This window comes from Bidens hawaiensis, unplaced genomic scaffold (assembly GCF_021521415.1).
Source record: "Bidens hawaiensis isolate Kalapana, Puna unplaced genomic scaffold, B.hawaiensis_p1.1 tig00003961_1, whole genome shotgun sequence".
Taxonomy (NCBI): domain Eukaryota; kingdom Viridiplantae; phylum Streptophyta; class Magnoliopsida; order Asterales; family Asteraceae; genus Bidens; species Bidens hawaiensis.
In genome coordinates this window covers 1109682-1170329 of record NW_027491228.1, presented here as the reverse complement: position 1 = coordinate 1170329, position 60648 = coordinate 1109682, and the positions used below count along the sequence as shown (strand labels likewise).

Genomic DNA, 60648 nt, shown 5'->3' with positions numbered 1-60648 from the left:
GATATTAAAAAAATCATTTTAAAATCTTACCTATGAAGATAAGATATTTACATTATTTTTCCTTGTGCCAAAAAGTAATTAATAATAATAAATGTATAATCTAAATCGATGAATTCTAGTCAAAAGTAATTCATAATAAAAAAACATAATTTAATGCGGCATCTACGTATATACTATCAAAGCAAAACAATGTAATCCATATGTTCTCTTACTAGACTATCCACCTATGCTGCCACCTAATACAATTTCTATTTATAAAATTCTCACATATTCACTGATTAATTACTTACAACTCATTTTGTGCTCCCTTCTTAGTATTACCATTTATAAAATTATTAACAAAGTTACAAATGTAACTTTAAATTTTGTATTAAATGAAGTTTTTATATATTTATTAATTATAAAATTATATTTATCATTATTTATATCTTATGAGTCCATAAGATATGTTATTACGTATATTATTAAATTTAAATTTTTTGTTGTATTTTTTTAACCACGTGTATTACACAGGCTATATCCTAGTTAGTTATTATGAGAAAAACATATTTGAATACGAAGAGGATGACTTATGTAATATCTCGAGAATACCCCATTCAAGTATTGGGCTAAAAATAACATTTATGGAACTCAAAGGGGTTAAAATGAAAATTTTTATTTATTTCTTTATTTATTTTTTTAAGTTTGTACATAAACCAAATGATAAAATGTGTATAAGTATATGTTTCAAAGTTTTGGAGTTTAAAAATTGGGAGGTTTTGAAGTATAGAAAATTACATATAGTCGGGAAAGTTATACATGAACCACCATGATTTGATATCCTGACAATAAAATTTGTATATAAATGTAATATATATATATGGAGTCGAACATATGCACGTATCACCGCGTCTTTTATGTCGTTGACTCAAATTGCGATAATAAGATATAATAAAACGGAGATACAACGAGATGTCAAAAACACTAGTCCACGTATCACCGTGGCTTTCATGTTTTCAACACCAAAACTTTGGAGGCAACCGGAATGCTTGCATTCGACTACTTAAAGTTGCCGTCTCATATAACGTAAGTCGTTTGGCCTAGAAAAGAACACTTAAACTCGACCTTCCCAGGTAAGTATATCACCTTCGATTCTTGGAATCTTTTTGTCAAAAGGCCGTTTCCAAGTGTTCAGTCCCTACGGTCATCGCAACGAATATTATAGAGCCGATCTTTAAGGAGATTTTAAACAACGGAATCCAAGTTAAGCTTGTGATCCATAAAACATAATAATAAAAAAAAACTAATGTTTTTCGTTTTAAGGTAAGGATACCTTAGAATACTATGAAAGTGTGTGTATGTGTACATTTATGATTTAAAAATGAATTTTAATCAAGCTTATAAATAAATAAGTGCAATAAACAATCAAGTAGGGTAAACACGTATAAGCATCACGTATAAGGACCCTAAAGCCTAAACTATACTAGGTCATTACGTCTAACCACCTATCTTATAGTCGATGGGTTCTGATACCAATCTGTCACACCCCGACCATGACGGAAACGTTGGGGCGCAACCGATTGTTCATCGCACACGACACTATTAAGTGACAATATTTAATCAACTCGTTTAAATTCATAAAAACACAAAGAGTCACATAACTTGTTCATACAATAACCGAATTCAAATCATAGTAAATAATATATTGTTCGTTTTGCTAATATCCTAATAGTCTCGATAACATTTTTTCTTCAAGTCCTCGAGTCAACCTAAAGTCAAACCTGTAATATTGCATAAATAGATTTTGTCAACACAAAGGTTGGTGAGCAATTTCATAGTTTTTGAACAATAGATATATAATATGAAATTCCACAACTTGTATACAAAACAATAAATAATAGCAACAATTTAGATAAATGAAATCGTTAATAAGAATACATTAACGACACCTTTCTATAAGGGGATGCCAAATATACTCGGATTTTGTATGAAATCGTTAATAAGAATACATTAACGACACCTTTCTATAAGGGGATGCTAGATATACTCGGATTTATGAATCAACCATCCAAAAGCGGTAAACACATTAGCACTTAAGCATATAAGCATATAACACCAAATCGAGCATTTATTTAAGTAAAGTATACAATAAAGTTTGTGGTTTAAGACTCAAGTATAAATCATTTGGATTTGAATAAGTTTGCAATGTCACCCCCAAAATATAAAAGAGTGAGAACGGGGGATGAAAGTACTCACGTTCAAGTAATAAACTTGAAAGATTTGATGATTTGGAGATTAACCGGAACGATGAGTTTAACGAACGAAGCCTAAAGGAGAAGAAGTCTTGTATTAGAAAAGTTGTCTTGGAAGTCTTTAAATGAAAATAAATGATAAGAAATGTAAACAATTTAAAGTTTAAGGTTTAAAATGTAAATATTTAAGAAATTATAATAATAGTCCTTTAAAAATGTAAGTTTGCTCGAAACCGGGTTAAAGTATCTAGCCCTTAATTTTACTCAACCTATGTTAAGTAATAAGGTGGGTAAAAATGCAAGAAAGCAAGTCCCTTTATAATATAGATACTAAAACGGGTTTTAACGAGTGTTCGGGTGGTCGGTTCGGGTCTTGGTGACTTGACCAAACCCAAAGTCAACTTTCCAAAATAATAAATGTATGAGATAACTCAATAAATCTTAAAGAGACTTAACCAAGTATGTAGTTCTATTGTTTTAGAACTAACAACGTCCATTAAGCGAGTGTTCGGTTTAATCGGTCCAAACTTTGTTATAAGATCAAGTTGGATTCAACATTCCGAGTGCTTTGTGAAAATAATTAAAATCAGTTTATAAAGTATTTTTAAAGAAGTATATAAGCTTTAATGGTTAAAAACACGCTTGTGTGTCTTAAGCGAGTAAACTTGGTTTAGTTCGGTTTGGTTCGGTTTTTATTTTGGAATAAGGCCAAGAATGGTTACCACATGTCCAAACATCATAGAACTTGTAAAATAATTTATAAATAATAATACCAAAGTCTTACATACAAAAAGTTAACAACAAAGTCTTTAAACGAAAGTTCGGTTTCCGGTTCGGATCTTGTTTCGGGATAAGACCGAGGTTAGATTCTACAAACCCATAACCATGGAACTAATTAAAATGGTTTTTAGAAACTCACTATTTTACATAAAACACATTTATACAACTATTTAAACAAACTAGTAAACAAGAGTTCGGCTTCCGGTTTGGAGCTATTTACGGAATAACCGAGGCTAGTCTCTACAAACCCATAACCATGGAACTCAAAATGTAAAATAGAACTAAGATGAGCAGAAGTTAAACAAGTATAACAAGTTTGATGGTTAGATGCGGAAAATATATATAATCAAGGACTACTATGAGTCCTCCATGTAGCTTTGTCTTATGGGCCGGACACTTAACAGACCGAGACTAGAGAAATGCCCACCGAAGGTACAAAGGGTGCTATTATATATATGTTGTATAACAATCTTCAAGTATAAATAAGTGTTAACAAGTTGATTATAATGTAAGACTATGGTCAGTTTGACTTTGGAAAGTCAAACAGCCAAAAAAATATGAAGAACACCTTTGAATGCTTGAGAATTGGAAGAGAAAGAGATGAATGAGCAAGGATTAATGAAGGGGATATGAGTGTATATATAAGATGGGTTGAAAGGGTCAAGCATGGGGTGTGATATCAGGTTTGCATGCAAGAGGGGTCAAGACAAGTCATAAAACAACAAAAAGAAAAAAAAAAGATGGGTCTGCTGGTCTGCACGTCGGTTCGCGTCCGGAAGTTCGTTTTTGATGTATCTTGAGCGTTTTAAGTCCGTTTTCGATTCCGTAAAAGGGGTTTTTCAAATTAGACAAGAGGGAATGTTTGAGTAACATAAAATCCAATATTTTATATATTTTAAATGTTCGGGATATAAATCGGGTCGGTTTACAACATAAAAACAAATACAAAATAAATACAATTTGACCCGAAATCGAGAGATTTCACATAAAGCTATTAAAACCAGACTAAAGGTTTGTAGCTGGATCAAGAGAGGATCCAGGTATTTATACAAACCTATTTTATTATAGATCAATCATCATTCAATCACATGGGTTTTCAAACGAGATCACCACATCATTCAGAAAAGACAATCACGATCGCAGGTGAATACGTTAAACCTTTTTCAGTTAGTCGTTAAGATAAACGGGTTGTTTATCTTAAACAGTTAGTCAAATATGAGATTACGTGATCTCAAATTTTAAGGGATTACGTGAACCCTAAGTCACAAGGTAGATACTAAAAGCAACTCAGACCGAGTACACATGTGTCTGGATCCAAACATATCTGTTAACTTTTCAATCAAGGCTACGTGGCCGCAGGCTAACAGACATAACGATAGTTCTTCAACGGGCGTTAGTTCTTGGAGAACCATAAATTGTGTGTGTATGGTGGTGGCACAAGTTCCTAGAAATAAAATACGTTTATGCTGAGTTTCTTCCAAAACTATCTTGTCAGTCAAATGTTTTCAGTGTCAACGATTCACCAGCATATCGCTGACGTATTTTTCCCCTCATTACAGGAAAACAAGCATAGTACAGATAGCAAGGCATAAGAGTCATTTATGGAGTTAGAGGCTCGCAGATGGAGATGGCTCAGTTTTAAATAAATAAAATATTGTAAAATAATAAACAAAGGTTTGTAAATTAAAAATACTTGGTTATTTATTATCCAAGAGATTTTCAAAATAAATTAATATTTTATAATAATCAAATACTTCCGCTAATAACCCACAAGTATGATATATTTTCAAAACAGGTACCAACTACGGGTGTCACACCTAGGCCCTAAGTCGGGGTGTGACAACTTAAAATTAGGGATGCAGTAATAATGGAAGGAAACAAACATTTAAAAGAATAAAATCATTTTTTTTTTGAAAACTCTTCTTCAAAACAAAGTAGTTTTGATGGTTTCACATGTAAGGTTACATATTTAATAGCCCTATATTCACTTTCCCCATATTTTAAATCAAGTAATTTATAACTTATAACTAAATGGATGTTGAAATAAAAATTAATTTATATTCTATTTAAAATTTAATAAGTAAAATTATACATGATAAAAACTAGAGAAAATTCCTAAAACAAGCATTTATGAAAACAAATTTCTAGTTTTAGGTATCATTTGCAAAAAATTTCAGAAATAGGTATTATAAACTAGTCGTGACGAGTAGTTTGTAGAACCAATTAAAAGTTGCCTCGTGTCTTTAAACTAACCATGACGAGCACGTTCACTTATCATTTACTCGTCACGACTAAATAAGTTTCATGCCTCGTAATCAACGCCCACGAGTAATTTATAAGTTCTTTAGTCGTGACGACTAGTTTACCCTGTTTACATTCCCTATACGAATAGTTTATTAGTAGTTAACTCGTCGCGACTGGTTTAACCTTATAATCTACTCTTCGCGATTAAAGGACTTATGAATTACTCGTGGGCGTTGATTACGAGACAAGAAACTTATTTAGTCGTGACGAGTAATTGATTAGTGAACGTGCTCGTTACGGTTAATTTAAGGGCACGTGACAAGTTCTAATTGGTTTCTACAAACTACTCATCACGACTAGTTTATAATACCTATTTCTGAAATTTTTTACAAATGGTACCTAAAACTAGAAATTTATTTTCATAAATACTTACTTTGGAAATTTTCCCTAAAAACTAAACTACTGGTGCCCTTGATACGATAATAAAATTATGGCTACGTTATACTTATACATAATGTTTTAACTTTGATGCATAACATGATTTTTTTTATTTCTGCCTCATACTTTCTCACACTACATGCATTTGATGTAAATTATATAAGCCACATTATATTTGTATCTATTGTTTTAAATATGATAAAGGACATACATTTTTATTTATGACTCACTAATTATTTGTCTTTCATTCATCAAGTACAACTATTTATGTGGTTTATACAATTTTCTTTTCTATTCTTTAAAGACACCCGGACGTCTCTCTCCCAAAAGACATAACACTCGTCGACTCTATTACCCAAGTTCATATCTCCCTTACAGTTATGCTGTCTATATTTTAGAGCACGCTCATGAGCCCGGATTCAGACCTAAGAATGAAAATCTCATAACAACCCCCACCAAAGTGGTGACGACAGTTTTCATAATTTTCTATTAAAAGATTTGGTTCACTCTAAAGGCTTGAATATTACTAATTTATGCATCACCCATTACTAGACGAAACTGAATGAATAGGTAGGAAGCAAAAAGATAAAAATCAATTATGAATGAAACAGTAGTGGCGTGGCTGATGGTAACAAGCAGTTGTTTAGACGCAATGGTAGCGTACCAAACACATGTTTGTCGTTATAAAACAATGTACACATGGGTTTTGGGACAAAAGGCTGATCAACTAACCGGATTAAAAGGAATGGTGGTAGAAACACTTTAACTGAATTATTATGCCTTCTTTTCTCCTGTTGATGGGTCCATTACATGTTCAATGTTTTCTTTTTTTTTAAAACCTTTTAACATATTTCATCATCCCTATACTTCTTTTTTCTAACTATTCTAGAAAATTAGATGGTGTTTGTGTTAGGATGGTTTTAAAATAAGTGATACAAATGATAATGATGGTATTTTAAAACGTTAACCTAGTTGAAACATACTTTATCTGTAAAGTGCATGTAAACGTGAGTGATGAACCTATACGAGTAAGATGAACCCGAAGATTGCTTATGTAACAAAGGCTACTTAATCCAAGACGTACTGAAATTGATAATATTGTAATTGTGAATTAATAATATTATGTTGGATGAAGTTTTAAGATGATGAAAATTTTAAATGCACACCATCATACATGACATGAACAAATTTACAAACATTTGTGAAAATATGAATACAATGTTTCTATTATAGGGAATCAACAATGATGGAGGTGGTTGTAAAAGGCAATGATGGTGATGGTACGTGGTAGTAGTGGTGGCGATGACTACGATAGTAAAAAGAAGAGAGACATACGTGTTTAGGTATGAATTGAATGAACCATTAGGTTTGCTATGTTGTCGTAAGTGTTATTTAGACTTCAAATTGAATAAGAGTTAGTTTGTTATGTTATGTATTGAATTAGGAGATATATATATATATATATATATATATATATATATATATATATATATATATAGGGTGAATATCAATTAAGAACTCCTAGTTTTATTAAGAACGGTAAGAACCTATTTTAACCAATCACATTATTTTAATTCATATTTACTTTTCATTTAATTGAAGGGTATCAATATAAATTAATCATGCTCAACAGATCTTATTTTTTTCAAATTACCTCAGTTATCTGATTAAAGTTCCTATTTTTTCTCCATTCCCCAGAATTAATTCATGTTTAAAATTTTATCCTAGTGGATTTGAAGATCAAACATGAAAGTATATTTAATTCACGTTTAAATTTTTATTTATTAAAATCTTTTTTCCCATAAACAAAACTTCACATACTTTGTTTCTGGAATAATATGTACGTACGATATTTTTGGATTATTATAATTTTAAATTATGTTTATTTACCAATATGCAATGGTCCTTTGAATTTGTAATTTTCCTTTCGTATATATGTATAGCATTTACACATCAAATGCTTAAGTTAAATAATTACATATTTGTAATTTAGTTATTAGTTGTGTATTTGTAAATTGTGTACGTTTATCTATTTGTGTAATTAACCTATTTATACATGTTTAATTGGCATATTTACAAGTGACCTACTTATATAGGTATACATTTACATATATGCAAATTGTCTATTTACGTATATGTAAATGTATTAAGATATAAAACATTTTATATATGATTGAGTAAACAATAAACATGAACATGTATGTACTTATGCCAATATATTATTTAGCATGTAATTTGAATTAAACGTGTGAATTTGTTAATAGTTGAGTCAGAAGTTTATGAAACAACATTTGCAGACAATGTTTAAATAAAATTTTGATAACACTTTGCTCCTTAATGTCGACAATATCACTCTTCTTACAACAAAACATTAAAATATTCAAAAAAAAAATTATTATCCCATTAGAAATTCAAAAAAAAGTAAAATAAAAAGAAAAAAAGAAAACAAAACAAGGAGATCGTGTACTTGTGATGCTTATATAGAAAAAAAGGAGTAAAAATAGGAGTTAATTTAGGAAGAAATATTCCGAGCAGTTGTTGTAGGAGGTTAATAAACATGCCTTTTTACCATTTTACCCATTTTCACTTTATTAATCCAATTAAATATCCTTTTAATTACAATCATACCCTTGTATTAAGATCAATGGCTAGTATGAGTTCTTAGAGTTCTTAAAGATACCATCCCTATATATATTAGCTTTTAGCCCGCGTGTTACGCGGGTTACTTTTAAGTTTTTTTAGCAATTGATTTAGACCAGTTTGATTCGTTACCTTAAACTATATTTGTTAGTAAACATTATGAATTAATAAAATTTTATTTATAAAATTGTACTAAATTGAGAAATCATAATATTGTAAGTGACAACAATTAACTTTATTTCAAATAAGAAATTGTACTACATTGAGAAATCATAATATTGTAATTGGTAACAATTAACTTTATTTCAAATAAGAAAAAATTTCCTTGAAAACGACATTTGTTGTTTTGTTAGCCTGTTTACCATTTTTGTCAAAAATCAGTATCTTCAAACCCTTTTTGCTCGTAACTCTTGATAGTGCGACGTACAGCTGTCCGTGTGAGAAGACATCATTCTTTAAGTATAAACCCACCCTACTTAATGACTGTCCTTGACTTTTGTTTATTGTCATAACGAAGCAAACTGATAAGGGATATTGCTGTCTTGTAAACGTGAATGCTATGTTCTTATCGGAAGGTGTCATGGCGATTCTTGGAATAGAGATCTTCTCACCAGTGTTATTCCCCGAAAGAATTTTCACTTCGATTATATGCGTACCCAAAGAAACAACCTGAAGCCTAGTGCCGTTGCATAATCCCTTTTTTTGATCGATATTTCTTAGAAGCATCACGGGTACGCCGACTTTTAGCATAAGCCTATGGTTTGGCAGTCTGGATATTTTAAGACCGTTAAGTATTTCAGTAGAGTATAAAGTTGGATCGACATTTCCATCTATGTAGTCGGACTTAGCTACAGAATCTGAGCTTAAGTACTCAATTGGATCACCAGGAAATAATTCAAGCAGACGATCATTAATCTCATGAACAACCTCGTTTGTTGGTGCAAGCAACCCCCTCTGTTGAAAGTATGTAGGATCTTGGCTGCTGTTTAGAATGTCCGGATACACAAACTGAATCAGCTTTGTGATAGGGTCGTCACATTGTTCAATAAGTAAATCATATGGTATCTCTATTTTTGCCGTACCCTCATTAGGTCCGCCGACTTTACCTTCTCCTATGTCTAGTAGCCATTTAGAAAACTTTTTGGTCTCTTCTATGTCAGTCGATGGCGGACCAATTGTTAACCTTAGGTTTCTTATTAACTTAAGAACACGACAATGATGCCAAATATAGGACGAACACAGAGAGGTGTTAACTATTTGCTGCCTGCTTCCTTTCTTAATTACCGGCAGAATCTGTCTGAAATCTCCTCCAAAGACAACAACCTTTCCTCCAAAAAAAGAATTTGACTTTAAGACATCTTTGCAAGATTTATCCAGAGCCTGAAATACGTGTTTGTGGGTTATTGGGGCTTCATCCCAAATTATTAGCTTTGTTTTCTTTAATAATTCGGCCTTATCCGAACCTCGTTCCATTACGCAAGATGAGTCCTCATTTAGGTTAATCAGAATATGAAATCTAGAATGTGCCGTCCTACCTCCGGATAGCAATAATGATGCGATTCCACTTGATGCAACGTTTAAAACAATATTACCTTGGGATCGTATGGCTGAAGACAATGTCTTCCATAAATATGTGTTCCCTGTACCACTGTGATCATAAACAAAAAAAGACGCCACCTTTATTCTGCTGTACGGCTTTTGTTATTATGTCAAAAATAGTTATATGCTCTAAGGTTATCGATGTAAATAGGTTTTCAAATTCTGTTCTCTCTGTTTGTTGATCGTATGATTGCTCGTCTAGAACAAGGCAATTATTGATAACAGATAAGGACGTTATGTGTATGTGTGTGTATATATATATGGGAAAGTTAACGTACAAATGAAATTAACATGCTAATCGTGAGAATCAAGTAGAGTAATTATATATACAAGTAGAGTAACTACTTGTATATATAATTACTCTACTTGATTCTCACGATTAGCACGTTAATTTCATTTGTATTTGATCCAAACCCTATATATATATGGGAGGGATATTTTGATATCCTTGTGAAGTTTTAAGAACTTAAGAACTTCAGCCATACATTTAATTAAATGGATTGGATTATATGGTTGAGATTAAATCTGATTAAAAAGTCAAAGTATGAGAGAGAATAAAGATTTAAGTGATTACACTAATTTTTACGTCCGTTACACATATGCAAAAAGTCGACTCGGTACGTAAAAAATTATGTAATTTTTTTACGTTTATGTAACCTACACATATTACGCATGTGTAAAAAAAATTCAAAAAAAAAATTATTACATTGAGTTCTTTCGAGTTCTTTAAACTCAAAGTGTTTCTCATTTGAAATCTCCCATACACACACATATATATATATGTGTGTGTGTGTGACGCGCGCACACGCATGGAGAGTGTATTTAATAAACCATCAATTTTGAATAAAGAATTGTAAGTTTACATAAACAATTGTACAAAATACTAACTAATTACGAAAAAATATGTATTTATTCAATGTTATAAAACCAGGTACTCTGATGGACTGACGGTGGATTGAAGGCGCCAATCTTTCCACCTTCACCCATTAACCCACCATTAAACCACAACACCTCCCTTGCATCAAACTTGTTAGAGCATTTCCAACCCATCCTCTAAAATTATGTGAGGAGGGTTCGTAAATTATAGGGTGGAGTTGTGAGTGTAAATTATAGGGTGGAGAAAGAAAATGTAGTGATTTTTTGTAAATTTAGGGAAAGGTAGTGATTGTTTTGTAAATTATAGGGTGGAGAGAGAAAACTATAATGAAAAATGTATAAAAAATATTATTTAATTAAACATGAGAGAGAAATATAGTGTTTTTTAGTGTAATTATATGATATATATGGATATAGGGATAGGAAACTGGATGAGAATGCTCTTACTCCCTACTCGCCATCCCACTGCAACCCAAGAGGGACCAAAAAGATGGGGCCCACCCTAATTCATCTAATCATTTTTTTTAATATCTAGTTAGAGCATTCTCATCCAGTTCCCTATCCCTATATCCATATATATCATATAATTACATTAAAAACACTACATTTCTTTCTCATGTTCAATTAAATAATATTTTTTATACCCTTTTCATTACAGTTTTCTCTCCGCACCCTATAATTTACAAAAAAATCATTACCTTTTCCCCAAATTTACAAAAAATCACTACCTTTTCTCTCTCCACCTTATAATTTACACTCACAATCCCACCCTATAATTTACAAACCCTCCTCACATAATTTTAGAGGATGAGTTGGGAATGCTCTTAAACCACAACACTCTTGTTAAAGGATTAATTAATTAAAGCTCATTGCATATATGACAGTGACGTGACGTTTTAAAAACCAAATCACAGAATAACTATCTTATATATCACATTCACAAGAAATGGGTGTTAGTATTTATTTATACGTTATTTGTTTACTTAATATCAATTTTGAACAACTATACACAATACTAACCAAACACAAGAGATGTAGTTATGTGATGTTATATATCATATTTTGCAATAAATGAGTACAAGTCATTATACATTATTTGTTTATTTACTACGGTGGAGAGGGTGCTCCTTTCACCTAAAATATCTAACTTATGATCTGATCAATCCTATACAACGACCTAAATTTTATCCTGAACTACTCTAGACTACCTTAAATGGTGGCACCTCTTATTTCAATCGCCCTAAAAAATTAAAATTGAAAATGGGTATTAAATGGGGGATGTAGCCGTTGTAATGGCTATATTTTTGAATTTTGGCCGCCATTAGCAAGCATCCGAGAAAGGAAACTGAGGGTGGTGGGCAGTAGAGGTGTGCATGGGGCGGTTTTGAGCCAAACCCATAACCATAACCGATATGTCGGTTAATGGATAATCATAACCATAACCGACCAATTACGGCGGTTTTGGTTAATCGGTTTTATAGGTTATAGTGAGGCGTTATGGATCGGTTAATCGTAACCAAAACAATGTAATTGGGCCTAAAAGTTTGGTACCAAAACGACATGACATAATCTTACAAAGTATATAATCCTTAATATTAATACCAAATATTCAAAAAAAGAATGACATTATATAATCCAACAATGAAATTCAACTTAATTTGATAATAAATGTTGAACCAAAAACATCAAATGATATAATCCCACAACATGTTTGGTGGAAGTTAATCCCAAACATATTGTTGGTTAAATTAATGGGTCGGTTCGGTTATAGTGATTTTGAAATTATCTTTAACCAAAACCGACCCATATTTGGTGGTTTTTGAAATTTTATTAAACCGACCCACCAGTTATGTCGGTTATCGGTTATGTCAGTTATGATTCGGTTTAACGGTTATGACGGTTAAGTTACTCATCCTAGTGAGCAGTGTTAGCTTGGTACCCGCAGTACTCGAGCCATGGTACCCACTACCACCCCCACCACCCTTGAGCAATCACATCTTCGATCTGGTCTTCTAGAATAAGTTAAACGGTAACAGTGATTGCTACTTATTTTGGAAGTTATTCTATTTCCTATATTTTATTTCATGTGGAGCCATCGAACACGTTGCTTGTTTGTTATCTCTCATGTTTTATTGTTTGTGGCACTTTTAACATATCTATTTATACTCTCACAAAATTAAAAACAGGGGGTACCAAAATTGAAAATTCTACTTTAAATACCTGGTGTTATTATAGCTTTCTTTTAACAGCTTTAGTGCAACTAGTTGTTGGGGAATCCAAAAGATTTACACCCCACCTCACACGACAACCCATTTTACCAGAGTTTGAAACCTAAAACAATGGCGTTCTTCCTTGTTGGAATTAAACCGTAACACCAGAAGGTTCCCGCATAATTTTTATCACATGTGTTGCTTGAACCAGCAATTCCCTTGCCTCACACTTAATCCCATTGGCGAAGCATAATCTCCCCCCCTCTCAATAGTGTAAATTTACGCGTTTTTTTTCATAAATTTTTATACGTATTGAGTCCCCCCCCTTTCCCGTCTTTATGTCAAAGTTTCACCAATGCTTAACCCAACTAGTATTTACCTACTGAGCCAAGGATCATTGGCTTATTATAACTTAGTTAACAATTAAAAAGAAGTTACTATAACTTAGTTAACAATTAAAAAGAAGTTACTTAAATGTAATTTTACAAAACCAACATCTAAAATTTTACCACTAATGTAGAAATATGACAAGGATATTATTAGTGGATGTGAGTCATCAAGTATTGGCTTCGTGTGCTGATTATTGAAGATGTAGGGGCATGGGGTCTCTCTTTATATAACTAACAGTTTAAACAAAAATAATTACAAAGTAGAAACTATTTATTTGAAGTGTATAGATGTCCTTGTAGACATCATTTTGTTCATTTTTTTTGTTTGGAACGACCAACAAAGTAATACCGGGTACTCCGTACGCGGCCCCCAATGGCTAAAGGTAGCCCGAGCCGGCCACGAGTTCTGACGGAGCCCCTAGCGGTCCACCTATTGAGGGATTCCCCGGATAAAACCGGACCCCCACGCCCGCCAAATGGCACGACAGCGATGAGCCGGTAAAACCGGGTGAGATCAGGACTCGAACCCTTGCAAGCCAGGGTCATCCCTCCTATCTCCCATATAAATTGATGATAGTGATGTTTGATCCCCCTACCTCTCACTAATAAAGTGATTGCTCTACCATTGAGCCACAACCAATTTATGACATCACTTTGTTCATGATGTGGTTAAATTAAACAATTCATCTTTCCATACATTTTTCATTTGATATTTATTTTATTTATTAGCAGTTAACAGTCTAGTGACCACATATTATCATGGACTATACCTTTAAATCGAGTGATTGACTTTATGTACTCTTTGAAAGTGAGACATTACACATTGTCTTTGGTTTATAAAGGATAATAAATAAATGTGAAGACAAGACCTAGCATCACTTTCAACAAAAAGATAAGAAATAAATTGCAAATTAATAAGTGAAAAAGAGTTGCAAGGAAGTTATAAATCCTATGACCAACAGCTTCACCAAGAGAGGTTAAAACTTAAAATGACTCAGCCCATTGACTAATTACTCGCGATCAAATAAAAAAAAGTTCGAATCAAGCTAAACTTAAACGTGAAAAAGTTTAATATCTCACTAAACTCCCGAGCAAAAGAAAATCTAGCAACCCTAAGCGTGTTGTTGATATAAGGTAAATAATAATTATTTACTTGATTTTACTTAAATAATTTTTACATTTACATAATAAAATAAGAAACGAGTCCAACCCAAGCTGAGCCCGAACTTAGACAAGCCCAGACTTGGCTCGATTAATTTACAGCCCTAGTTAGCAATGGCATTCATTTCCTAGACTACAATCTCACACAAAAAAAAAAGAAAGAAAAAATGTATGACATGTCACATGTTTATGCCCAATGACTGAGAACACTGATGGAGCTACATACGCGAATACGCATATAGCTCCGTCAACTCTCTCATGAGTAATTTCTTTAAATGACATATTTAATCCGTCTTACAAGATAAAAAGTAAAGAAACCGTTAACGCAACATTAAACCAGCATATGCGTACAAAAACGATATTACAATTCTTTTTCTTGCCGAAACAAAAGCTAACAAAAAGGAGCACATGATAACATATGGCAAGAATTCTTTGAATTCATATATGTATCACAAACCATATACCACCAAAAAAACCAACCATATTAACCGTCACTTACCTTCTATACGGATTCCGTTCCCTATAATCATCCGACTGAACTCGGGCACTTTTGTAACTTTTGTAAGTCGTATACTCATGACCACCCTCTCGTTTTCTGCAACTACCACCCAACCCCCTACCAAAACCCCTGTAGTTTCCCCTTTGTCTATTCGGACCTTGATATTGTCGGGCCCCACGTGAAGAGCTGGCATGGCCATATTTACTATTTTGCCATCCCGCTTCCTTCGGAGCCCGAAATTGATTATAATGCCACGAGTTAGTTACATCAATACCCCATGCATTCTCATTATTTCCCGCGTTTCTTGCATCATTTCCCCATGTAACATTTTTATTCCACGCGCTATTTATACCACCGTCCCACGCGTCTTTTTTATCTCTATCCTCGTGAGTAATTCCCCGTTCCCACGGGTCGGCAATATTCTTATCTTCGGCCTTATTCGATCGTTCATTTTTATTGCGTTCCCAAGGATTGTTATCATTGCTATCATTCAATCCTAAAATGCATCCAGGGGTAAAACCGTCATTTATCTTGGTGGCATTGTAACTTTCTAGTTTCTCCGCTTCATCAGGATTGAAATATGCTAAATCTAGTTCCTTAACTAACTCACAGTCGATTTCTGGGTTCCAATCAATATCTTCGTTATACATGTTGGGATCCGGCTGCGGGTCATTGGTTGGGATGTTATTAATTTGTGCCCAAAATCGTTTTTTGGCCTCAAGAAAATTTAACTCGCCAGCTGAATCGTCCCACTTCGACACGCTATCATAGTATTGCAAATCGTCTTTGGCATTAACTACTTTCTCCCATGGAATCCCTACTGAAATGCAGAATCTTTGCTCCCATGGCAGGTCAATGTTTTTCCAGGTTCCTGTGTGAAATTAGTATTACATTTTAGTAAGAACTTATAAATATATGTATTAAGTAATTATTTAAATATAAGGTATATTGGTTTTTATTAATCCCAACTATTGTCTTTTGGTCACCGCTGGTCCCAACTAATGAATTGGCTACCGACAGTCCCAACTTTTAACGTATTTGTTCCTAATGGTCCATGACTAATAGAATCCTAAAGCCGTTAGTTTTAGGTCGTCGGAAAAACGTTTTCGGCCGGAAAAGTCAAATTTGCTGCCGGTAAACACCGCTGAGACACCGCAACCACCACCAATTGACTCACCGCCAACCAACTACCACCACTTGAGCACCATCAACTGATTACGACGATGGTTCTAGGGTTTCTGGCGACCTCAATAATTGGGGCTTTTACTAGAAAAAGGTTCCTAAAGGTTCATTACAAAGTTACCAAGATGTTTGGGACGAAAATGTTGAGTTTTTGGGAAAAAATTGTGTTTTCCGGCCAAAAACGTTTTTCCGACGACCTGAAATTAACGACGTTAGGATTCTGTTAGTCGCGGGCCATTAGAAACAAATACGTTAAAAGTTGGGGCCGTCAACAGCCAATTCGTTAGTTGCGACCAGCAGTGACCAAAAGACGATAGTTGGGATTAATAAAAATCAATATACCTAAATATAAAGGTGGTAAAATGAGCTGGTCAGGCGAGTTGGTTAACGGGCCAAACTGGGTTAGAGTCAACGCACAGGCTGGGTTGCACGAACCCGCAAACAGTTTTTGTCCAATATTTTTGAAACTTAATAAATAACTAATGCTTTGATTATAAATGTAAACGTAAAAGAGATATTTTGCTGACGTTAATAATATGTTACAGTCTACCAAATACCAATAGCATTAATCGACAAAACACAATGAACTAAACACAAAAAAAGGTAGACAACTCACAAAACACTAACATTAATGACACCTAACCCTAATAAATGGCATCTGGGACCTTCCTAACTAATCTTTGAAAACACCCTAAGCTCAAAAATTTCTTTTGCATAATAGCAACTCAGCAGTAGCATTCTGGGGACTAAAGTATTAAAAACCGTTGAGAATAAAGACAAATAGTCTGGTTGCTAGCTGCTACATCTCGTTCATAAGCAAAAGTGAGCATTAATCCAAAGTCTATTGTCATTATACCACAGCTTTCCGCCCTAGGCTGAGCAAGTATTATATATTGTGAGTCTGTGACCACTCTCTATACCACCACAGCCATCATTGCATGTTTTCATAGATCCACATATCATCAATGAAAACGGGTAAGATGAGAAAACGAGTCAGAACCGGCCATTTCAAAAAATAGTCATTTTGGTCCAGATCATACCAGTTTTTGACAAAAATTAGTACGAGACGACTACTGAACAACTGACCAAGTTGAGAAAACGTTTAGATCTTTAAAGTTTGAGAATGCAGACATTAATGATCTTTCCTCAATAGGAAGAATAATTAAAGGATGTGAACAAAAACAAATAAGCACTTTTAAGTTTTTAACAACGGGTTAACTTTGTTCTTTGAATTTTGATAATACGTGTTAAGCATCCTTTTATTTAAAAATAACGAAAAAATGAATCGACAATTTAACAGAAAGCAACAGCCAACAAGTCAGTAAAATAGTACACAAAATTCATTATAGAGTGTTTAATGCTAGAAGCAGAATCAGCCTAAGGGCTGTCAAAATCAAACTAGGTCTTTTGCCCCCCACTAAATAGAGCCTCGGTTTTAGAAAAAACAGAATTATAAAAGATTTTGAGCTTGACAATTGATATGAAAGTGGGCTTGAGAGGCGTCTGGTTAGAAAATAAATCATTAGATTAGTCATTAGTGTCTATTTAGCGTTTTTCTCGGTGGCGCCCGGCGTCCCAATAATCAAAAGCATCAAAAGACGGACTTTTTGACTTCGGCAAACTTTATTACATTCGAATTCACACCTCACCCATAATGAGTGCTAGATGCCATAGAGAGAAATGGTAAAGTGGACGCTAACCTAAATGATCTATTTCCTATAACCAGAGTACCAGACGCTTCACAAGCCTACTTTCAGAATAAGTGTCAAACGTAAAATGCCTTATATAGACCGTTCTAAAACCGGGGCCCTACTTAGGTGGCGCACAATTCCGTAACTTAATTTCAATGACCCTTGGACCAGCCTGCTCCACGCATTGTGTTACCCACCCGAAAATTGTCTAGAACATTATGTGCAGTCTTCTTAAGTTTATTATCCAAACAATTAAATACAGTGAGCACACATCCACTGTGACTCACTTTATCTTTATATTCATCTTTAGTGAGAATACACAACTCACTTCATCTTTTTATTTATCTTTAGTGAGCATACATGTCTTATTCTTTATCTTAATCATATAAAACTTCATATAATTTCATTGCGCTTTTTTTTGTCTGAGGCCTATTTTCTGGTCTTTTAAGAGACTTCATATAAAACTTCCAATTCATTTCACACTTCTAAAATCATCAACTAAAACAACTTGCAGGTTATTTCTCTTGATACTAATCCCTTAAAGTTAAACACGGATTCATCGATAACACGTGTTTGCTCATATCGTCACAACATTTCAACCCGTACATGTTTCATTCAAATTATTGTTTTAACCACTTTATCATGTATTACTCCTATTCAAAAAACAAATCAACCTTGTTAAAAATAATACCAACAACGCATAATCAAATATTCCTAGTCTAACCTTAACTGTTTATAACTCCTATTTGCAAACCCTAGAAACCGCAATATCATACATCAACCACTACAGCATTACACATTATATTACCCCTTTAATCACTTATACACCTTTACATTTTCAATTTTCAAATACTCACTCAATTCATAATTTCCTACCTCTAACTGCAACCAATCAAGGACATTTCCGTAACTTTACACCTTTATAGCCCCATCCAAACTAACTTACAATCTAAACAAAACCCTAATTCCCTAACTCGTTTTGACCCGACCCATTTGCCACCCCTACGGCCTACCTCTTAACTGCATTCAATCAAGGACCTTTATGTAGTTTCACATATTTACAACCCCATCCAAACTAACAATCTAAACAAAACCCTAACTCCCTAACCTGTTCCGACCCTAACTCGCTTCGACCCGACCCAACCCATTTGCCATCCCCACCCTACCTCTAACTAGAGGCGCACAAACCGATTTAAAACTCAAAACTGGTTTGGGATGAAACCGGTTCAGTTTGGTCAACAAAAGTCAAAACTGGTTTATGATCGGTTTTGGTTCGATTTGAAACTAGTTTCTTGGTCATATTACAATCGGTTTCGGATCAGGTTTTTACCAGTTTTTGCTGGTTTCGGTTTGGTTAACCGGTTTGGAACCAGTTTTGACGAAGAAAGTTACAAACCGGTTGCGAATCTGCGGTTTCAATCAGTTCCAACTCGGTTTCTACAAAATTGGTTTCTGTACGATTTTCGGGTGGGTTCGGTTAACCGGTTTATTTGCCTCCCTCTACCTTAACTAAAACCAATCAAGGGCCTTTCCGTAATTTCACTAGCTTATAACCACCCCATTCAAAATCAAACCAAACCCTAATTCCCAAATCCACAACCAATAATCAATAACCACAAACACCCAAATAAAATCCTCACAAACCCATTTGCAATTAGCATCAAGAACACCAAAATTGAATGAAATATTACCTCTGAGTTTGAATTCGGTGTCGTAATACGTCGGTGGAGATGGGATTCTTTGATCTCGATAATAATTCTTGGGTCGCCATGTTCGTCGGTAATTCCACTTACCCATTTGACCAAATTGTTTGAGTTGAAATGGGTTTTGCTGGTTAAGGGTGAAAAGTACATATGAAGAAGTTGGTTGGAATGGAAGAGTACAGTAGAAGCAAAAGGAATGAAATTGGGGGAACAAAACACATAGAATGTTATGTTTAAGGTGAACCCTTAACTTTTATTACTTTTTAGTTTTTTCCTTTTGGATTTACATGTTTGAGTTGTTTAACTAATCTATCTAGATACTAGTCCGGTCAAACTCGAGCTTGACTCGTTTTGTATTACAGGAGCTCGAGTTCGGCTCATGAGTAGTTGTATTAAGTTCGAGCTCAGCTTATCTGTTCTTTATTAATTAATTTACATACAATTTAGTTATTTTTATAATTTTGAAAAAACAAAAAGAGGTTAAACGAGCCTAATCTCGGATCAATATCGTGTGTAGTATCTTAAACGAGCTAAAGCTTAGGTTTACAGTGTGAAATTAATAAATGGAGGTCTATAAAAGTTAAAACTTTAAAATATACAAGGCTAGTTAAGTCTCGACCTGATTACCTGTTTACAACTTGTTTAGATAAATGAGTTGCATGAGTCGTGTTCATGTTATGTGATTTTAAGTAAGTAGAAGTTAAGTTGCCCTTTTGACGTGAATAATTATATAGGTCGTGTTTGGGTTCTTGTTCATTAATTCAGTTCGACAACCCAAAACTCGTCAACTTGACACATAAGAATAGAGACGTTACTTCCGGCGAGGACCCCCAACTTGATAGTAGTTTTGCATCAAACCTTGGACATAGGACACATAGCACTCAACCATTGGGTTACCAGCCAACTAGTGCATGTACTCTTGTCTTTCGGTTATCAATGCCACCACATTATGCATGGTTAACTTTCCACACTTTTAACGTCATTTTCACGAAATAAATAAAATAATGCCAAAATTAGTGCAATTTTAATTTTGCCTCCCGAGGGCACACATATATATACATTATACGCCCACATTGAAAGCAGAGCTTGAAAACGATATGAAATGTTCTGTCAGCTACTATAGATGGCTCGTTTAAAATTCGAAAAGTGCTCAAGTCTAAACTAGAGTAATAAACAAACTTGAGCTCGAGCTTTACATATTGAACTTCAGTAGGCTCATGAGCCTATTATAATATAACAATTTTTTTTTTGTATAACAATACATTTCAGTGTTTTCGAGTTGGTAAGTTAGTAGGAAGATATATATTGCCAGTGAGCTGGTGGTGGAGTGGTAAAAGAGAGACCTGGTATTTCATGTGACCATGTTCGATTCCTGTCCCCGTCGTTTAGTTTCAGAGGCACCAAAGAGATGATGAGAGACTAGGCGAATAGGTGGCTTTCACTAGTTTGATCCTTAAACTTAACGAGTTTTATCTCACCGTACTGTCGTGTCTTCGGGTGAGTGTTCACGAGCGTTGACCTTAGGTAAGGGTTTGTCCCGGATCGAAAGATGAGTGCATTCGGATTTGATGAATTTAACCAGTAGCCAGTTTGGATAATTCGTTTGCTGTTAAGAAAAAAAAGGAGGAAAGCATATCATGTAATATTTTTCAATAATTTTTGGGTTGAATGTGAAGTGACAAAAGAAAAAGAAGCTTTCTATACGTATGAGCTATGACATAAGCTATAACTTGTAACCCCATGAAATAGATTATAGTTTGGATTTGAGCATCCATCATGTGATTGTACCCCGGTGTGAGCGCGTGGCAACTGGCAAGGACGTAATCACTCAGGGCCGGCTCAACGTCTTCGAAGGCCTAAAACTAATTAAAATTTTCAGGCCCTTTTCTCTTCTTTTCTTTATGCGTATAAGGCTAGAGAGTATATAAGAATTGTAGAATATTGATGATATGCAATGATAATATATATGAATCACTCCTATTTAGCTCGTGCCACATCAATGAGTTACTAATTCTAAAAGAACTCTACTTCAAAATCTCATAATAGACAACTCCTATTTAAAATGGAGGCCCTATAAAAATAAAGGCCTAAAGCCATGACCTTATTTAGTTTACCCAAGAGACGGCCCAACAACTACACGTTTATTGAAAGGCAGCGCTTAGTTTTAATAACGTGAATAAAGTCTCTTAAAAAATTGAATTTAAAAGCATTGATTTCTAAATTAAATTTCTTGAAAGTGATAGCAATTTTAAGAAATTAAATAAAGTTATCGTAGTTTTAAATTTTAAATAATACCATTTAAATTGCCCAAGTTTTATCTTCTTAAAAGCGTTTTTACGACTTTGGTTTAAAAGGGGGGTAAAAAATGTCCCCCCCCCCTTTTTTTTGGAGCGGCGATTTTCTGTGTTTAGGTTACAACACTTTCCAAATTAAGGAGTCTCGTTGTTTCACTTCGGCAAGACTATGCTGTCTTTAATCGGGCCCACGCTGACTTCAGAGTTTGGCTTAATCATACCGCCGGATGTCACTTGACAGTCGTTGTGCAACAACCAAAGTAGAACTCTCTAGCGTAACACGAGGTGGGACGAAAACCCGAGTGGGCTCGGGATTCCAACTGACAACCTTTCACAAGGCCTAGCTCAAATCTTTCACTGTCTAAATCCACCAAAAGTAACACAAGTGATGATCGAACTTGAGTCTCCCTCCAATAAGTAAAAACTAAAGTCTCTTACCATCAGGCCACAAATGAAAAATAAAAAAAATTAGGCTATTGGCTCTCTTCTCAGACAAACCTTGTTTATGCTTTCTATTTTAACATTTTAATTGCTATTTTAATTTATGAGATTTGTGTTTTTACTAACTACTATATTGATTACTTCAAACAGCGCCCTTATTTCATCTATTTCTACTTTAATTTCATCACACGGTAATTTTTCCGTTTGACTTAGTTAGGAGTTTACTTGACTCATTATGAGTCACCCATGAGCTCACGAGTCAAGGTATGATCAGTCGGGGTATAGGTACAAACCAACAACTGAGTCACCCCATGTTTAATACAAGACATTACTAATATATATGCAATTGCTCCTCCAGATTAATGAATTTTAATAACAAAATTTGTCTTGTAAAGAAGTCAAGTTTGTCGATTTGGTTAAGTTATTGTCATATGGTCTCTACAGTATGCTCATTTTACTCGTTTAGTTCCCTACTTAAAGAAATTACGGACTTAATCCAACTGTACGTGATGACGTGGGTACCCCTACCCATAAGCTAAAGAAGCTTAAGAATGAAGAAACAACAAACACAAGCTTATAAGTCAGGGAAGCTTCGGAACAAGAAAATAATAAAAATAAGCTTTCAGATAGGAAGTTTGACACTTGCCCAACAAGGTTCTTAAGTTGATCAAGAAGCTCCTGCTACAGTAATGTAAGATAAAGTCATGGCTAACAAAAGCTGGTGTCTGCCATAAAGTAAAAGTAACAAGAAGACAAATAAAAGCTGAGCAAAGCTTATATGGAAATGACATACACCCAGTTTGGGTAAGCTGAAAGAAAAGCTGACATTTTTCTCTTAAGAAGCTTAAGCTTTCCGACTGCCTATATAAAGAATGCTCCACCAAAGGTATTCTCATTCTCTCTTAACTCTCTCTTTACACTCCTACAACCTTATAATCGTATCATATCATTGACTCTCACGCTGGAGGTTGATCGTAGGAGACTCCCACATACGATGAGACTAACTGGTCATGTTTTCTTTGATTCTTAGTAGGTATAGAAGCTCTGGTTTGGATATACTCTTGGATTGTCATACTCTTGTTGTTAGCTACATCGTTGTAGCAAAAGTACGTTTAGAAGCGGGCGCAATATGTTTTAGACATCAGAATGGATCCCCGTTTAAATCAAAATGTTATATATTTAACGTTTGATTTAAATCAAATGTTAATCTACTGCTGCTTATTAAAATACATCGTTCTAGTTGATTGGGTGCATATACAAACACACTTTTGTTTTCATTTTCTAATAAAGAACTTGTAAAATATGGTTACAAAATTTGTATCTATACAATAATACCGTTATTTTATAAATTTGGTGTGATGGTGTCATTCATACTTTTCATTTTCCTGTTAATATTTTAACTTTTCTTTAATCCGATTCAAAAAAAAAAACTCATGTATGCTAAAAATTTTCCACACTTCAGCTTTATTTATTTAGTAAATATATCCTAGTCATCAAACATATATGTATTCAATTTAATCCAGTCTGATTAAGTCAATATATACGGTCGTATTCATTCACCAAACATTTCAAAATGTGAATAGAAATATTTTTATGCAAGGTTTAGTTCAACAACACCCATAATTTATCATTTATAATGCCTTCTTTGGCATGCCATTTAGTCCTACCAATTATTGAACTTGTTACTTATCTTGTGGCAACAAGGCATGATGGGTGGCAACTCAATACTTATTTGATGTTTCTTTTTTTTCTTTTAAAACGGCGACTTTTTTGTGTTTAGGATACCGTACTCTTTAAATTTGGAAAACTCGGCCCCCTTCTGACCGGACTATGTTGTCTTAACCGGCCCACGTTGGCTTCAGAGTTTGGCTTGGACGTTCCCCCGGGAAACTATACCGCCGACTGCCACTTAACAGCTATTTTGCCACCACAAGAGCATAACTCGCTGGCGTAACACACGGTGGGACGAAAACCCGGGTGGGCTTTGGGTTCGAACTGATAACCATTGCACAAGCCCTAACTCATTCTTCATTGTTAATATTCATCCAAAAGTGACACAAGTGAGATTCGAACCTGGGTCTCAATTGGAGAGCCCAAGCCTCATACCACTAGACCACAAGTGAGGGATAATACTTATGGGATGTTTACCTTTTTAATTTATGTATACTAACGAGATTAATTATACTATAATATAAATAACGACTTTGGTGCTGCAAGTGGCCTATTAGTCACTTGGCGGCACCATATTAGTCGATTAATATTGGTTTTTAGTTCAGTTACCATAATAAACGCAATGAAAATCGACCAAACATTATTCTTTTTTGTTTTAGTTTCGGTACCATAACAAACCTGAAAGAAATTGACCGAGTTTGCGCATACTCATGGCCTTATTTAAAGCCCATGACCGACAACGTTCAAGTTTTACCAATACGCAATTTTACCGACCGACCCCCATCCCCCTCCCCCAAATTTGGTCGTTGGTCCCCCTCAATTTTTTATATTTTTTTTCGTTTTTAAGTTCCGGCACCGTAATGTACGTAATAAAAAATGACCGAATTCGTGTCAAGTTGCCGCCTCAGTGCTCGGGACCACAACGCTTGGGTTTTACCACCGTCGGGTTTGCCAACCAAATAAACATCGTCTTAAATATTTTGTTTTCTTATATTTTAATGTTTTTATATGTTAACTTGACAAATTAATTTTTTGGGTTTTAACGCTCAAATTTTACCAATGATTCCTATATCATAACGAACGCAACTGATATTGACCGAATTCGCGTCGAATCATCATCATAACGTTCGGGTTTAACCAACGCCCGTGTTACAACGTTGGGGTTTTACCAGCTGTCGCGGCGCAATGCGCCGGATAGAAAAACTAGTTAATAACATTATAAAACACACGCGCGCACACACACACACACATATATATAGGTAAAGTATAGAATGGAAACCCACTTGAGTTGTGAAAATCTGCGAAAACCCTATGTAACATCGTTTTTTTTGTTACATGTAATATATGTTGTAACATTTAATACAAAACATCGAAACATTAAAAAAAATTGTTTTGCTATTTTTTAACATTTTTTTACTAATTTTTTTATATCTTTTTAGGAGAGAGAAAATGTTATATTTATGTTAACATTTTTTATTAACTTTGTGAACCACAAGATTTAATCTTTAATTAAAAACATGTGGTTGGGAATGAGTTTCTAGAGTTTTCACAACTCAAGTGAGTTTTTATTTTAACCTAACCCTACATGTATATATATATATATATATATATGGGTGGGATACAGAGAGAACTAGAGAACTAATAAAGAATTATTTTTAACTTTTAAAAAAAAATATTTTGTAGATTTTTTTTTCTTTCCTCCTAATAAGATGATATTGTTCCTTAAAAAAAACCGTCGATGTAATGCATATGACTAATGTGCATTGCATATGTACAATAGTGTTTAATTACATATAATACAACACATTGCATTATACAATACACACTATCTAATATATGCAAATACAACACTAATAATTGTATGCAACACACATTATCGCATATACGTAATACAACACTAATGCACATATGCACTATATCGATTTTTTTTATTTTTGTATATAATATAACACTATTGTATGCATACAATACAAACAATTGCATATATACTATTCAACACTATTGCACATATCAAAATACACACTAGTGCACATATGCAATAAAAAAAAGTCGATATATTGCATATGTGCACTACAACGAGTTTTTTTTTAATTATTATAATTTTTTCTAGTGAAGAATAAAACAAATAAGAAGGCTGAAAGAAAAAAAAATTTAAATATTTTTTTAATTAAATTAAAAATATTTCTTTATTAGTTCTTTAGTTATCTCTCTAAGAAGGAGTTCTCCTTTGATCCTTTTTATATATATATATATATATATATATATATATATATATATATATATATATATATATAAGCAAAACCAAAAATTTAAAATGGGTCGAGTTTTCGGGAAGATTAACGAACGTTACAAGTCTCATCCACAACCGGAAGATCCAAAGATCGCCACTTCATATCAATTGGCAAACAACGGTCATCAAGGTAAAAGAAACGATTAATTTAACATCCACGGAGATTCGAAGGGGGGTTAGTGGAAAGAGTGGCATTATGATGCTTCTAAAAAATAAACCATTGACCAGCCCTAGTCAAACGATAGAAAGCCCTAAAAAGATTCACGGTAGGAGTCTTTTGAAAAGACCAGGATAACACCGCAAAATGGGAAAGACGAGCGAGTGCCAAAGGATTACAATGAGAAATATGAAAGCCAAAAAACATCAAGGTTCTTATCAAAAACTTACTAAAGGGAATCTTATAGTTAGACACCTTAAAAATGGCAGGATAAATAAAAAATTTTCTTTTGGGAAAGGGATAAATAGGTTTATCCGACGGAGCCTTGATCGGATTCAAATCTGAGGGAATATGAAATTCGTCGACAACGGCCCTAACGTCGTCGTCACTCATTATCAAAGACGTACACTCGATAATAGCCCACTTCCAACAAAATGATAAGAATGACGTACACTCGTTAATAACCCACAAATCATGCCCAAACAACGATCGACTATATTTGAAATATATCAAGGTTACAACTTTTATAATAATGAAACAACCGGTGTTGATGTGATGTCAAGGCTTAAAGCGGTTTGGTTTGTATAGAATTGTAGGATTTCTAAAGGAAAGCCATTGCTATCCACAATGAAAAATACTTACGTACATTCACACGACCATCACTGCATGTCCATTGATACATCCAACGGGTAATGAATAGTAATGTTATGACTTTACTCTCTATGAATGTTATTTTTAAACAACGTCTTAGTTTTGCTATAAAAAAAGGACCGGCGGCACAACTTGTTCCCCGTTTGCCTTCTGTATCGATGCAAACATTATTTTTTAATGAAATTTATAATTCATTTTCATTAAAAAAAAGTTGTTTAACGGTATGTTATGTTAGAGCTTTGTATCATATTGATACAAAAGAAATGGATGAAGCCAAATATTGAAGATATTGGTACCTTGAAGGGAAGATGATACAAGAAAGGGGATGGAACAATATTGATTAAACACCTATAAATTAAAACAAATCTATTGGGACACGAGCATTTGAACATATGAAAAACCAACTTCAAAAATCACACTCCCATATATCAAGTGAACAAATAGTGAAGTAAACTATCATATGGTAAATAAATTACACAAAACCATTTAATGGTTTACAAAACCTCAACTAAAATAAAGTTCTAGAAGTAATGGTCTTTGTGATTCTAGAGTTAAAATCCTCAAATTTTGAGCCATTTGGAACCCACCAAACCCTTATACTCTTATCAATACTACCACTATACACCACAAAACCACCACCAACACTACTTGGTGACACTTGTAAACACTTAACTGGTCCTCCATGACCCATCATCACACCAATCTTAGTCAACCCTTTGACTTTCCTCTTCCACACCCTAATACTTTTATCTGTTGAACCTGTACACAAAATCTCACCTTTCATACACATGCACATAATAGACATCTTATGTGCTTCCACTTCAAAAACCCTAATCCACCCATCCACCATCCACCCCATCACATACCCATCCGACCCACCACCGTAAACCACCGCCCCGTCAGCCGAAACCACCACCGCATTTATCGACACATCCTTATGACCCTCAACAACACCCTTCAGGTAATGCACACCTTCTTTTTCCACCCTCCCCCAAGCCTTAATCTTTCCATCCGCCGAAGCCGAAAAAACCATCCCTTTACTCGCGGTTAACGCGTTTATCGTGTCGTCATGCGCTTTAATCGACTCCAAACACTTGAAATCCGACACTCTCCAAATCTTCAACGTCCTGTCCCAAGAACCTGAGTAGATCAACCCGTTACAAACCGATAAACACGAAATGGTGTCCGCATGTTCGATCCACAAGCGCTTGTGATTCCGTCTTGTTTGGACGTAACTACTGTTCTTCATAATGTTGTTAACATAGTCTTTTGTCGTTGGAAGTGTGTCAACAAGTTTAAACACATTGTCAAGGTTTCTTGAAACCCTCCAAACCCTAATCTTGGAATCTTGATGGGCTGTGAATATTAATGTTCCGATGGTTATTAGCGATTTAACCGAGCCGCTGCCGTGGCCAAACTTGGTGAATAACCGGAGATCGGGCTGCTGCCAGACCATGATTTCTTTACCGTGAGAAGCAGTGATGATGAATTCGCCACATAATGCAATGCATGTGACTGATTCGCTGTGGCCGGTGATGACGGATAGTGGGCGGGGTGTGGCGGTGGGTGAGGGTGTTTTGGGTATTTTGTAGGCCGGAATCTCGCCGGAGTTGGTGGTTCCGGTGGTGGTGATTGTTAGAGTTGAGTTTGGAATCGAGTGATTCATTGTGGGTGGTAATTAAATGGATGGTTTGATGAATGAATATATAACAAGAAATTAAAACTTATATTGTTTAAAACTTTAAATGAAGGGGTATGTTATATATAGGCACCTGCATGACACAAGTCTGAATTAATATGGTTTAGAAGTTATTTTATTGGTGTTTAAATGTTAGTTTTGAAGTTGTGATTATTTACATTATCCTGGTTTTAGTTGTATGATGATAAATAATAACTAAGTTTTAGTTTTTGATTTTTATTTGCTTATATTTTTTTTATAAGATAATTCTTATCATATTCTCTATCATATCTAAAAAAATCATATTCAAAGAAAAATAATTAACTACATTAGAAGAAAGTGCAATCTTGAAAATACTATCCAAATATTAGGAGGCGGTGTTTGGGATTGTTTCTTTAACTCCAAAATGCTTATTGAATCAAAATGTGTTTTTAAAAAATGTGTTTTGATTAACTTTTGTGGTTGGAAAATCTAATAAGTCAATAAGTTATTTTTTAAAAATGTTTGCTTGACTTATTCATATAAAATGATAAAAAAGGCATTCTTGTATATTTAAAACAATTTACTTCTTTTACATATATTATTATTTCCTTAACAATTTTTTTATAAAAATTATAATTTTAAATTTTTGCTACAAAATATATAATATAAAGAATCGAAAACATAATGATTCAACAAATATGTATTGTTTGGAAAGAATTAAAACATAATGATTTGAAAAACGATCTAATGATTTGAAAAACGATCTAATGAATTGTTTATAAAGAATTAAGGGGGTGTTTGGTAGAGGGAATTGAGGGGTGAGAAATGTAATTGGAAAGAATTCTCTTGTTTGTTTATGAAAGAAAGAGGTGAGAAATGGAAATAAACCATTTCTATTTCTCTGATTTTGTTTCTCTAACAAAAGCGGAGAATTGGATTTCTCGACGTTCATTTCTCCCATTTTCCTCCTTTTCCTTTCATTTCTCCCATGTGTTCATCTTTCTTCTGCAAGCGTAAGGCCGCCGCAAGCCGCAAGGATGAAGCCTCCACTTCCACCTCCACCGCGGCCGTTACTCAACCGGAAGAGAATAAGGAGGTTGAGAATCCTGCGCCTAAAACGAAGCGTGCTAGGGCTTCCAAAGCTGAAGCGGAGCCTGAGTTCTTCGATGACCAGCGTGATTGGTAAGGATACGTCTTCATTGTTTGCTGAAAACGTTGCTGTTTGTTTCAGTTTTCGATTGATTGAATTTATGGTTAATTGAGCTAGGGTTGAATGTAGCATATGGAGGTTAATTTGAACAACACATATTTTGATTAATTGATACGCAGCTGAATCTGTGGTTAATTGATTGTATGATAAGTTAGGGTTAAAAGTAGCATTTGGAATTGAAAGCTAAAACAGTTATTTCATATGTTCAACAATTGTTTGATTCATTGATATTAAGCTGAATTCGTGGTTAATTGAACGTATAATAAGTTAGGGTTGAAAGTAGCATATGAAATTGAAAGGTAAATAGTTAATTTGAACAACACATATGTTGAACAATTGTTTGGTTGATTGATGCTGAGCTGAATCTGTGGTTAAAATAGCACATGGAGTTATAAGTAAGTATAGTTAATTTGAGGAAAACAAATGTTGAACAATTGTTGGATGGATTGATACTGAGCTGGTGGTTAGTTGATTATCTAATAAGCTAGGGTTAAAAGTAGCATATGGACGTAAAAGCTAATACAGTTAATTTGAAAACACAAACAGAGAATTAACTTATTGGTACTTTTCTATTCTGCTACACCATTGCAGGTAGGAGATTAGATAAATACTAATAATGAGATACAGGGGACATGGTTAGCAATTCTTGTGTAACTTGGGTTAATTGTTAGCATGCATCGAGGTTGAATCATTAGTTAGACATGTATATTCTTTTGCAAATTGATGTGCATGTTAAACTCAATCTTCAGAATCTTGAGGTTAAAACTTATATGGGCCCTGTTACGGATTTATATGCAGATGCTTCTATAATGCTATAGTTTTAGTGGTTGTGCTTGATTTATAATAAATTGTGTAATTTTCTCTTATCAAAATATGTATCACAATAGTTTTGCATTAATGCTTAACTGGTCATAATCTGTTTTTATTGTTGAATTTAGTTATCTTTTTGAAACACTTGAACATGATGCTTGTTTTTACTTTCTCACTAGTCATGACTAAGATTATACCTTCTTTTCTTTCAATGGTTTTATTTTTTTACTTGTTTTTGCAGGAGGATTTATGGAAGCAGATCTTTCCTGTTGGGACAGAGGTGTGTGTGATCATTAATGTTCATTTTTTATATTGTTCTTTTTTTTTGGTGTAGGCTACTTATTGAATTTTACATTTTCTTGACAGTGGGACCAACTCGACTTACTTTCTGAATACAATTGGAATTTCTCAAATCTAGAGGTGAGTAATACTGTAGCGTTTGTTTAACATCCAAAAAGAATTGATTATTTTTTAATGTTTTATTTATCTAATAAATGTCACATAACTAAGCAACTTTTTATCTCTTCATCAAACCGTGCAGGAGGCATTCGAAGAGGGCGGGGTATTACATGGGAAGAAAGTGTACCTCTTCAGTTGTACAGAACGTAAGTAGAACATGACACTCAAATATTTAGATTTTGAAATTCACATGTTTGTGGACTTATAAGCTTAGATTATTGCCTGATATGTTGCATTTTTTTATTGGTTGAAAATGATGCTATCATCCATGTTTATGTGACTTGATTTATCTTTCTTTCAGCACAATTGCTCTTTTATAATGGTCAATCAAAAGTCACATGCATACCTGTACTAGAGTTAAATTGAAATAGATTACGTATGTAATTCAACTGAGGTTTAGACTGCTAGACGTTATTTGAAATTGGGTCAGATCCACAGAAACTTACAAATATAAATTGCATATTGTTAAGGGCATATTTGGTATTTCTCTTAAAAAGTTGAGTTGAAGTAAAATGTCAACTTTGAGATTGAATTGGTCAAATGATAGTGTGGTAGCCTAAAAATAGTCAGTGATGTGTTATATAAGTTTTAACATTGACATAAACGTTACACCAAATATAGGGATCTAAATGGGTTTGAGACTTTGAGTTAGCTTTGATTCAAATGAAACCTATCTCACAAAAGACTTTTTTGCACAGGTTGGCATGAAAGTGAAAAAATAATGAGATAGCCAATGACATCCAAGTAGTACAGGAGAGGAAATCCTTTGGTCGATAGGGACTCTTTTAGCATGCAAAAAAAGCATTAGCATGGGTTATAAACTCTTCTGGTGTTTACTTGAAATTCATTGTGTAACAACTGATATTGTGAGTTATGATAAAAACGGTTCAAAGCAGCTCATTTGATTGGTAAAGATGTGGATCTAGGACGTTCTTTTCTTGCGTTGACAATAGAAGAGAAAATTGAGATGGTCGAGTTGTATACCGATGGTTCAATGGGATAGTTGTGTATGGTTGAAGTATGTTTTGTATGTGAATTGGTTTTAACTATGGTTGATGTTTTTTGCTTAAAAACTATGTTTTGTATGTGAATTGGTTTGATCAATGCATATTTTGGTTGGAATTTATGCATCTTTTTATATGTTTTTATTTTTTAATAAATATTTGTTATGAAAAAAATACTTGTGCTAATGATAAAGTTGATATAATTCTCTATTTATTTTCTATGTACCAAACAAGAGAAATGATTCTCAGCTATATTTCTCTACTGAAATCTCTGTACTACCAAACAGAACAGTCAATTCTCATTCTCCAGACCAATTCCCTTTCTCTGCAATTCCATTTCTCTATTCCATTTCTCTACAATTCCATTCTCTGTACCAAACACCCCCTAAAAAGATTCAGAAATAATGTATTGGCTTCTATAAAAAAATAACTATTTGATCACATAAATGTTTAAATCAATTGACCGACAAAAGAAAAAAGAAAAAAGAAAACAATAGAAGAGGAAGAAAACATAACATAGCATGAGATTTCTTTCAATTGTTGAGAAAAAAAAAAGTTTTAGAGATAGATTGCAAAGCTCGACGTTCTGTGGTGGAAAACGAAATTAATGAACGACGTTGTATGTTATTGTTCGAATATTAATGGTAATTTTTCAATCAAAAAATCAGAAGCCATTTTAAAAAGTTAGGATCTGTGACTTTTATAAAGAGTTTTTTTAACCTTTTAAGAGAACTAACTAAAAAATGACTTCTACGGTTACCAAACACCTTTTTTTAAACTTAATTTATGTAGAGTGCATTCTTATGTTTAAGTTTTTTGTATTTATTAGCTAGCTTTATTATCTCATGTAATATTTTGTGTTTTCATTTAGTTTGTTTATGTTTCGACCTGAGGCCATTTGTATGCTAGCCCATTCGGCTTTATGGAATAGAGAACATATGAATATGTAGAAGACTTGCCTATAAAAGATGTAAGCTTCTCATACATATATGTAACTTTTTAACTTTGAAACCAACTCTACTTTATCTCTCTAACTTATCCTATCAACTATTTCCATATATAGCAAATAACAAGAAGATTCGAGATTTGGATGTTGCTAGTGATTTTCACTTGCTAACAACACAATTTGATCCAAGAAAGTTGTGAGATCCATTTCTAAAGGACCTACATTTTCTTTTTGAAAAAAAAAAAAACCAATAAGTTGATAAGTCATTTTTAAACTCAACCCCAAACATGCTTTAAGTGTCATGGAGTTATCAGGGACGTCACCCACACCCACATGCCAACTCATCACCACCGGGTGCCAAACACCACACGCCACAACCATTTTAACCAAGCGTCACCCCTCTAGGCGCCTCTACAATGGCGCCCAACGTCAACTTCCTCTTCAACTTAGTAACACTTGTTTTATTGGGTTGATTCGTTAATTTTCCTTCGCCTACGTGGTGATGACATGGTTGTGCATTTTGTTAACCAACACCCATCCATAACACATGGTCTAAGAGAAGATAAGAGGTTATAAAACAATACAATGTTTCAACAAGTTGTCATAACCAAGTATCTTTAAGTTTTTGCACTAATAACTATTATTGGTCCAAAAAAATTGTCCAAAAAATAGGGGTTCAAACAAGAGTAGCTGCTAGAAGCTGGTTCCATGTGTCTGGAACTCCAGAAACACACCAATGTGTGCAATCCATTCCTCTAAAGCCATTGAATCTGCTTGGATGTCCATCTTTTCTCAATTGAGACAATCTTGTTATGTTGGCAATGACACTGGTTTTACAATACCACTCAGAACTTCCTCAATCACCGTCTCAGCACGCGGCATGCTACCATTGCACTTAGATTCGTTTATCGGAGTCATTTCTTCAGCACGGGTTGTCACACCCGGCTCGTTCCATTCTGCGCCACTGCACAAGTTTTGATTTATTTCTTCAATATCTCGATAAAAATACACTTGAAAATAATCATAAATCTTTAGATTCTTTATTAAATTATATAATTAATTTCTTGTTTTGTAACTTTGCTAGGGTGCTAAACGGGTCATCTCCGCAAGTTAATGGGTCGAATCTTATACAAACCCAAAATATTGCGATGAACCCTGGCATGACACATACCTAAGGATTGTGTAAACATGAACTTGAATATAGCACGAGTTTTTTTGGATTAACATGAATACGACTTGTTTAATCTGATTTTATTTATTATTTTTATATTAAACTATAAGTAATGCTATCTAACTTTTAAATTTTCTTATAAAATGAAAATTTAGTTCGTGTTTTGAAATTATACATATATACGCACACAAATGCCAACCTACAAACCTACCATGCCAACTCGTTTATACAACTTGACTAAAACTCATCTTGACACTCAAACAAATAGATAACATGTTAGGTTCATGTTATGTTAGAAATTCACACCCTAAATATTTTTTTTTTCATAATTAATAAGATATTTAATTTTTTTGTGACGCTATTGATCTTAATAGATTTTTAGTAACTTTATGTTCGAATTTAGGAAAACCCGTTTTCTCTAGCTAACAGCAATAACGAAAATAGTTAAATGTATATATATATATTATGCATTTAAAAACTAAAAAGTATGAAAGCATTACTAGTAATGAGATGGAGAAACTCCTTGAAAAAACACTCTGGTTCTCTTAGTGTTTATATGCACATCGACCCAATTCGCCCAAGTCTTCAAAGCTTCACGAAATGCAACAATCCGATTCATGTCCTTCTTTACACTCGCACCGATTTTGATATAATCCCACCTGCATCAATTACAATATTGGTAATCTATCAACCATTATGTAAACAAGCATATAACGTATACACGTACGGTTGTTTTTTCCCAGCGCGGCCCCACCAAAGCCACGTATTAAAGATCAAAACATCTTTATGCTTCCATACATCTCCACTTGTAATCGAATCTAGTTGCAAAACCCGACCAAAATTGATCGCCTCCACAATGTCAACCAAGTATTGAGACCAGAACATCGAAACCGAAACTTCAAAATCCTACAAATTAAACGGCATAATAGTATGTTCATTAACTTTCTAAAACATGCATGTATGTTATATGAAATGAATGAATGATATATTATAAATAATAGTTTATAAAGAGTTGATCATAATCTTAAATGTGACCGTTGTAGTCGAGTTAACGATTTTCGTTGTGATATTGGAGTGTAGTGGCAAGGCATCATGAAGAAGGCACACCATGGATTGCCACTGGTTTAAGCTAATTGAATCTCCGATGTACATTATTTTCTTACCCCTCATTTTTCTCAAAATTTTTTTGGCGTCAAATCTAGAAGTAAAAATTGCATGCAATTGAAGAAAGCAAGAATGAATTTTATATAAACTCATATTTGTTTTTTGATAACTCATGACTCTCTAATGTACTCCTAAGTTATGCGCTTATTATAGACATCCACGAGACTTGAATCCACACACCTTTGGAAGGTAGAGACTTATCCAATTCTAAATATATATTGATAATAAAGAATTAAATATAATGTAGCTTTAAAAAAATTTACATAATATTCTAATATATCATCCCTTGTTCATCCTACCATTGGTACCTTGATCTATCCACTTGACGACTTGTGATGGTGATTATGGTGTGCATGTGATATTCATGGCATTTTGAACTTATTGTAGTTAGAAAATTTTATAATTGGTAGAATTATTTTTCAAGATAGTTTTAAGGATGGATTTGTAACTAAAAGTTTCAGTTACAGCAGGGAAATAATAGCTGACTAAGATCATAGTCAAGGGTCCACGATCTTGGAGAAAAAGAAAACTTATGGACCCAACAATGATGAGTTATTGAGTGAGGAGTGACTCACTAGCGGGTCGGCCTAACCATTTTGGTGACCCAAAGCGTGTAAAAAATCTGTGGCCTTTTTAAAAAAAATTTAGTTCTTACTTTCCAAAATTTTATTCATTTCGCTTTAGATTCAATTAAATGAATACACTGAATTCAAAACCTATATAGTTTCACTTCTCTTAAAATACTCTATTTTATAACGTAAGCTAGTGTATCATTTGTTTTTTAAAACAAACCAACCATAGTGCATATATGTTGAAACACGTCATCAATGTAATTTGATGGGAGGATACCGCAAAACATCTTATAGACGAAAACACACAGATTGGTCATTTTCAACATGACCGCTTACATTTAGGTATAATGCACATATATCATCTTACTTTAGAGAAAAAATAACATTTAAAGTACGATAATGCTGAGTTTTAACTTGATAAACTCACAAACAAGTTTTGACTCCAAATTAGAAATTACTACATATGGTCATGTTATTATTTTTTTTAATTACATGTACACAAGTTACTGAATAAATCTTTTAAATTTTTACTTACAAGTAATAAAAAAAACTTTATTAAACTATAATCTATATTGTGTGAAAAATAAAATGCCTTTAAAATAGTAGAAGAAAAATGATTTACTATATGCAATTTTGGGCTTTTAACATATTTCCTTTATTGGTGTCGGATAAAAAAAATTAAATCTTCAATCAGAATGGAGATCGAACACTGGTGGGCCGGTGGCCAAGGAAAATGAAAGCGCTAGTAAGCAAACTAACGCTATAGTGAAGCAACATTTTGCCTTAAAATCACAAATAAATATTATATATGCTATATATATAGTTTATTTTGAAAAATAGAGGCCTTAAAATTTCGGGAGCCAAAAGCCCTAGCTTTACTTGGTAGTCATTTGGGCCGGCCGTGAGTTTTGGATACACATTTTACTACCGGAGATGGGAATTAGGAATACCATGACCCAAAATCGGATTTATGAGGCCTCTTGTACTTGTGTGCTTTAAAGTCCTATGTATGTTTATACACACATAATCCACAATGTCACACTTAAATTATCTGAAGCATGTCATTCCTAAACTAGTCACTTAAATTCTCTCACAAGCATGTCATTCCTAAACTAGGGTAGGATAAATAATGGACCACAATTCCATGTATCGAACAACTTATTGTAGACTGAGTAGCATGCCAAGATGTACGGCATTCGGCACTCGACCATTGTGTGTTTATTGGGTGATAATTATATTGGTTATCTAAACGTTAAGGTAGTATCTCCAAATCAAGAGTTAAGGCTGGATAGCATAAGATAGGAATGCACTAACAGAAATTTTGCTTCATAATGTGTAACTAGAGTTACATTGTTTGGTATTTCAAGCAACTACTGATGTAGTTTAGAAGCGATCAATCGTTCAAGAAACCCATAACAAAGACCATAAAACCGAACCAAAGGTTCAAGAACAATGCTCTTTTAATCAAAAACTAACTAAACAATAAACCCTAGCATCCAATTTATGCTAAAAGCTGAAAAGGAGATAAACATGGAAATAAGATAATAAAAACAATAAAATATAAAAATAACAAAATTAAAAGATATTGTCCACGCCCCTGCATCAACTATAGTCTGCTTTAATAACGTTAACAAGTTATACCTTTCAATCACCCGTTACTCCATTGACGTGAAAAGATATTGAGAATGATATTCATTTTGTCTAAGAAAAAGTTGTTCTGTCTTGTTTGTACTTGTTTCAGACACGCAAACAATACAAAGAGTTTTGGCATAACCATCGTGCACGTGAATATTGTGACACTCCAAACAGATTTTGGATCTCATAAGCAATTAGCACAACTAAAATGTTGGTCCAAACTAAATTTATTCTTAAAGTCTAAAATGTTAGCCTCAACACTATTGCATATTTAGTAGTGGAATCAAAATCTTTTAGTGGGCCATCATATGAAAAAAAAAGCCTCAGTTTTATGATTTATAAACGTCCAACAACTTCTGATGACGTCAGTGGACACTCTTGATCCCTTGGTTCCGCTCGTGCATGTGTGTGTATATGTGTGTGTGAATATATGTATGTATGGGGAGAGAAGGACCGGGATACATACCTCGGCAAGTTGCAATGGTCGGGCTGCCATCGGTACTTTAGGTAGCTTCGATCCGGGCGACCGTATTTGATGCAGTCGTATTCCTTTCGCATGTGCGTACATTTTGATGAATCATACATAGGATACGACTCATCGTACAGCCAACTTCCTTGGTACAAGTTGCACTTGTCACCACCATTTGATGTTGCTCTTGACACAAGTGCACACAAAATAACAACAATTGCACACCAACATCCTCTTTCAATCCCACAACCCATCACTGATAGATTACATATATCTCTATGTATATATGCATTTATTTATATACACAAGAGGCTGAGAGAGATCGTTGACCCGTTTGAAGGAGCAATGCGATCGATTTGGATCACAAACAGCTAAACCACGAGTTCAATTATTTGGCAAGGTCATCTACAATTAAAAGTTACGTAAGTTTTTGCCTTTAATTAATGCGGATTAAGTATTTCATTAATGCAGATCCAATATTTAATAATTCTAAGAAAAGTTATGAATCACATGCATTAATATTATATATAAATTGCTATTAATGAATAAAAATGAAAATTTGGAAAGAATGAATTTGAATAAATTACTAGAACTTGAGTTAGCAAAATGATGTCACGAACTTTACATGAAATTGTTTGGATTTAGTCTAAACAAGTTGTTGGATCAGTCAAACTCATGAATACATTAATCAAAATGAATCGTGTTTTGGTCAACACCTAGCATATTGGCTGGTTTAACCCTTTTAAGTCTATACTTATTTTTTAAAATATGTTTTATGTAATAATTTGAAATAGTTTAGTGAAAAATAAATCCCAAGTTTTCAAGAAAAAGTTAGAACACTAGAAATATGTATAAAATAATTACGTTCAAAACTTGATGTTTAATTAATATGTGAAAAATAGGGTAAATTTATCACACGTGACAACAATGAAAACTCGTGTCACGTTCGGGTCCATGTATTTGACGCGATTTAATGTTTGTGTTGTGTTCAGGTTCGGGTTCACATGTCCAGCTATATTTTCAGATTCGTGATATGTTCAAGTTTGTATCAAATTTTTGTGTTCATGACGGTTTTATCTATTTTTTGAACAAAATCAATTTATTAAAAAGAAGATGGTTAGAAAAAGCTAACCAAACATCCAAACTACAAAATTACATGAAAATCAGGGGCGGACGTGCAAGGGTAGCCTTTGCTACCCCTCAACTTTTCGTCAATAGTAAAACAAAAAAAAATTATGTCAGTTTTTGTTTTTCTACCCCCTGAAAATTATAATGTTACCCTTGTTTGTTTAAAACCCAACTAAATTAAAGTTCAAATCAATTAAAGATCAAACTAAATAAAGCCCAATAACCCTATATGTTTTATATCCGTTATAATTTATTTTTGTTTCAACGGGTCAGGGTTCAAGGTGATGATGGTGCAAGCAATATGTGAGGAGAGTTTAATGGATTAAAAGCTTTGATTTTGAGAGATAATCCATCAACACATTAAATACATTGGTTTGCTCATCAACTTCAGTTAGTGTCACACCCCAACCTACGGTGGAATATTCTGGGGCGCGAACTGTTGATTCACAACTCATAAGGCACTAACATAACAATATTATAGTGACAATATCTAATTATTCTATTGAATTTAAATAAGTACACATCATCTCAAACAATTACAATTAAAACAAAACAAATAACACAAAAACATCATGTCTTTCTTTTATCAAATATCTTGAGCCCATTCTATGTGATCTTCAACATTCACTTCACACCATAAGATAGCCTGCAATATGCGTATAAAATAGATATGTTTGTCAATATGAAGTTGAGTAAGTGATAACCAGTTTTGACACAAACTATAACATATAATAAAAATTGCAAATCAATAATGTGAGTATCAACAATTAAATAATGAGCAAATAATTTGTGTCGTTTGACCATTACCTTGCGAATTGGGTTTTGGCTACTAAGACGAAAGAAATACAAAAAAATGGTGTTGGTTGACCATTGCCTTGCGAATCGGGCTTTGGTTACTAAGACGGCGTATGATCATATTAACTGAGAGTGAGATATATTGTGATGGACCTCTCCGAATGCGATAAAATAAACAAGTAAGCAAATAAGCAAGTAACATTTAATCGTTTAACATAACAAGTCATGAGTTGCTAGTTTAAATGAAATAAATGAATTGAGATAATAACAAGTTTAATATTATATGGTACACATTAAGTCCCCAACATGGTTTTAAAATCAGTAAAATAGGGGAGTGATTACTCACCTTAATAATTGATGAGCTAAACAATAAAATAAGAATAACAAACACATCTCGAGCCTTTAACGCGCTGACTGATCCGACATGAACTGACCTGGAACTTTGAGACATTAAACAACAATTAAAAACGAGAAGATAGCCACTGGAATCAGATCAAACGGATGTGTAAAACTCAAGTTATGAGGTTTTTAATATATAAGCGAGCTGGTACTGTTCAGAATCCAAACTCCGAGTCGGGAGTCAGGGTATGACTAGTACACTCAAAATTTCAAAACAAGCATAAAAGTATTCTGTCCCAAAAGCTATATTTGAACAGAAGATAGTGAAATCGAATAGTTAAAGGATTTGACTATTTTGCCCTTAAATTAGCCGGGATCAAATTTTTAGCATCCGTATTTTGTGAATAATAAATAATAGAGAATTTTATTAATTATTATGTGTATCATTATCTAAATTTTGTTAAGTATAAGAGATTGAGTGGTAGGCCTGGAATCATGAATGGGCTTGAGGAAGTGGATACGGGCCCGACGCCCATAGGGTGGGGTATTTAAACCCTAACTTTTCCCAAACATTCCTCATTTTCCATTCTCTCTTTTCCTCCCTACACACACACACATACTCTCTCAAAACCCTGAATCCAAATCCGGGTTAAAGTAAGGAAGATTTTGTGTTCAAGTATCTTCAAACAACAAGAACACGTCCAGATCCACGAGTTGGTCCAGATCTGAACCCGAACCCGAGACCAAAAAGGTGAGTTTCAGCAAAAATTTTAAGTTTTTAATTCGACATGCAACTTGATATATTAGTAGATCGGGCTGTAGAATGTAAGAAAAACATAAACTTGGTGAGTCGTAACCCACCGGGTGCGATATAGGACAAAAAGGTGATGTTCGGAGCTTGTAAAACACGGGTAGACAAAGTTGGTACGGCCCAAAACTCATAAAAAGGGTAAAATCGGGTCATAAGGAAGGGTCACGAAGGAAAATGGCTGTAAAATGGTAAAATAAAGAAAAAAGGGGATTCTGATCGCACAGAAAAGAATCGCATCGCACGAGCATGCAATGCGATTACTTAAGTCGTGCGATGCGATTAGAATTTGCCCATGCGATGTGATTCGTTTTGCTCCATGCGATGCGATTGGTTTTGCTCCATGCGATGCGATTTCGTTTTGCTCCATGCGATGCGATTGGTTTTGCTCCATGCGATACGATTCGTTTTGCTTCATGCGATGCGATTCCTTTTGCTCCATGCGATGCGATGTGAATGGATTGCAACCATGCGACTGGTTTTGGAAAGAGTCATTTTCTGATGAAATTGTAGTAAAGACTTATTAATGAAAATAAAATTTTTCCAAGATGACTTGGCAACTTGACCCCAGCCAGGGGCTCTGCCCCTTGGATCCTGCTAGTGGTTGCCGCTCCAAGACCCTGCTATCAGGGGCGTTGCGCCCGGACCCCCATTAGTTGAGGGTTTCATTAACTTACATGTAAGAAGTAGTAGTTATAGATAATTGACACTCGTAACTTATTACACAGTTAGCCGTGCACAGCTAAGGAAGGGTGTTACCATTAATTTAGAGAGAAATTGACTATAAGTGAGTTTATAGCCCCATTGCTCTGTTATGTTTTTGGGGCTGTGTGCATACTCCAAAGTGATTAGTTAATACACTTACCTTAAGTGGTAAGTGTATGCCATATGAATGCTTATAAATGATACTTTTTTGGTATGGAAAGAGTTAAATGTATGTATGAAGATGTATATAAGAATAGATATAACTAATGTATGTATGGTTTTTATGGTTAAAGGGTTGCAGACCCTAATAATATCTGCGAAGAGCAAAGGGTTGCAGACCCTAATAATATCTGCGAAGAGTAAAGCGTTGCAGACCCTAATAATATCTGCAAAGAGTAAAGGTTTGCAGACCCTAATAATATATGCGAATAGTAAAGTGTTGCAAACCCTAATAATATATGTGAAGAGTAAAGGGTTGCAGATCCTAATAATATATGCGAAGAGTAAAGGATTGCAGACCCTAATAATATCTGCGAAGGTTATAGGGTGAAAGGCTCTTTAAAACGTAGAACGGTTATGTATGCATAAAATAATGAAAGTAAGTTAAAGTATGAATGTATGGAAGTATGAAAGTTAGAACGAATGTAATATGTGTCTTTGGATATATACACATGTGTAAGAATGTGAATGTAATGTATGTTACCTGCTTAACTAGAACTCACTCAGCGTAGCTGACTTTTAGTATGCACGCAGGTAAATATGTTAAAGGAGCTGACTTGAGGATGGCACATGGTAGGGACTAGAAGACTGGCATCTTGAGAAGGAAGATTATGAAATTTGATGTTATGTTTAAGACAAGTTAACTTTTGTTAAGACAATATTTTGTGATTTTTAATATAGTGGTTGTTGTTTTTAGTATTTCCGTGAAAGTTTTAATTAATTCTGATTTTAGAACTGTGTTTATAAGTAAATCCAACACCCAATGTAGGGCACCGGGATCGGGGCCTTACAAAATTGACCACCGAGGCTCCCTCAATCCCATAAATTGATTGAGGGATTTTGTTAAGTGAATGAAAACAAACAAAAATAAAGAAGACAAAACAATTATTAGAACTAGTAGATAATCGAGGTCAAAGGGGTCTTGAACACCAAAGTCAGACTAAAGCTTAAAGTTCTTGAACAAACTTGAACGAACCGACAATGGAGGAAAGGATTTCATGATATGAAGAGGTGGTGGCTGATTTACATTAGATTTTTAGGGTTTAGGAATGTATTATGATTAATTATTATACACCAAAATCATTTATTAGGAAATAGTTCGTTTAAGGAAACTGAATAAGCTTATTATGACAAAATTGGGTCAATTAACCAAGAGATTTTGACTTTAACAACAAGAAAACAAGTTTGAACCTTTTATAACATTATAGAACTTATCTTAGGGCTTAAGTTTCATTAATTAGGTCAAAATAGGCTCGATTTAGCAATAAAAGCTAATAAACGAGCCAAACGACAACAAAAATTGATACAAAGAGTAGCCCACGTCACGTGGCCCACATGGGGCTCTCTCTACGCGTGACGCGGCGTGGTGAGTGGGTTTCCCAACTTTGATTTTTGGCAAAAATTAGTCTCTGCACTTTTATAAATGCGATTTTTAGCCGTTTTAAACGATTTTAAGGGTTTTTAAGAGTTGCTTGACGAGTTTGAAAGTTAAGAGAATATAAATTAAGTTTAATCAAGCTAAATGCTAAAAAATTTAAGGTTTTATAAATTAGAAAGATTCGAATTACATTCCTGAGTCGGGTAAACGAATATGAATTCAAATATTAAATCCGAGATGTTATAGTTAACGATTGTGGCTATTGAAAAAAAAAAAAACCTATCGGTGTTAAAGAATTTAATGAATTTCTTGGAATTGTCGTTAATACGGTTGGTGCTTCTTGTAAAGAACAGATATGATGTTCAAGAGAGAGAGAGGGGGGGGATTCTTTTTGGTGAGACTAAGACGAAAAAAGGATTACACCAAGATAATTCCCTACGCGCGTCGGAGACACATGATAAGATTCTCATCATAGAACAATCATAAGTTTGTTAAAATTATTCTCGAAATTTGTTGAGCTACTTGATTTTATTACAAAATATGGAGAGAGCGTGTAACAACAATTTAATGTGAAAGGTATTCTATCATATTTTAAGAGTCTTGAATTTGTGTTTTTTATGGGTGTTGCTAAACATACCCACCCCCTCCATGTCATTTTTACTAAACGTGCACCCCTTGAACTTATTAAATTAATTATTATTAGCTCTTAACATTATTTACGTACATATTAGCCCCTACAACTTTTTTTTTCACTTAATAGTCTCCACTTCATATATAAAACTAAAAACAATTATGCTATTATTATTAATTTATTTTTATTACTATTAATATTGTATATAGTTATAGTATCTTTTTTTTAATTTTAATAGTATCAATATATATATACATATATATATATATATATATATATATATATATATATATATATATATATATATATATATATATATATATATATATGCATCAACACTGATAATAATTACTATTATGATGCTCAAGGACAATAAACATAAAATGAGAGGGGTAAAAAAAACTTTATAGTTTTTAATTTAATATTTCAAAGTGAGACCAAAAAAAAAAAAACTGCATAGTTTTTAATTTAATATTTTCAGTAAACTGTGGTTTTCATCCAAGTGGTTTGTCGAAATCTGCGGTTTTAGTCAAATAGTTTCAAATTTGTGTTTTCATCTATGTGGTTTCATTTCACTTGCAATTAAACCTGACCCCACTAACCCCGTTAATTATAATGGTTAAACCCATCAGGATGCACCTCACGTGAGGGGGACTTTTGTCCATTTTCTCCCCAAATAAACCCCAGCCCCACACGTGAGAGGGCTTGTGAATTAGCGCTGAGGTTTACTTGGGAAGAAAAAGGACAAAACTCCCCCTTACGTGAGGTGCATGCTGATGGGTTGATCAGACTTAATGGGGTTAGTGGGTCGAGTTCAATTGCAAGTGAAACGAAACCATAGGAATAGAAATCACAAATTTGAAATTATTGGACTAAAACCGCAGATTTCGATAAACCACAAGGACGAAAACCACAATTTACTCTAATATTTTAAAGGGAGACCATAAAATGCAATAAAATAGTACAAGGGAGTAATACGTCAAATAAAATTCTTAAAGGAAACGAAATTTCACGGGAGGGGATATGACAAGTAGAGAAGGGGGTACGTTTAGCCTACCCCGTTTTATACATATTGTTGGACAATATTTTAGGCCTCGTAAATGCTCTATCAGAACATTTTCAAAAAAATAGTCAAGACTTATAAGAAGCGTTAGATAAAATAAAAGAAGAGGATATAATAGCTTGATTTCAAGTTTTAGAAACCGAATACGAGAGAACTTTGCACCCCATGTGCTTAAATTTGTTTATTGTCATCTTTCTATTTTTGTTTTGATTACATTATATGAAATATGGTAAAAAAATAATTAAACGTTATCCTTGAGATTTTGATGAAGATCCGTCACTGATGAAAAGAAGAGGTTTTGCAATCACTTGTTCCAAAAAAGATTTAGTTTTTTTTATCCAAGTAACAATCTATAAAATTGAAAAATAAATAATATAATAAAAGCTTATCTCCGACTTCAAAATGCTGGTGAATAAACACAGATCTAAACTGAAGTTTACGGAGTAATTCCACAGGTGAATTGATACTTAAAGCCTTGAATATGAATAAGTAAGCTAGATCTACGAAACGAAAAAAAGCCGTTAGCCTTGTTACAACAAGAGGGGCTTTATGTAATCACCCTTCGGCATGAAAATGAATATGTTAAGATATGAGCAATAAGGAGAGAATTAAGAGTGCAAAATCTTTTTTACCATTTGAGGAGGTCATTTATAGCTGGAGGTTTGGAATACTATTATTTATGTTGTCCCCACACGTAGCTCTTATCCAAATGGCATCTTCGGATGGGTCTCATGAGGGTGCCCGCCAGTGAGTTTGTCTCTTTGGCATTTTCCCTCCAATGACTTGGGATCGTCTTTGGTTAGATGCATAGACGTGCAGGTCCTGCTGTGTCGCAGAGGGCCCATAGCCTTTTGAATTTGTGCCCATATCTCAAATTGCTTTGTTGAGTCATGTGCATAGGCTCTGTCGCAGATGGCCCATAGCTTTTTGAATTTGCACGCTCATATTGACATTTTTGCATCACATGTTTCCTTTAGTGGGTGGATAACTTATAAGTTGACAAGCGATAGTAACATTTGGTGACTGTCACAGAGGGACAACGGGCATGTCGGTCTGCCATCTATTCTTTCACTTACATTTTGACGTGTCGCATCATTAAAAATATGTCTTTGATATTAAATGTGTAATCTTCTTAATTAGCATTGGGCTTGTTCTTTTGTTTTATAAGATGGATTATCTTGGTTTTAGGCTATTATCATGGGCTTGCAAGAAGACTTCAATTTTGTGTCAAGTGTTATTGATTGTTCCTCCATCGTCGCTTCTTTTCTTTTGGAAATGAGCGTCCTCTCGAGCAACAGTTTGCAAGCCGGATTCTCCGATTCCTATTATGGTATTTTGTCACACCCGGTCTCACAGGCCTAGACGTATGACCAACAGTTCTTTTAGCGGAAGTCTTTTAAATAAAGTATATTCTTTCATAAAATTTTGGGAATTTAATACCTATTTAATATTACAAAAGATATTTTTTTAAATACCTTTACATTAATTAAATTTTCAAATATATGAGCTATCAGATAGCATCTAATTATTATATCTTTGATCTTCTATCTGTCATGCTTGTTTGGTCTAACTTTACTAATTTTCTGTAAAAAGGGTTGGAAAAATACGTTAGCACACAACTGGTGAATAACGTTGACCCAGTTTATAAATCTTTTCAAGTTCTTTTGTGAAACCAATAATAATATCTTTGTGACTACTTATTAGGCATCCAACTCAATTGAGATAAAATTACCCTAAGTACATGTACAATTAAACATATACACAAAATCATTTCTCTGAACAGCCTAGTAGGCTTCCAGAGGCATGTTGATGATTCACATGGCCTTAGAGAATGCCGAGTCACCATATATGAATAGATCCATACACATTATACTTTAATCAGAGTGTCCGTTTTTTATTATTGTAACACAAGGTTTTAAAGATTCATATATCCTTTGCAAACATTTTGACTCTCAAAGAGTTCGTAAAAGTTTAGGGCGTATTCACCTTCCTGCTTGGTCGGTGAATCTGTTCTGATAACTTTTATGATTTTTTATGCTTAACCTATCATCAATAGGTTTACATAAATACCTGGATCTTGTGCTTTGATCCAGCTGAAGACCATATTGGCCTTGTTTTATTATTTCAAACCTCGTTTATAAATATTGTTTGATTTCTATGTTTAAAACTTAATATGGATTAAAATAATAATTTTGGATTTGAGACGGGCTGTATCATAATGAGACGGTCCATATTATCATGGTTTGACTTTGTTCTCTAAACCTTTGTTGTGACGGGTATTACAAAAATGATACGATCATTTCAATAAGACGGACCGTATCATGGTTGAGACGGTCTGTATAACTGTTTGGCATGCCGTCTTACTTGGACTCTTTGACCCGTATCAAAATTAAGTTGAGACTGGCCGTCACATGATTAGACAGTCTGTCTAACCTTTTGTTCTAACCTACTAAAGTTAAAAATCATTTTGACATTATTCCGACGCCCGTTTATATGTTCTAAGACTTTATACATGCTTAAAACATTCATTATAACTTCTGTAACTAGTCATGTTTGAGGTTTGAATGATAATAGCTTGGATACTGGCTAAATGTATAAAAACGAACTAAAACGAGTCTAGTGATACTATACCTTTCTTCCAAGACTTAACACAAACTAAGAATGCCTTGTTATAACTTCTAGCACTACTGGAAAGTGATCAGAGCTTCACTACGGCCATGTATCACCCTTGCTTGACTTGTTCTTGCTTAAGAACTTCAAAAAACTCGCTTATACTTGATTAAAAGTGTTTAGTATCGATTCTTGGTGAAGCATGAAGTTTATGGACGATCTAAACCTGTTTATATAGCCTCTGGATCGTCTGACGAGTCATTATACGTACATGAGCTGATACGTTAAGATCGGGTTTTGACAACTATTGTTGATATGGGCAGTGAGACGGACCGTCATAAAATGAGACTGTCCATCTCATCCGTTGTAGGTAGATGAGTCATCCCCATCTCAAAATTGTAGGTGTATGAGGCACTCCATCTCAAAAGGAAACCTAATACCCAGGGTAATATTGTGACGGGCCGTCTCATCTGAATTTTAAAAAATTACATATTAGAACCTGAACTTTAAGTTTGGCAGAATGATAATTTGGTCCCTTAACTTTTAAGATATCAGAACGAAGGTTCAAATGTTATTTTTGCGTACTTTTATGCATTCTTTTTTATCATGAATATTATACCTTGACCCCTTCAACTATTAAAGGTTGTCAAATTGTCACACCCCGGCTCAGGGCCTGGGCGTGACACCCAACGTTGGTACCTGTTTTGTAAATATATCAGAGTTTAGGGTTATAAAGCGGAAGACTTATTAAAATATTATTATATTTAGAAGACGGGATTTTAAAACACCCGTTAATTTGTACATAAGTGTTTGGATTACAAAACCATGTTTCTCATTATTTTATTTATAAAACATTCATTGAGCCATCAGATCATCTAACGGCTACTCTTCTTATCCAAACACCTATTCTCCATTATCGGTAAAACAGTTATAAAAATACATCAGCAACACATGCTGGTTGAACACGCTGACACAAAACATTTAAGTTACTTAGTTATCCCCTTGGGTATCTTATGACCCGGCCCATCGTGGCTTAGGAAACAACCAAGTTAAATATACTATTATAAACCTCCAGTTATACTTGAAACCACTCAGCGATACCGCAGCATCGAGGTCTTAGCAACTATTCAATATACACGAGATAATCCCCTCTCGGACATTACTTAGGTCCGGCCCAACGTGGCGGAGGTATTAGCAAGTGTGGTGCGGTGTGCCCACCGTCTACCCACATATGTAAGGATCCAGACAAACGTATACAATAGCCTGAGGGCCAGCATTACTTTTTTTTATAAAGTTTTAGGGATTTAATCCCATGCAAACATTCAAGACTTGTTTTATAAAAAGTTGGACGTATTCACCTTTCTTCTTGGTTGGTGTTTCTCACCAATTTGTCTCGTTACCTCGGACCTATAGTACGAGAATAACATTTTATAAGTACTAGATCAACGATCTAGCTTCAGACCTTTAGTCCAATTGCATAACCTTTACCTTGACATTTTGTCTTTTCAATACAAGGACCTCTAGTCTTTTCTTTTGTTAGTCATTTATAAACCTTTGTTTCTTCTTTGTGAAGAAACATATATTTCAACTTTCTTTTATTATAAGAAATACTTAATAAAATCTTTATACAAAGAAGTATTATTTTATCTATAATCTTGACTTTATGGAATCTTATTTCCACTTTATAAAATCAAGGTACAGGCTATATCCCTGACTAGGGTCTAAGCCATTTATAATATAATAATCGGGCAGAACCCTTACCTTGAATGGCTTATTACGAAACACCTATGCTCTACTTGGACCGCACTTCTACTTGGAGAGAGGTCGAGAGAGTAACTAGGTAGAGTTATGGCACACATTTCGAGGTAAGACTTGTCGGGATATCGCCATATTGGGGTCGTGGCACGCATATCGAGGTAATGAATGTGATTTTGGAGTGTGTTGGATGAGTGAGGACCACCCCCATGGCCGGCCTATTTATAGAAATTTTCCTGCATCTTCGCGTATCGCGAAGATGCACTTGCTTCGCTGAGTTGCCACGTAGGCTTGCCACGTGTCGCCGCGTGTCCTTCATCTGCGTGTATCGTGAATATGCAAAACGTGGATTCTTCGCGTATCGCGAAGATGCAAAACTTTGAATCTGTTTATTTTTAGTCCCTGATCTTTTGGTAACTTGCCATATCTTGATTTCGTCTCATCATCATCTAAAAATACAAAGGCGGCTCTTAAGCGGCGATGCGAAGTGCAAAGTGCGCCATCAAAGCACCACATTGCGCCCATCGCCCTTCACCCGTGCCTGTGCTCGAGCCCGTGCGCGTGCGCGTGCGTGTCGGGTGCTTCGTACCCTTCGCTAGGACTAGGGAGAGTGGTTGACCACATAATAACATTTCCATGGAATGTTCTCTCCTTATAAAGTGCTTAATTTTTCTTTCTTTCTCCAATGTGGGATGGAGTCTCCTTACTCCATTCCTTAACATAAGCTAATTCCATTCTTTGTCTTATTTTTCTCTTTACTTTTGCCATGAATATTTTTAGTCCTTAAGTTTTATTAGTTTGTCAATTTTGGACCAAAATTTTTGTGATGTTACATCCTCCCCACCTTAGAATGAATCTCGTCATCGAGATTCGCTTAGAACAGATGCGGGTATTTCCTTCTCATTTCTGACTCTAACTCCCAAGTAAACTCGGGTCCTCATCGAGAATTCCGTCGCATCATGACTAATTTTAGCCTTCGACGTTTAAGTTGCTTGACGTGAAAATCTTCAACTTGTAGGGGTTGTTCTACAAATTTTAGATTTTCATTGACTTCGACATCCTTTAAGGGCATGGCTAAAGTTTCGTCAGCCAGACATTTACGTAAGTTAGAGACGTGAAATACATCATGTATTCCTTTCATCTCTTCTGTCAATCGTAAGCGATAAGCAACAGTACCGATTCGTTCTAGTACTTCAAATGGTCATACGAAACGTGGACTTAATTTTCCTTTCTTGCCGAATCGTACAACTCCTTTCCATGATGATACTTTTAGTAAAATCTTATCGCCTACTTGAAATTCCAACGGCTTACGGCGGACGTCTGCATAGCTCTTTTGTCGATCTCTTGCCGCCTTAAGTCATTCACGAATTTGTAATACTTTATCCGTGGTTTCTTGGACTACTTCGGGTCTAGATATTTGATTATCTTCAGTTTCGGACCAACATACAGGCGTTCTACATTTCCGTCCATACAAAGCTTCAAATGGTGCGGCTTGAATACTTGTGTGATAACTGTTACTATACGAGAATTCCATTTGAGGTAGATGATCATCCCAACATCCACCTAAATCGATCACACAAGCTTGAAGCATGTCTTCATGCGTTTGAATTGTTCCTTCGCTCTGCCCATCAGTTTGAGGATGATAAGCAGTGCTAAGATTCAACCGAGTTCCTAACGCTTGTTGGAAACTATTCCAGAAACGAGACGTAAATCTACTGTCTCGGTCAGATATGATAGATAATGGTATACCATGTAATGCTACGATGTTGTTCATGTAAATCCATGCCAATCTATCCATAGAATAGGATTCATTGATAGGTAAGAAATGAGCGGATTTAGTTAACCTATCAACGATTACCCAAATAGCATTGTGCTGTCGGGTAGTTTTAGGGAGTTTCGTAATAAAATCCTTTGTTATTATCTCCCATTTCCACACAGGAAGTTTAGGTTGTTGGAGTAAACCTGAAGGCTTTTGATGTTCTGCCTTGACTTGTAAACATGTTAAGCACTTAGCAACATATAAAGCAATATCTCTCTTCATCCCATTCCACCAGTAGTTCGGCCTAAGATTTTGATACATTTTATCACTACCGGGATGCATCATGTAATTTGATTTATGAGCTTAACTCATGATCCTTTCGCGCAAATCACCAACAATTGGTACCCAGATTCGGTTTCCAAGTCTGAGTATGTCGTTATCTCCTTTTACTAAAGAATCAATGGTGCTGTTACGCTTTTCTTCGGAGATATGGTTTTCTTCAATTGCTTGTTTTTGAGCTTTCTTGATTTGTTCGATTAGATCTATTTATAGTTCTAATCTCAAAGCTCGAACCCTTTTGGGTTTCTCATGTTCCTTTCGGCTCAATGCGTCAGCTACAACATTTGCTTTTCCTTCATGATAGATGATTTCACTGTCGTAATCATTTAAAGTTTCCATCCATCTTCTTTGACGCATGTTAAGTTCCTTCTGATCAAAGATGTGTTTTAAGCTCTTATGATCAGTGTACACAATAAATTTGACTCCATAGAGATAGTGCCTCCATAACTTTAAGGCAAAAATTATGGCACCTAACTCTAGATCGTGAGTCGTATAATTCTTTTCATGTACTTTCAATTGACGAGAAGCATAAGCTATTACTTTCTTTCTTTGCATTAGTACGCAATCCAAACCTGAATGAGATGTGTCACTAAATACAACGAAATCCTCTGTACCTTCTGGCAAGGCCAGTATAGGTGCATTCGTAAGCTTTTGTTTAAGTAACTCAAATGCTTCTTGTTGTTTGGTTCCCCATTCATACTTAACATTCTTTTGGGTTAATGAAGTTAAGGGAACTGCTATACGGGAGAAGTTCTCGATGAATCTTCTGTAATATCCAGCCAAACCTAGGAAACTTCGGATCTCGGTTGGCGATCTAGGAATCTCCCATTTAGCTATTGCTTCAATCTTTGCGGGGTCCACTTGAATTCCGTTTGCATTGATAACGTGGCCAAGAAATTGTACTTCATGCAACCAGAATTCGCACTTAGAGAATTTTGCATACAATTTCTCGTTTCGGAGTATCTCAAGTAAGATTCTAAGATGAACTTTGTGATCTTCTTCTGATTTAGAGTAAATAAGTATATCGTCGATGAATACGATTTCAAATTTATCTAAATAAGGTTTGCAAACTCTGTTCATCAAGTCTATAAAAGTGGTTGGGGCATTAGTGAGTCCAAATGGCATTATAGTGAACTCATAATGTCTGTACCTTGTTTGAAACGCCGTTTTCGGAATATCTTCATCTTGAACTTTCAACTGATGGTATCCAGAACGAAAGTCTATTTTCGAAAAGAAATTTTCTCCTTGAAAATTGATCAAATAGGTCGTCAATTCTAGGTAGCGGATATCGATTCTTAATAGTTACTTTGTTCAAGGCTTTGTAATCGATATACGTTCTCATGGAACCATCTTTCTTCTTGACGAATAAAATCGGAGCTCCCCAAGGTGATGAACTTGGACGAATAAACCCTTTCTCTAATAACTCATCCAGTTGTTTATTTAATTCCTTCATTTCCGTCGGAGCTAAACGATAGGGGGATTTGGCTATTGGAGTTGTTCCCGGCATTAAGTCTATTCTGAATTCGACTTCTCGATTTGGTGGGATTCCTGGAAGTTCATCTGGAAAGACATCAGAAAATTCGGATACTATGGGCACATCTTTGATTTCCTTCGGTTTTGATTCTTCCGTCACATAAGCCATAAATGCTAAACATCCTTGGTTTAAGCATTTGTTAGCTTTCATCATAGAGATTATGCTAACATGACCAGCATCTTTGTCGCCCGCGATTTGAATTATTCGCTTGTCAGGTGCTTGAAGTTCTATGGTTTTCTTATTGCAAATGATATGAGCATGGTTATCGGATAACCAGTCCATACCTAGAACTATATCAAAACCTGCTAATGTCATGGGTAGTAATTGTACAGGTATGATGTAGCCTGCTAATAAGATCTTTCTATTTTCTAAGGTCTCGGAAATTTTAACTATCTCACCACTGGCCGTCTCAACGTTTATGGTTTTATTTAATTTCTTTAAAGGTTCGTTTAATAGACTACAAAATTTATAATCTATAAAACTTTGATTTGCACCAGAATCAAATAAAACTCTTGCGTAAACGTTATTAACTAAGAACGTACCAGTGATGGTTTTCGGTATGTTGGCGGCCTTTTGGGTGTCAAGTACGAAGACTTTTGTATTCCCTTTCTTTCCTTCATTCTTGGTGTCGCTTCCTCCAGCACCTCCACTCCCAGAAACATTCTTCTTAGGACATTCAAAACTAAGATGTCCCATCTCCTTGCAGTTGAAGCAAGTCATCTTGTTTTTCCAACAATCAGCAGTGGCATGACCTGGTTTCTTGCATGTGTCACAGATGACAAATGTAGACACTGCGAACCGGCATCGACTCAAATGACGCCTCTTACAAATTTTACACAATAGGTAGTTAGAATTGAAACCACCTCTCCTCCTATCCACATCTTTTCCTTTGAAACGATTATTTCCTTTTGCTTTCTTGTCATTTGTTGAATATTCCTTCTTGTCTTCCTCTTTGTTGCGGATCAAACCATTCATCAAATAACCAGCCAGTTCCATGGCGGATTCGGCTGTCTGTGGCAGATGAGATCTTACCATGTCTCTTATCTCTCTTGGTAAACCCCATATGTAATGGGTTACCTTGTTTGATTCAGGTGTTACCAACTGTGGCACAAGCCTACAATATTCTTGGAACTTGGTATTGTATTCTCTCAGATTGGTCCCAACTACCTTGTGATTCAAAAACTTGGTTTGAACTAAATTAGTTTCATGCATTGGACAATACTTTTGCATAACCAGATCTTTAAACTCTTCTCATGTCAACTGATACATGGTCCTCCTTCCTCTTGCCATCAATAGAGTGTTCCACCACTCTAAGGCTTCCCCTTTGAACATCTGTGCTGTGTACTGAATCTTTTCCTCCTCAGTACATTTTCTTATAATAACAATTGATTCCATCTCTTCGAGCCATCTTATGGCGGCTATGGCACCCTTGTCTCCATAAAATTCTTTTGGTCCATAATTTTTGAAATCTTTAAACAAACAACCTTCGATTCGTAACTTCTTCTTAAAGGTTTGATGGATCTTTTCACCATTAGTTGATCCTTGATCACTTCCTTCATCTTGAAGGGTAGGATTAGGACGGGATTTAGATTTGACAGACTTACTGGGTTGTCGGTTTTCATTTTGATGGACAAATTTTTCTTTCATAGCGGGTAATAAGGAATTCATGGTATTGATCATTTCTTGCATTTTGGTTATCAACTGCTCATTGTTTCCTTGAGCATGCTCAGTTTTTGATTTGTTGTTTTTTGAAGCTTCTTTATTTTGAGAGGGATTATTTTGATTCGACATTCTGAAATTATAAGGAAATTAACTCATTACTTAAAAGTTTTTATTTATCTCACAAACAGAAGTACATTATGACAACTCCTATCACCACGAACTCTAGGAACAACGATACCATCACAAATACTATGGACTTATTCTAGAAACCATCGATACTACAACAACAGAACAAGGAACAAACGATACGGTCACAACAGAACGGGATCTTCAATCCTTCATGTATTTCTTGATTTTCTTCTTCAATTTACTACACTTGTGAAGTAATTTCCTTTCCACCTTTTTTTTTGCTACTTTCCGTAGCTAACTTTTTGCGCAATTCATCCGTCTCATGCAGTGCTCGATCCAAATGCTCTTCCTGGGACCGAGGAATGAGACTTGGATATCCATACTGGGGCGGTGATCACGATACCTCATCATGACTATGTCATAATGGTTCCTTGGATACTGCGGTGGTGGACTGGATTCAACTGGCATGTTGTGAAAAACTTCTGCAGCCTCTTCTTACTGCCTGATTTCTTCTGCTTGTTCCGAGATGGTTGGAACGACACCTGTAAAGGGTGGGAAACTATCTGTGAGTGCTTGGACGTATGGGTCTTGTGGATCATAATGGGAGGATAGGTGAAACAACGGTTGCTGGCAGCCCATACTCGGTGGACAGTCACATCCTGGGTGGTTTTGCACCTCAGGGTTCCTCTCATCAATGCTCATCTCCCTTGAAACCTCTTCCTCTGGTTCTTCTTCTGGGTTTTCTTCCGATTCTTCTTCTGGTTCTTCTTCCGAATCCTCTTCAACTTCTTCCTCGAGGTCTTCTTCTGGTTCAACTTCCACATTACTTTGATTCACCTCAATCCGAATGGTCTCCGGTTGCGTCACTCTCATCTTAGGTCTCCTTGATGGACCTGAAATAGAATGAGGAGAATCGGTGGGATTGTAAACTGGGATTCTTGGGTTAGAGTAAATTTGCATCCAACTTGGGGTACCATCCTTAGGATTGGTCTTAGCTTGCTCATCAATCTCCATATTATTGGAAGGATGATTCTTCGGGGATGGCGGATCACTTGGAATGTTGATTAGCAATTGCTCTGTGCCTCGGAAATAAATGGGTTGATTCCCATATGGGACCACTGGTGTGAGGGGTTTTTCCTGGTCGAAGAAGTTAGCATAGTATTCATCACTTTGACCATCGGGAGGAACGATGAGTTTTGGATGGCCTGCTTGTCTCATTTCTTCGTAAAAGGATTCTATCATCTTTTTGAATATCGACATCTATGATGATAAGAATGATAAGGGATAGAAAAGATTAAAATGATAAGGGACAGGAAAGAATACCAACCTACCTTATCCTTATATAATAATATTAAAACTTATCTCTGATCAAAGCTTAGGTATACTTATATATCTAATTCGCTAAGATCGATGGCTCTGATACCAACACTTGTCACACCTCGGCTCAGGGCCTGGGCGTGACACCCAACGTTGGTACCTGTTTTGTAAATATATCAGAGTTTACGGTTATAAAGCGGAAGACTTATTAAAATATTATTATATTTAGAAGACGGGATTTTAAAACACCCGTTAATTTGTACATAAGTGTTTGGATTACAAAACCATGTTTCTCATTATTTTATTTATAAAACATCCATTGAGCCATCAGATCGTCTAACGGCTACTCTTCTTCTCCAAACACCTATTCTCCATTACATGTAAAACAATTATAAAAATACGTCAGCAACACATGCTGGTGAACATGCTGATACAAAACATTTAAGTTACTTAGTTATCCTTTGGGTATCTTATGACCCGACCCATCGTGGCTTAGGAAACAACCAAGTTAAATATACTATTATAAACCTCAAGTTATACTTGAAACCTCTCAGCAATACCGCAACATCGAGGTCTTAGCAACTATTCAATATACACGAGATAATCCCCTCTCGGACATTACTTAGGTCCGGCCCAACGTGGCGGAGGTATTAGCAAGTGTGGTGTGGTGTGCCCACCGTCTACCCACATATGTAAGGATCCAGACAAACGTATACAATAGCCTGAGGGCCAGCATTACTTTTTTTTATAAAGTTTTAGGGATTTAATCCCATGCAAACATTCAAGACTTGTTTTATAAAAAGTTGGACGTATTCACCTTTCTTCTTGGTTGGTGTTTCTCACCAATTTGTCTCGTTACCTCGGACCTATAGTACGAGAATAACATTTTATAAGTACTAGATCAACGATCTAGCTTCAGACCTTTAGTCCGATTGCATAACCTTTACCTTGACATTTTGTCTTTTCAATACAAGGACCTCTAGTCTTTTCTTTTGTTAGTCATTTATAAACCTTTGTTTCTTCTTCGTGAAGAAACATATATTTCAACTTTCTTTTATTATAAGAAATACTTAATAAAATCTTTATACAAAGAAGTATTATTTTATCTATAATCTTGACTTTATGGAATCTTATTTCCACTTTATAAAATCAAGGTACAGGCTATATTCCTGACTAGGGTCTAAGCCATTTATAATATAATAATCGGGCAGAACCCCTACCTTGAATGGCTTATTACTCGAAACGCCGATGCTCTACTTGGACTACACTTCTACTTGGACCGCACTTCTACTTGGCGAGAGGTCGAGAGAGAGTAACTAGGTAGAGTTATGGCATGCATTTCGAGTTAAGACTTGTCGGGATATCGCCATATCTGGGTCGTGGCACGCTTATCGAGGTAACATATGTGATTTGGAGTATGTTGGATGAGTGAGGACCACCCCAATGGCCGGCCTATTTATAGAAATTTTCCTGCATCTTCGCGTATTGCGAAGCTTCTTCGCGTATCGCGAAGATGCACTAGCTTCGTTGAGTCGCCGCGTAGGCTTGCCACGTGTCCTGCATCTTCGCGATACGCGAAGATGCAAAACGTGGATTCTTCGCGTATCGCGAAGATGCAAAACTTTGAATCTGTTCATTTTTAGTCCCTGATCTTTTGGTAACTTGCCATATCTTGATTTCGTCTCATCATCATCCAAAAATAGCGACGATGCGAAGTGCAAAGTGCGCCATCAAAGCGCCACATTACGCCCATCGCCCGTGCGCATCAGTTGCTTCGGACCCTCCGCTAGGACTAGGGAGAGTGGTTGACCACATAAGAACACTTTCATAGAATGTTCTCCCCTTATAAAGTGCTTAATTTTTCTTTCTTTCTCCGATGTGGGATGGAGTCTCCTTTACTCCATTCCTTAACATAAGCTAATTCCATTCTTTGTCTTATTTTTCTCTTTACTTTTGCCATGAATATTTTTAGTCCTTAAGTTTTATTAGTTTGTCAATTTTGGACCAAAATTTTTGTGATGTTACACAAATTTGACACGAAATTTTTTAGATGTTGCATATTCCTCAATCTTTGACGTTGATCTTGATTTGGAAGATTGGCTGTAAATTGACAACTCCTCCTAATTATACAATCAATTATATTCTTATCGACTCACCGGTAATCAATCCTATAGAGTCGACTATGATTCTATGTAATCTTATTTCAAGCCTACGTGTGCAATGACCAACGCTTTTAACGGAATGGTGTTGTGCGTCGGATGGTTTACATTTGATAAGCGTGGGGTCAGTGGCGGATCTAGACATCAATTTCAGGGGTAACGTCCAAAATTTTTTTTATCGTATTTCACACAATGTAAACCAGGGCCATCACTGAGAATCGTGAAAAAATTTTAGGTCGAAGGCGAAAAAAATAGCCTTTAAATTAGTTGAGTTATTGGGTTTAAATATTAAAAATACATATTTTTTATAATATATATATAACAAAAAGAATAAAAATTCAGGCCTATCGGGTGTCGGGCCGGGATCGGTCGACCACCCGGCCCTGCCTTATAGCCGCCCTTGATGTATATAAACATGATAATAAATAAATTTAAATACACCGGGTGCAAATTTCTCCTATTCGGTTTTTGAAAGCGTGAACTCGAGACATCACATCCTCTTCTTTTACTTTATTAAACGTTTCTCTTTCGACTGCACAAATTAAATCATTGTTCAAATACTCATCACCCATTCAGTTGCACAAATCCGTTTTGATAAGCTTCATTTTAGAAAAACATCCTTCAATGATTGCGGTTGCAACCAGTAAAACCAAGGCTAGTTTCAATATTCGATAAACCAGAGGAAAAGTGGCGTGTTTTCCCGTTTCCACCATTACACGAGCAAGGTCACACATTACACCCATTTTTGCAATTTATCATCTTCCTTTAAAGTGTGATAAAAAGTTGTAAGATCATCACTCGAATTACACCATCTTTCTTCATTACTAAAATCATTTGGACGCATCTCATAAAATGACACTATCTTAAATCAAACTTAGTAAATGAACTATAAAGATTTAAACTAGACATATTTTCTAACAAACTAGTTGAGACATCACTGTATCTATTTTCATGTTCTTGAATTTGCATATCCAAAACCATATTAAAAAACTTCACCCTCAAAATGGTGTCGAGTGGTGGTGTCTGGTGCAACGATGTTTGATGTCTGGCTAGTTTCCAATTTCGAAACAACAAGTATAACTTTTGAAAATGGTTAATGGGTTTTAATTGGTTTGGGCGTTAAACTTTGGTCGGGCTTTTCTTTTGTTGAACTTTTAAATTGGTTGAGCTTTAAACAAATAGGGGTAACGCCATATTTTTTCAGGGGTAACGAAATACGAAAACATGTCTAAAAAAATAATTTTTTACACTATCGACGAAAAGTTGAGGGGTAGCAGAGGCTACCCCTAATGAATAGCTAGATCCGCCCCTGCGTGGGGTAAGATGAAGCTTATGGCAAGCAATGCTCCATCTGGTTTTTATGATTAGAAGGAGAAGTGTTTCTGCATTAACGAGGACGTGATTGCCCTAGTTATGAATATATACACGTTCCGCCACGGACTCTATTGTTGAACCCCCCCTCCCCCCCCCCCCCCCGATCTTTGATCGGATCCAAACCGGCTCCGATCATTGATATTTTTCGCCAAGATTTGAATCCGTTGCGTCATGAGATATGTGTTAAGCATTGATTTGTTGGAAAGTTTTAAAAAGACAATATTGTTATGTCAAAGCGTTTCGGTCAAATGGACACATGAGTGAATTTCCCATTAATATTAAAAAGAAAGTGCAATAAGTTGTCATGTATATATATCTTTTAGGTTTATTAGTTGATCTATAACTACTGATCCCCAAAAGTGTCTTAACCTTTGATATAAAAAGTATTCCTAAAATATGATTCAAACAAGAGCAGCAGCTAGAAGTTGGTTCCATGTGTCTGGAACTCCAAAAACACACCAATGTGTGCAATCCATTCCTCTAAAGCCATTGAATCTGCTTGGATGTCCATCTTTTCTCAACTGAGACAATCTTGTTATGTTAAGCAATGACACTGGTTTTTCAATACCACTCAGGACTTCCTCAATCACCGTCTCAGCACGCGGCATGCTGCCATTGAACATAGACTCGTTTATTGGAATCGTTTCTTTAGCACAGTTTGTCATACGCGGCTCGTTCCAGTCTGACCCACTGCACA

The 60648-nt window shown here is 34.9% G+C and overlaps 3 protein-coding genes, 1 long non-coding RNA gene and 2 pseudogenes across 5 annotated transcripts in view; 1 reads left to right on the top strand and 5 right to left on the bottom strand.

The window, feature by feature from the left end:
- Positions 1-8633: 8633 nt before the first annotated feature.
- Positions 8634-9806, bottom strand: LOC143624770 (uncharacterized). Its single transcript, XM_077095313.1, has one exon. It carries the CDS (start codon positions 9804-9806, stop codon positions 8634-8636), a length of 1173 nt encoding a protein of 390 aa, XP_076951428.1.
- Positions 9807-14817: 5011 nt separating this feature from the next.
- On the bottom strand, positions 14818-19798 carry LOC143624733 (uncharacterized). The gene is made up of 2 exons (XM_077095288.1): positions 19632-19798; positions 14818-15938 (listed from the first exon to the last, which is right to left on the bottom strand). Exons 1-2 carry the CDS (start codon positions 19735-19737, stop codon positions 15064-15066), a joined length of 981 nt encoding a protein of 326 aa, XP_076951403.1. The 5' UTR covers positions 19738-19798; the 3' UTR covers positions 14818-15063.
- A 7857-nt stretch (positions 19799-27655) lies between these two features.
- LOC143624769 (protein JINGUBANG-like) lies at positions 27656-28813 on the bottom strand. Its single transcript, XM_077095312.1, has one exon. It carries the CDS (start codon positions 28811-28813, stop codon positions 27656-27658), a length of 1158 nt encoding a protein of 385 aa, XP_076951427.1.
- Positions 28814-30928: 2115 nt separating this feature from the next.
- Positions 30929-31637, top strand: LOC143624732 (uncharacterized). Its single transcript, XR_013152165.1, has 4 exons — positions 30929-31107; positions 31194-31247; positions 31369-31432; positions 31588-31637. It is a non-coding gene; the product is annotated as an uncharacterized LOC143624732 (long non-coding RNA).
- Positions 31638-33893: 2256 nt separating this feature from the next.
- On the bottom strand, positions 33894-38510 carry LOC143624729 (protein trichome birefringence-like 38; annotated as a pseudogene).
- A 21799-nt stretch (positions 38511-60309) lies between these two features.
- Positions 60310-60648, bottom strand: part of LOC143624730 (protein trichome birefringence-like 38) — a 4992-nt pseudogene continuing 4653 nt past the window's right edge. The window contains exon 5 of the transcript XR_013152164.1: positions 60310-60641. The product of XR_013152164.1 is annotated as a protein trichome birefringence-like 38 (transcript). The remainder of the gene's footprint in view (positions 60642-60648) is intronic.

What these genes read in the sequence shown, in the direction of transcription:
- LOC143624769 (XM_077095312.1), bottom strand. Translation starts at nt 28,813, where the DNA reads ATGAATCACTCGATTCCAAACTCAACTCTAACAATCACCACCACCGGA.
- LOC143624733 (XM_077095288.1), bottom strand. Translation starts at nt 19,737, where the DNA reads ATGGGTAAGTGGAATTACCGACGAACATGGCGACCCAAGAATTATTAT. An exon ending in CACCGAATTCAAACTCAGAG is followed by an intron (nt 15,939 to 19,631) that starts GTAATATTTCAT and finishes AATTTCACACAG; the next exon opens with GAACCTGGAAAAACATTGAC.
- LOC143624770 (XM_077095313.1), bottom strand. Translation starts at nt 9,806, where the DNA reads ATGGAACGAGGTTCGGATAAGGCCGAATTATTAAAGAAAACAAAGCTA.